Here is a 72,089-nt window from a genome sequence, read left to right as displayed (position 1 = left end):
CCTAGAGATATGATTTGTTACTTACAAGTTGGTTAGGCATTGATTGTACGAAAAACGCATTGGTAACTCGATGTTATAAAATCGTGCTCTTATGTGTAATTCAATGAGTAGTAGAACAAACATATGAGTCGAAGTTTATCTGTTCCTTCTTGGATTAGAAGCTGATATCTGGGCCCCTCGATGATTTTGTTTTGACCTATGTACCGGGCCCGGTCAGAACTAAATTGATGTGTTCAATGAAGTTCTTTGTCAAACAAATTGGAAATCGGGAAACAAATGTTGGACAATAAGTAAGACATTGTTCCATGTATTTGTCCGACTGATATCTAGAACAGAGGATTATATGATCACTTATCTTAAATGGCGTACCATCATCTTCTCAAGTTTCGAGAAACCTTGTAAAGAGCTACGATTGCCGATCGGTTCCTGAAGTCATACTTGCAGTAATAGTTACTAGACTTATCCAAGTGGGAGACTGTTGGATAAGGTGTCTAAGTCCATAACTATTTCTGGTATGTACTTGACCCGACCCGGCATGGTCCATTTGGGTTGCATGGCACCATGCAATTGGATAAACTAAATGAGAGAAATAACGCTTGGAGATTATTAATATATTATAAGTTCTAATATATTAATAATATTATTTGATTAGTTTGATCAAGAATTAATTTAGAATTAATTAAGTGATCAAAAGATAACTAATTAAATATATGGGTTGATTAAGTAAATCATCCATATCTTGTATAGTGGGCTAAAAGGCTCCATGGATCATCAAGTTGGGTTCCACCCATAGGATGCTCCATGGATGCTCCATGGGAGTTACAAACCCATGGGTCATGGAAATGAAGAGTCATGACACATTAGGGTTTAACCCTAGATGTGTCAACACTATATAAGTAATATGATCTCCTCCCAAATCGGTTACACTAAGTAATAAGGGGGCTTGGCCGATTTTGAAGAGTGTGTATTCTCTCATAAGTTCTTCCAAGAGCATTTGGTGTTGTGTGAAGCATTTGAGGCATCACCACTTGAGGTGCTAGGCTCACAAGGTTTCAAGGAACACAAGCAACAACAAGGTAAGTTATTCTTTCTATACTTTATGTTAAAATTGTTCCCCATATATGCTAGATAGGAATATAACCTTGGAATTCAACTTTGCATGACAAATTAGACAAACATAGATCCAAGGTTATTAGGGTTGCATGTACACTTAGGAAGTGTTAGTATGCTCAAAACCCATCAGTAAGACCGTTGGGTGCAAATTGATCTTCAAGAAGAAGACCGATGTGGATGGAAACGTACACACATATAAAGCGCGATTGGTCGCGAAGGGCTTTACTCAAACTCCCGGAGTTGACTATGATGAGACCTTCTCACCAGTTGCAAAGATAAAATCTATTAGAGTGATGCTAGCGATTGCCGCATTTCATGATTATGAAATTTGGCAAATGGACGTCAAGACCGCTTTCCTTAATGGGAAGTTGGCTGAGGATGTTTACATGGCTCAGCCAGAGGGGTTTGTGGATCCGAAGCATCCGAATAGGATATGTAAGCTTGAGAAGTCCATTTATGGACTTAAGCAAGCGTCTCGCAGATGGAATCTTTGCTTCGATGAGAAAGTCAAAGAGTTTGGATTTGTACGAAGCGAAGATGAATCATGTGTATATGTCAAAGCCAGTGGGAGTATAGTAAGCTTCCTCGTTTTGTATGTCGATGACATATTACTCATAGGAAACGACATCCCGACTCTGTAGGAGGTTAAGTCCTGGCTAGGGAAGTGCTTCTCTATGAAGGACCTCGGAGAGGCTTCTTATATTTAGGGAATAAGGATAGTGAGAGAAAGAAGTAAGAGACTAATAGGACTTAGTCAGAACACTTACTTAGAGAAGGTACTGAAACATTTTAGTATGGAAAACTCGAAGAAGGGAGAATTACCGATACAAAGTAATGCCAAGTTGAGTAAGACTCAATGTCCGAGTACCGAAGCTGAAATAGCATAAATGAGTCGAGTACCATACGCTCCCGCAGTTGGCTCAATCATGTACGCTATGACTTTTACTCGCCCTGATGTAGCCTTTGCTTTGAGCATGGTTAGCAGATATCAAGGGAATCCTGGCAGAGCCCATTGGATTGAGGTGAAGAATATCCTTAAGTACCTTCGGAGGATGAAGGAATGGTTCTTAGTCCTCGGAGGAAGTGATGACTTGAAGGTGCGAGGGTATAGTGACGCCAACTTTCAGACCGACAGGGACAACTACCGTTCGCAGTTAGGCTGGGTCTTTACCCTAAATGGAGGAGCAGTGACTTGGAAAAGTTCCAAGCAGGAAACTGTAGCTGATTCAGCGTGCGAATCAGAGTACATTGCAGCGAGCGAAGCGTTGAAGGAGGCAATATGGCTGAAGAACTTCATCGATGATCTTGGACTTGTACCTGCCATAAAGGAGCCCATGGAGATTTTCTGTGATAATGAAGGAGCGGTTGCCTTGACCAAGGAACTGAGGGATCATGGTAGATCTAGACATATCGACAGAAAATATCACTTTATTAGACATCGTGTAGAAGAAGGACAACTCGTAGTGTAGAGGATATCATCGGAAGATAACCCAGCATATCCGCTTACGAAGGGACTGAGTAGGGTTAAGCACTTGCAGCATGCTAGGAGTATTGGGCTAAAGGATGATATTAGCATAGATTAGATAGTATTAGAAACGTGTAATAGATAAATGTAATTAACATTTGATGATTAAATAAAGGAGTTTTATTTATGAGTAATGTTACTGTCTTATGTTAATTGTTTAACTATTGTTTCATTTTGCATGTTTTGACTTCCAGAATAATTGAGTTTATTAAGAATAACCGAATTATTCAAATTGTCCACAATCGTTCATATATTGGAAGTAGATATGAATGAAGATTGTCGTGAATTGGTGCGTAGATTGTCTAAATGGTATTAGACATAGCAAAAGATTGTCGCGACGTTCATGAGTGCTTATAAACTGGTTTTGAGCATTGGAACAAACCCGTGCTTGCTGGAATCACCTTATGGAATATGATATAAAAGGGTGATCGCAAGACGATAATATCATATAGTCTTAAAACTTAGATATATGGTTTGTTATTTGTTAATTGATTGTACATTGATAATGCGAAAACGCATTCGTAACTCGGTGTTATAATACGCATTGTTGTGTATAGTTGATTAATGAATAAGTAAATGCATATAAGTCGAAGTTTATCTGTAGCTTTTATCCTAAGAAGGTAAAAGCGATATCTCGGCCGCTCGATGATTTGATTTGACTTATGTGCCGGCCCGGTCAGAACTCAATTGATGTGTTCAATGAAGTTCTATGTCGTATAAATCAGAGATCGAGAAACCTAAATGCTTGACTAATCATTCCATAGAATTGTCAGCATGATATCTAACAGAGGACTGTACGATCCCTTATCTAAAGGACAAGATTGATTAGATCAGAGTTTGATAGCGTCTTTGAAAGCTACGATTGCGAATCGGATTGTACTTGTGCATATAGTTACTAGACTTATCTAAGTGGGAGACTGTTGGAATAGTGTCTAAGGCTACAACTATATTAGGCAAGTATTTGATCCGATTGTGCATAGTCCTTTTGGGTTGCCTTCACAATAGCAACTTGATAGGATGATTTATTATGAGAGAATAAATATTATTGATATATTATGAGAATAATATAATAATAATATTGTTATTTGATTAATATAAGTCATAAATTAATTAGTATTAATTTAGTGACTTAAAGAGATTAATTAAATAAGAGGGTATAAACTGTCAATTGTTTGATAGTTACACTTTAGACTGTAAATCCTTAAGGGATAAGGGATGGATGGATTCTAGGGCTTAGGATAGCTCAAAATCGTCCAAGGCTTATCTAAGGTAAGGATTTGGATTGTTTTAAGGAAAGATTATCCAGTTAGGGTTTAAAGGTGAAACCCTAGGAGTCTACAAGTATACATAGACCTCTTGAGCAAGGGAAATTGGCATCTTTTAAAAAGAAAAGAACCCCTGGCCGATTTCTTCCTAACCTCTCTCTCAAATCATCCTCTTTGCTAGTTGGTGTTTGTAAGCCATTAAAGGAGTGACAATTGTGACTCTAGAGCTCCAAGACAACAAGATCAAACAAGAGATTCAAAGGTAAACTTCTAGATCTGAGTTTGTATTGTTCTTATACCTAATTAGTTATTAGAAGTCTTGGATTCAAAGCATGTTTAATTAGAAAGCCTAGATCTAAGCATTAGGGTTTTGCATGCGCACATAGGAAAGTTCTTATGGCCAAAACCCATCATATAGAAGTTACAATTATTATCTAGGATGAAGAGATAGCGTATGGACTCATTATACAAGCCCTGTTTTGTTGATGATTCCGAGACGTAATCATCCTAAGGGGAGATAACAATAACGCGTATAGCTTCAGGCTAGTCAATTTAGAGACAATGAGTGTCAAAAATGATTTTTTTTAATAGAAGATTATTTAGAATAAATAATCTTAACCAAGTTATAGTATATGTCACAAAGGTTCCGTACATATAAAGAACGTCAAAATCCGAGTTATAACGAAGAAGTTATGACTTGTCGAAATTTTACGGCAAAACCGGCACGGCACCGAGAATCGTAAAAAGTGATTTTTTTATAAACTACTTTTTAGCCTTAGAGATATAAATGAAAGTTGTAGTATACGTTAAACCGAGAACATACATGAAAAGAACGCCCAAATCTGACTTCGTATGAGGAAGTTATGATTTTTCTAATATTTGGCATAGCAGTGCACAACCTGGAATTAGAATTTTTGATCGAGTGGTTTTTGGCCAACGCGAGCTAAATAAGAATTGAATATCTCATTAATAGGAGCTCAACGATAAAAAGACAGATGAAAACGGAGTCCGTATATAGAAGTTATGAATTTTACGCGGTCATTTAATAGTATAATCTTCTCTTACAGTTAAATTTAAATCAGTCGAGAATTAGCCAAGGGAGTCAAAAGGAAAGTTGTAAATCTTGTCTTTACCTAAGCGTGGATATAAAGAACGTCAAAAACGTAGCTCGTATGCAAGAGTTATGATTTTTCTAAGTCGGGATTGAGCTGTGCGAAATCGGGTGAGGTGGCGAAATCTTGGTCGTTGCTTCCTCCCCAAGGCTAGCCACCAGATGGTGACACCTGGCCATGGACTCGATGAGTAGGTCCTCCTACTTGACGAGTTAGGCTTCCATCCAGCATATAAATAGAGGTGTCGGGTGAAGCATTCTTCTCATACCTTCCAACTTCACTTTCTCTCTCTAAACTCTCTCTCTAACCCCCCCCACCCCAAACCCCCCTAATGCCTAGGAAAACCCCCTAGCACCCGAAGGAAGCCCCGAGGCTCCCGAAGGCTCCGAGAAAAGATCTTTTTGGCTCAGAAACGCTGCTTCAAAGAATCCCGGTTTTGAGAAAAACTCGTTGTTTCGTTGAAGGAAAATAGAATTGTTAGAAGCGAAGCGCTGCCCGGGTGTGGAATCATCACTTTAACAAGTGAGTGCATAGTCCCTTTCATGAACATGATTTTATAACAAGTATTGATTGAAGTATTAAATATATGCCCTCACCCGATTTCCCAACCTGACCCACTCAAGCTTATTTGTATCACATGTGTCGATATGAAGTTACATTACACTGAGAGATTAAAAAGATGTAGATCACTAGTGTAAATAAATGTAAGTTCTGTTTATGCTTATGTTTCAGTCTTGATGATGACATCCCAAATGTTTTAAAATGAATAAAATACATTTCTTATGAAATGCTTTGATAGCGTATTTATCATGTTTTTCTGGGAACAAATTCCGCAACACTTGTATTAAAAGAGGTACTCTGATTTTTATAAAGCATAAACAAAAATCAGTCTTTTATGGCTGTGAAAATAGGGATGTCACATTGGATCTGTAGTTTGGGGATTTAGATTTGATTGGAAAGGGGCTGAATATGTTTAGACAAGGGAAACTTGAGGGATTTCCCTGGCAACTTGACGAGTTGGGTCGGGTTTTCCTGCTTTTTGGATACTGAGCAAACTCGATGAGCCAATGAGATAACTTAGCGAGTTGGCTAGGGTTTTTCCCGATTTTCTGAACACTGAAGGAACTCGACGAGTTGCTAGATGCACTCGACGAGTTGGGTCAACATGGACTGTTGACCTTGACTGTTGACTTTGAATTTGGGCAAGTTAGTCCCAAGGGGTGTTTGGAGTAAACCAAATTATAATGAAGGATATTATGGGATTAGAGTAAGGCCCGTAAGGGGTTGGGGCCCAATTTGGAAAATTGGGCCATTGATGGATTTACGGACATGATAATGTTGGGCTTTTGTTTTGGGCTTGAGCCTCGGTTTTGGATCATACTGCACCAGGGGTATAATGGTTATTTTACCCCATGTATGGATTAAGGATTATAGTATGGAACATAATTGCTAATTGGGTATACTAATTGGTATTGGCAGCTCGGGAAGTCGGCAGGGCAGTAGCTAAGGATGTCATTTGGGAAGCTTATGCATTCAAGGTGAGTCTCCTCACCATACCAATGGGTCGAAGGCACCAAGGCCGACCCATTTTTGATATGTGGTACACTGGTTGATGTAGTGATAGATGGCATGTTAGTTGGTTATATGCTAGGTGGTATGCAAGTTGTATATGTGGTGTACTTGCATAAAAGACCATGGGGGGAGCCCATGGTGCTTGGATGTAAGACCATGTGGGGGAGCCCATGGCTTTTCAAGTAAAGACCATGGGGGAGCCTATGACACTTGGATGTAAGTGTTGGATTAGGTTTCTAAGTTCATAACTATTATGGGATGTACTTGACCCGATCAACATGGTCCATTTGGGTTGCATGGCATCATGCATTTGGATAGACTAAAATGAGAGAAATAACACTTATGGTTTATTAATATATTATATGTTCTAATATATTAATAGTATTATTTAATTAGTATTGATCAAGAATTAATTTGATATTAATTAAGTGATCGAAAGAAGACTAATTAAATATATGGGTTGATTGTGTAAATCACTAATACTTGTATAGTGGGATAATTCTCCATGGATTATCAAGTTGGGCTAAAACCCATAGGATGCTCCATGGTGTCTTTGAACCCATGGATCATGGAAATGAAGAGCCATGTCAAATTAGGGTTTACATGATGTAACCCTAATTATGACACACTATATAAGCAATATGTTGTAGACCAAAATCGGTACTAGTGTAAGAAATAAGAGGGCATACCCGATTCTAAGTGTGTGACATTTCTCTCAAGTTTACTCCAAGTGCATTTGGTGTTGTGTGAGACATTTGAGGCATCGCACTTGGGGTGCTAGGCTCACAAGGTTCTCAAGGAATCCAAAGTACTACAAGGTATGTTTTCTGACTATCTTTTATGATTAAAAGTTCCCTTGTATGCTAGATAGGTTAAGAACCTTGGAAAATCAATTTTGCATGTATCATAGATAAAACATAGATCCAAGGTTTCTAGGGTTGCATGTACACCATAGGAGTGTTAGAATGCTCAAAACCCAATAGTGGTATCAAATCCTAGGCTTGTTTTCTTGTTATACTTGCAAAATTGGCTGAAAATCAAAGTTTGTTGTTGTCTGCTCAGTAGACTCGCCGAGTCCATGAAGGGACTCGACGAGTCCAAGGCTAAACTCATCCAACTCCCCGAGTTGGTTCTTGCACTTGACTAGTTAGACCCCCAGACAACATATTTTTGAATGTTTTGGCTGGAATTGGACTAGGAACATTACCCTAAGCTGTTTTTCAACTTATAAACCTCTTTTTGATGTGGTAATATTCATGCTAATCCAATTTCAAAGATAATTGTCAATAGATTCATGTTTTGTATTAGTTTAATGGTTAGGCTAATTACATGAAAAAGTTTGATTGAGTTATCTTGTTCTTAAGAGTTGCTTAGATTAATAGAAAAGTTATGTGAAATTGTAGTTTTCAATCCAAATTAGTTTAAGAGTTGGTTCTAAAATGTGTTTTTGTAACTTGTCCTCAAGTTATATGAAAAGTCACATTTAAGATTCATAAAACTCATAAATATTTCCATAAGTTATGAATAAAGAAAATCCATATTCTTTTAATAGTTAAAGTCTTCCATAACTTGTCCTCAAGTTATGGAACTTGAAGAGTTTTTTGAATTAAAACTACTTTAAACACATAAGTTATGGAATTGAATAGTTTTGAATAGTTTCAAAACATGCCCTCAAGTTTTGGAATTCGAAAACGTTTTCCCTTATGAATACTTTAATTCCAAGTTAAACCCTTAGAATTTTAAAAGTTAAAATTCAACCCTTATACTTTATAATATTATATGTTAATAATATTTATATATATATATATATATATATATATATATATATATATGTATGTATAAGGGTAAAGTCATTTTACCATTAGTAGGCCTCATTCACGAAGCCGATCTATAAGGGGGGTAGAAGGTTACTGCCTATAAAATGGCAGTTTAATGGGTGTCCACTCTCACCCACCGCTTCCTAGACTGGTGGATGGTCGTTAGCCGAATGGGTAGGACAAAGACTATACTTCCCCCTTCATTAAAAGTATTAATGATAAATACTAAGTAACTAAAGTCTTATTAATACCCAATCTTAGTTACTTAGGAAAATGTGAATTTGGTGCTAACCCATGAAATTACACTTTTCACTTTGCTTAAGTCGGTTAGTAGAGCGTGTATGGTTAACCGGCACACTAGCTTGATTTAACAAGGTAGGCAAATGGTAACTTAATGTTTATCATAGTATCGGTGGAACGCGTGTGGTTAACCAGCACATCGATTGAGGGGTAAAAATTAAGGGTACCAAGTATATTTGCATGGTTATTCACACCTTGTTTTGTGATCCTTGGCATCCCAGTCACAAAACCTCAAGGGCACACTCGAGATTGAAACATGCCATTGAAAGTTTAATGAATCTCAAAAGATTTAGGAGTTTCAAATCCAATTAAAACCTAATAATTTATTTCGTTTTTCAAGGTGGAAATTGGTGAATCGTATTTCACCTACCTTCAAATATTTTATAGCCTGGATTACGGCATCCCTCTTCCAAGTTACGAAATATTGTGTTGGGTCCTAGCCTTAATATTTCATATTGGGTGTTATATTAAGGAATTAAATCAACTAACTTGAATTTTTCCCTTTGTAGATGTCTGGTTCAGACAACAATGATCTTCCCAAATCTTATGGAACCAACTTTCCTAATGAAGATGACTTCTTGAGTTTGGCTCATGGAAATCATACTTCTCTTCCTCCTCCTCCTCCAATTACTCTCCCTGACCCACAAGCTCAAAGACTTGAAAAGTTCAAGATCACTCAAGCCCTGCTCACAATGAAACATGAAGATAGAAGACCTATGTGCACTCATGTCTTAGGAATGAAGTTACACATTGACAAGTTGAGAATGTTGGGTGTCATTGTCCCAAGGAATTTTGTTATTGACTGGGTCCTTCTGTCACTTCCTGAGTCATATAGTAAGTTTATTAAAGACTATTATGTGACAGATCACGACATGACCCTATTAGATCTTTCTTATTTGCTTATTGCTGCTGAATCAGAAATGATTTGGCGCAATAGTCAAGAAAATATGGGTGGAAGGTCTACTTCTCAAACCTTCATGGACATGGACAATGGTAACATTGGAAGTCCAGAAAAGCTTTCTCTTCCCAATGGAAAGGGATCGGCCTTGGTCAACCCAGTTGACCGAAAGGTAAAGAGAAAGTCTAAGTTTGGAATAGCCTTTTGTACCATTCCCAAAGAGTCTATATGTTTTCATTATGAAGAAAAAGGGCATTGGAAGCGAAGCTAACCCTAGCTACCTAAAGGATCTGAGAGGAAGAAGAATCAAAAAGTTTGACTCTGATTCAGGTAAGTCCACTATCTAACTTTGTTAATTTCCTTATTGATGATTCTGGTGTTTGGCAGGATCAAGGAAAGGGAATGAAACTTAAAGAAAGTGTATGATGAATCTGATCACGAAGATGGATTTCAATCGCATGGATCAAAGATCAGATTCTTGAGCCACTACTTAGGAGTTAAGATAGATTCCTAGGAAATATGTAATAGCATAGTTTTCATTTAAAGCTACATTGTAAGGGAAAAAGTTTTTTCCGCATTTTTATAAATAGATAAAAATTTGATTTTATTTTAGTTTATATCTCCTTGCAATGACTTTTATTGAAAATTGATCTTTATATGTTTCTAGCAATAATGGAAATGTGAATTTGATTCTTTCTTTTGTGGTAGTGTCTAAATTTACCAAATAAGGAAAGCTTCTCATCACCCAAGTTTTCAGTTAGATAGAAACTTGGAATCATACAAGTTGTATAGTATGATGAATGAGAACTTTCAGCTTTGGAAAATTAAGACTAGTTCCTTGTTCACATGTATATGTGACTCAAGTGAAGGACTAAGGGATCGAGTACACATTCTTGTGCACTGATCAAGGTCCACCACAAAAGGTTGATAAGACTATTTATCATGATTTACAAAGGTTTAGTAAATATGGTTATAATTACAAGTTTATGTATAATTCTGAAACATTGAAAAATTTTCAGTGTATGGCAAGACGGATGAGAAGAATCAAATTAGGCAGAAGGATAAAAGTTTCTCAAATCTGAAAAGATGGGAGAGTACTTTAGTATCATGTTTTGTGTTCATTTTAATTGATTAAGAAACCATGTCACAATTGGTCCTCTAAAAACATCTTAGTGTATTCATATGCTAAGAAGAGGAATCAATAATTGCCGAAATGGTTAAATCAAGAAGATGAGTCAAACTTCGTTCCAAAAACAATTCTTAGAGTTATACTCCAAGAGTGTAACTTGAGTGACATATCTTAAAGAAAGGTTTATAACACTAGTCAAATGTAAGAGTAAAGTGTATCCCACTCTTGTACATTTGAAATTGGTAAGTTGTGATGTTTTGGATAAAACAGAGACAAACTTAAGGCCACTTGTGTGAAGTGTTTGTCTTGATAAAGAATCTGCACTATCTCTTGAATATTTGGCAAGTGGGTCTTATATGTCAAGAAAGCAATGGGAGTCTTAAAGATCTTGGAAATACTTCCAGATCTAATCAAGAAGGAAAAACCTATAGTTTATCACTAGCACATGACTTGAGGTTTATAACCTATCGTGTTGAAATATTCCTATTTCTATGCCCATTCAAGTTAAAGTTGGCTTTGCATATGAGTTCTGAGAGTTCTCAATTGGTTGCATAACAACTTGGAAGCAATGGCATGCCCTTGTGCTGCCAGGTGGCAAGAAGTTAAAACTACACAAGTTCAATCCATAAGAGTTTGGATTTGTCAACAACCTTGTCTTGTGATTATGGTTTTGACAAATTCACATGGATAGGAACACATACACCATAAAATCTAAGTGTCATAAGGTTTCTCTCTGATTCATGAAAATGATGGTGATGAAACACTTTCACTAAGTATATTTTAACTAGATAGCAATTGTGATATTTGCATTCTCAAAGTCGTTAGTGGAGCATGTGTGGTTAACCGGCACACTAACATGGACTTATGAGAAATGGCAAAGCTCTAAACAATTGAGACTATGATTACGACATCCCTTTTCATAGTTCTGAAATTGTTTAGACACACATGTGTGCTATCTAAGGAAAGGTGTATGATTTGATAAAGTTTTATCAAAACATCTCGTATCAAAAATATGAAATTTGGTAAGAAGGTCAATAAATATTGATTTCTAGAAGTCCAGCAGATTTTTGAGTACATGTTAAAATTATTAGGAGCATAAGCTTCATGCTAATAATCATCATGCAAGTGGGATCATGATAATTATAATAAGTGTTGCAAGTTCGCAATGTTAATTATAGAAAAAAAAAGGTTTCAATTGGGAAAAAGTTGGTTTTCTATAATTAAGGGAGAGGAAATTATACTTCACTTCAATTCTAAAAGCTTAGATTGAGGTTTTAATCATATTTAGTCAAGGCTATATATATATATATATATATATATATATATATATATATATATATATATATATATATATATATATATATATATGAATTTCATTTTGGAATGGCTCAACATAAGGAAATTCTATATATGGGTCCATTATTTGCATTCTAAAATTCGATTATGATTACGGCATCCCTTTTCAGAATCTGATTTATAAGAACTTAGCAAATAGAAATAGAAATATTATAGCAAAAGACTGGTCTACTGTCATGTCTTTATAAATCGTGTCACATATGCTTTAGATATAGGACCGATTACATGTGCTATAATATTCATCTGTTCTAAATTTTTCCAAATGCCTAGAGCATTAAGAGGGAAAAATTACTAGAACTAGATACGACTAATTTGATTAAGCAGCTGTTGAGGACAATCTAAGGTTTACCAAAGATTGGTTGCTCAGGGACAGTTGGAAGTATAGTGTTAATTTTGGAAGGACCATATTGACATATTCTGAAAAGAGGCAACTCTTTTTCAGGAGTAAAAGTCAAAAGGGGAATATGGAAATGTTCTCATAGGTGGAAGTTATTCATTAAATATGTGTAAGATTAGGAAACTTAATGCAAGAAGAATGTTCAAAGGCAATGAAATTTGAATATAAGACATCGTTTCCATGGAGTTGATCTCCATTGGAATACTTTGTAATGTTTGTTGACAAGTCTTTGTGACTTTGTGCATAATCATTACAAGAGGACGAAAACATATAAGTTTAGAATCAAACAGATTTAGGTAAATGGCAGGAATTTAGAATTCTTACATTTGCGGTAAATATTTGGGATTGTGAAATGAGTATCACTGGAATTATGTTCAATCGATCTATTTCACAGAGTAAAGATCATAGAAAAAGATGGTATGCATACTTGGTGTATGGCATGACTAGTGTTTAGAAAAACATAGTGTACATGCTTGGAGCATGGGACAACTATTGTTTTAACTCAAGTATAAAGTTGATAGTTTGAAATAGTATGCAATGAGTGATGGGTAATCAATATGGTGATAAATAAAAGATTTGTTATCTATATTCATAAGTTCTGAGACCATATTGAATTCAATTATTCTTGTGTTTCACTTTGCATGTTTTGACTTCCAGAATAACTAAGTCGCTCTTCCTGGCTGACTAAGTTATTCAAACCATCCACAGTCGGTCATATGTTGGAAGTAGATATGAATCAAGACTGTCATGGGTTGGCTTGTAGAGGTCTAAGATGTTGGACAAAGTGGTGCTACAACACTCATGAGTGCTCATAAGTTCTGAGTATTGGATTCAACCCACTCTCACTGGTATCACTTTATGGAATTTATCTCGAGTGATCGTGAGATGGTAATATCATACAAGTCTTCAAACCTAGAGATATGACTTATTGCCTATGAGTTGGTTATACATTGATCGTACGAAAACGCACTGGTAACTCGATGTTATAAAACGTGCCTTTGTGTATGATTCAACAAGTAATAGAACAAGCATATGAGTCGAAGTTTATCTGTTCCTTCTTGGATTAGAAGAGATATTTGGGCCCCTCGATGATTTTGTGTTGACCCATGTACCGGGCCCAGTCAGAACTAAGTTGATCTGTTTACTGAAGTTCTATGTCAAACAAATCGGAAATTAGGAAACAAACTGCTAGACAATAAGTAAGACATTGTTCCATGTATTTGTCCAGCTGATATATAGAACAGAGGATTATATGATCACAAAACTTAAATGGAATATCATCGTCATCTCAGTTCCACGAGACCTTGAAAGAGGTACGATTGTTGATCAGTTCCTAAAGTTGTTCTTGCAGATATAGTTATTAGACTTATCCAAGTGGGAGACTGTTGGATTAGGTGTCTAAGTTCATTACTATTCTGGGATGTACTTGCCCGATTAGCAAGGTCCATTTGGGTTGCATGGCATCATGCATTTGGATAGACTAAAATGAGAGAAATAACACTTATGGTTTATTAATATATTATAAGTTGTAATATATTAATAGTATTATTTAATTAGTATTGATCAAGAATTAATTTGATATTAATTAAGTGATCAAAAGAAGACTAATTAAATATATGGGTTAATTGTGTAAATCACTAATACTTGTATAGTGGGATAATGCTCCATGGATTATCAAGTTGGGCTAAAACTCATAGGAAGCTCCATGGATGCTCCATGGTGTCTTTGAACCCATGGATCATGGAAATGAAGAGCCATGTCAAATTGGGGTTTACATGGTGTAACCCTAATTATGACACACTATATAAGAAATATGTTGTAGACCAAAATCGGCACTAGTTTAAGAAATAAGAGGGCATAGCCGATTCAAAGAGTGTGACATGTCTCTCAAGTTTATTCCAAGTGCATTTGGTGTTGTGTGAGACATTTGATGTTGGGTCAAAATATGGTTTATACTTCGCTTTTTTGGGCAATTATATTTTTGTGTAATATTTTATGAGCTTACAGTCTAGTTTACGTCCAGGTGGGGTTTACGGTTGAGTTTACGGCCGTAAACCCATTTACGGCCCATGTTCACCAAGCCCATATTCTCCAACTATAAATATAGGTGTTAGGGTGTGAGGAACAGATTGATGAACATAAGAGAGTGTACGGCCAAGAGAGAAGAAGAGAGGAACTTTAGTGTGTGTTAGTGTGTGTGAATCTTGTGTAAGGAACTTAATTCATATCATCAATACATTCAAGATTCAACATATTCTTCTTTTCTTTCTCTTCTATTTGATCTGACATCATCCGTTTGATTGGGATTCCGCACCATCAAACGGATCTGACTGATACACAGGCAAATTAGGGACTTACAATTGGTATCAGAGCAAGGTTGTATCAGTCAATTTTGTCAGATTTGGAGCATTATTTGATCTTATTTTCGAAAAAATTTTGCGCTTTTGGATAGATCTCTGAAAAATAAGGGGGGTTTGTTCTTCGTGTTTTTCATAAAAAAGGGTTTTTGATCGAGTTTTGGAGCTTCAAAGTCATAAAATTGTTGTTTTTTGTCGTGATCAGCGAGGAGGTTGCGGCCGGCGGCTAGGGTTCCGAAGAGTTTGTGGTCCGAGGAGTTCGCGGTCATAGGTTACGGTCCGAGGCCTCGAACGTTTATGGCCCGAGCTTGTGGCTCGGAGTTTACTGCTCAGCATCGTTTCTGGTTCGCACTTCAGTAGCCTTGCACTCAGCAGCTCGTTCAGCAAGCCTCGCAGCACAGCAACGTCAAATAAAAAGGAAGCGAAGGTGCAGGTGCCGGGTTTCGAACCCGTGACCTCCAAATCAACAAGTGTGCCCCTTATCCAACTCAACTAGCCGAATCCTTGTTCCTTTCCTTCGAAATTTAAACTATAACCCGTCTTTCTCACAACAAGTTTTCCTATTTTGACACTTTTAACCCAAAACTCAATTTCTTTTAATTTTAAATTCCTTTTTCATCCAAAATAAAAATAATTAAAATTAAATAATAATAATAATAATAATAATAATAATAATAATAAAATAATTTAAAAAATATATATTATTTTTAACTTTTATTTTTGATTTTTTATTTAAAATTTTGATTTTGACTTTCAGGGTTGACCTTTGATTTTAAACTTTGACTTTCTCATTTGACTTTTAAATTTTCAAATTTAGCTTTTCGGTTTGGCTTTTGAGTTTAACTTTTTAAATTTGACTTTTAAGGTTGACCTTTGAGGTTTACAATCAAAGGGTTTGACTTTTAAGTTTGATTTTGGCTTTTAGTTGTGTCTTTTAATTGATTTTAAGGTCTACGAGGGAGTTGAAAACATGAAACAGAGTCGTCAGGATATGTTAAGACAAAATTTCAACATTTTCTATTATATCCCTGGAGAAACCCTCGAAACTCAGTTGCAGTGCTTTACTACACTTACTACTGAGATGAATATAGCTGGGATCTTCTTGTCTAAGTTCGAGATAAACAAAAAGCTACTGAATTCACTTCCAAAATCGTGGGATATGAACGTGGCTATTATCAAGAAGACAAAAGATCTCAATCATCTTAGTCTTGCTGATGTAATTCAAGAACTTGATGCTTTGAAGTGTAGAGAAACAATGAGTTCTGAAAACATTCCGGTCACTGAAGTTACATGTACTCCAGCTTGTGAAGCTACGATTAAATTTCTTCGGGAACAAATTGATTTATTAAAAAGAGAAGTTGAGGACCTGAGATATGAAGGATATCAACTGAAGAAAGGACAGAAACCCCTGAAGGCTGAATTAGAAGCAAAAACCAAGGACTTTAGGAAGCTTCAGGAAGAGTATAGCAATAAGTGTGAAAATTATGACTATATTAAGAGACAACTTGCTGCTGTAACTGAAGAACTTGACACATTGAATATTAAGTGTGGAAAAACAAATGTCAGTTTCAAAAATTATTCTGCGTCAAGTCAGGCCGTCGAGTCATTATTTGAAACCCAATTAAAATTCAAAGATAATCAAAACAAGGGTCTAGGGTATGATAGTGTTCCTCCACCTTTCAATCATAACTACACATCCATCCCTATGACACAGGAAGAAATTGCCAGGGAAGCACATCTTCAATATGGCAAACGAGATGGATTTGTGTCAGGAGGAGTTATTAATGTTGAAAATACTAATGTTTCTACTTCATGTGCAGGTAAAGTAGCAGAAGATGAGAACAAGGAGAGCACTAATGAACAAACCAATGACTCTTTGAACTCAGAATTTGTTGCTTCGAATTCTGTTACTCCTAACAAACCTGCCGTTGAGAAATATAGGCCTCCAATTCCAGCGCAACAGAGTGTCTATTGCAAGTGTGCATCTGGGATCAATAAGAGACAAGGCAAGGATACGCCACCAGGGGAAGGAAGAAATAACTTTACAATGAAGAAAAAGACATGTTTTCACTGTGGAACACCTGGACACATTGCCCGAAACTGTCAAAATCGCGCATACTTTTCCTACTGCGCACAAGGATGCCAAAACGCGCCAAGTGGGAGATACTTTAAAAGAAATCCTTCCAGTTCACGTTCAGACAATGGTGACTGGAAGGCGCAGAAGGCCAAGAATCAAACCCACAAGGCAAAGAATCTGAATCCCAAGGGCAAGGAGGGAACGTCGGCCAAGAAGTCCAATCCAAGAGATGCTCCAGTGAAGCCAAGACCCATTAGGTCAAAGTCATCTCAGCAGCTGACTTCAAGTTCCAAATCAAGTACTGAGCCACCCATCCGATCAAAAAAGAAATGGGTTAAACCCGACTACAGATGGGTTCTGAAGGTTCACTCTCCCAAATCTCCTAATGCTTCTAACGTTTCTACGTCTTCTGTTTGTGATAAGCAGGATATGTCATGGGAGAGAGTATTGTGCGTTGATGACAAAGGTCGACCCAGTTTTAAAATGTACTGGATTCCAAAGACCAACTAATCCCGCTCTATGTTGGAGCAACTATGGAGGCATATCATCATTCTTCGGTTTGTTGGTAGTGGCTGCTCCTGGCATATGATTGGGGACATCTCTCAACGGTACAACATTCAGACCTTTGTTGAGAGTATGTGTCCTTTTGCGGGAAAGGAAGAAAGGAAGAGATCACAAATGGGGTTAGTGCTTAATGATATGAAGAATTTTCGGATCTGTTCTGAGATTATGCTTGTTGTTCTCAAACCTTCTGAATGCAGATTCAATCGGTGAATTACGGTTTGCGTTTTCTTCTCTATACTCCTGAGTTTTTCTTAAGCTGATTCGCTTTAAAGACTAATTTTTGTTTTAGCATAGTTTAAATTTGCGCATTTACTTTCATTTCTCTCCTATGCACAAATTTAGGGGAAGAAATAAAAACAAATCAAAAATTAGAAAATTTTAAAAAATCCAAAAACATTAGAAAATCAGAAAATCAAAAATGTGGTGTTAATGGAATGTGCTTGCAGGAGATGTTTTGGGAAATGAAATTAGCAAGTGATAACATGCAATCTGAATCAGCGTAACGTACCTAAGTTGAATCTTCTACGCTCTGTTCTCGATGCACTGGTAGGCACGAAAGATTTTAAATGGACTTGACTAGGGAAAGTTGAACCTAATAAATTTAAGGACTTGACAAACTTTGACCTAGTTAGATCCGTTTAACTTGATTTCACGCCGCTCGGATAGGTTGAGTAGGGAGATATACATGGGAATCTACCGGTCACATTAAATAACCCGTATCTAGAATTGTGGATTCACTTTTCCTCCATGTGCGGATACTGTCTTTAATTCCGGTTGAATGGGGCGACTGGTAAATTCCGATAAATTAGGTCTGTAGAAAATCGTTTTCTTTCTTTCTGTCTGTTAGTCATATGTTGTCTCCTTTGCATGACTTCTAATCCGACCTGGTACACAACATATGCAACTCTATTTCTCTGCGTGTTATATATATGAAATTCCTCATATCTGTTAGCCATATGATGTCTCCTTTGCGTGACTTCCAATCCGACCTGGTACGCAGCATATGCAACCTTCTACTTCTTAATCCCTCTAAAATGTTAAGTAATAGCAATCTGAATCCGTCCTCTCTCTGAATGATTATCTGCTCATCCGATGTAAGGAGTACTCTAGAAGTTCTTGATGGCTGGGGCATATAAGGAAGAGGGAAACACGTTCTAGTACACTTAAAATTGAACACGTGCAGATTGTCTGTAGATCTCGCTACTCGATTTAGGTGGACAATAATATCCCTGGTTGTAGTCAGTTAAATGGTCTTAAGAAAAATTTATTTAAGAATTAGGGCCAATCATGATAATAAAGTTACAATTAGATATATGCATGTATCATGTCATTGGTAAATTGTCCAAATCTTGTTACAAATGTTTTGTGTTTAAGTGGACCACAATACTGGCGTTCGATCAGACGAAGATGTGAAGATAAGGGTACCGACAAGTGGAATAAGGTTGTCCAACAACATTGATCCCAAATCACTCTTAAAGTTAGCTATTATTTTTGTTTTTGTTAAGTTTGCTCATAGTGTTCTTCTAATTTAAATAAAATGGGGGAATTAAAAATAATAAAAAACAAACAAAAATCAAAAAAATTCAAAATCAAAATAGTGTTATTTATGTTTTACTTTTGTTCTAAGTTTTCTTTTAGTTTTGTTTTGTCTTGAAAAGTGACTTCAGGTGAAGATGAAACTCATGGAGTTTGTGTTGAAGATTTCTAAGCCAAAGGCTTCGTCCATGAGCATCGAAGAATTCTCATTCAAAGGAGCAAGAAATGAAGATTATTCTTTCAAATTAAATCTTTCAACCCTAGAAGCAAGGTGAAGCTGAAATTGAATATTATGTGACGGATTGCATTGAAGCCTCCTCAATCAGTCTGCTGCTATCTTAAACCTGCTGAAGCGATCCAGAAGATTATTTCTCTCTGATGTTCTCTCTGAATATTCTCAAGCTGAAAGCGCCATCTTTCAAGAATCAGTACAAGAAGCCTCCTCACCCAATGTGCATTCAATGCCACATTCTGAAGAAAAGCTCAAGGTCTCAAGATGAATTCATTCATGGAAGATTCATATGTTCATCCTGATGCTGTGAAGAAATCAAAGGTTAAACCTAAAGTAAAGCTCCCATTGAAGATTGACAAGAAGAGCCAGCTACTTTTTAGGGGGAGCTTGTTGGGTCATTAAGAAAAGAAAGCTATAAACCAAGGGGGAGATTGTTGGGTCAAAATATGGTTTATACTTTACTTTTTTGGGCAATTATATTTTTGTGTAATATTTTATGAGCTAACAGTCTCGTTTACAGCCAGGTGGGGTTTACGGTTGAGTTTACGGCCGTAAACCCATTTACGGCCCATGTTCACCAAGCCCATATTCTCCAACTATAAATATAGGTGTTAGGGTGTGAGGAACAGATTGATGAACATAAGAGAGTGTACGGCCAAGAGAGAAGAAGAGAGGAACTTTAGTGTGTGTTAGTGTGTGTGAATCTTGTGTAAGGAACTTAATTCATATCATCAATACATTCAAGATTCAACATATTCTTCTTCTCCTTCTCTTCTATTTGATCTAACATCATCCGTTTGATTGGGATTCCGCACCATTAAACGAATATGATTGATACACAGGCAAATTAGGGACTTACATTTGAGGCATCACACTTAGGGTGCTAGGCTCACAAGGTTCTCAAGGAATCCAAAGTACTACAAGGTAGGGGTGAGCGCGGTGCGGTTCGGTGCGGTTATTAGCCAAAACCTCACCACTAACCGCAAATGCGGTTAATCCATTTTCAAAACCGCTTGGTGAGGTTATTTTTGCGGTGTGGTTCGGTGGTTATTTTTGTGGTGCGGTTTTGTTTTTTTGTGTTGCGGTTATTAACCGCATGGATTTGGTGCAGTTATTTTTGTATGGTTTTTAACCATAGTTTAGAGCTCAAACGGTTTTAGGAGTTCAAACATATTACTTGTAATAATAAAAAAACTATAAGGTATAAGACAATTAACTTAAATCACAAACAACTAATATATTAAAAACGTCAAATCAATAGTAATTAACAATAAATATCTTAAAATTGTCCAATTTCATCATTTTTCAAAGTTAAACATAATAAAAAACCAACACTTTTGTCTTTTAGTATTTTATCCATCTTTCATCTATTAAACTTGTCTTATTTTTAATATTTAACATATTAATAATTAATTAAAAAAATTGTATATAGTATATGTGGTGCGGTGCGGTTTTTGAAAATTAATAACCGCACTGCAAATTTGCGGTTTTTGAAAAACAGAAAACCTCACCACCGGTTTTTAATGCGGTTGCGGTTTATGTGGTTAATTTTAGTTGAGGTGCGGTTTTTGCTCACCCCTACAACAAGGTATGTTTTCTTACTATCTTTTATGATTAAAAGTTCCCTTGTATGCTAGATTGGTTAAGAACCTTGGAAAAACAATTTTGCATGTATCATAGATAAAACATAGATCCAAGGTTTCTAGGGTTGCATGTACACCATAAGACTGTTAGAATGCTCAAAACCCAATAGTAAGACCATGTGGGGGAGCCCATGGCTTTTCAGGTAAAGACCATGGGCGGGGTGGGGGGGAGCCCATGACACTTGGATGTCAGACCATGTGGGGAGCCCGTGACTTTCTAATTAAAGACCATGGGGGAGCCCATGACACTTGGATGCAAGACCATGTGGGGAGCCCATGGCTTTCCAATTAAAGACCATGGGGGAGCCTATGACACTTAGGTATAAGACCATGTGGGGAGCCCATGGCATCCTAGAGTAAGATCCTAAGAGGAGCCCATGACATCCTTATATGTTTATATGCATGGCTTATGTGACTGATATGGTTTATATAGCTGTTATAGCTAATATGGATTATGTGGTTATGTGGATTGTGTGGGATATGCTTTGGGGAACTCACTAAGCTCTGTGCTTACAGTTTTGTTCATGGTTTCAGGTACCATCGATTGAAAGGAAGGGCCCGACTTGATCGTAGTGCACACACCTGTGTTTTCCGCAATATTTTATTTTGGGGTGAACTCTGATAAACGTTTTTAATTAACAATGTTTTTGGAAAGCTTGGATTTAAAAGATATATGTGTTTTGACAGTATTGAAAAATGAAAATTTTACCCCTGATTTTTGGGCCGTTACAGCAACACCCCTCCTCCCCCCCCCCCCCCCCCCCCCCCAAAGAAAAGCTATAAATTCAAGGAATTATGTACCTCAAGAATCTGGATGTTACAATTCTACCCCACTTGAATCAGACTTCGTCCTCAAAGTCCGTTGTTGTGAACAACTCGGGGTAATGCTCCTGCATCTCGGACTCAGGTTCCCACTTCCACTCCGAACGCTTTCGGTGCTGCTATTGCACCTGAACAAGATCCACTACCATGTTGCGCAGAGTCTTCGACTTCCGATCCAAGATCTCCACTGGTCTCTCAATGTAATTCAGCTGATCATCAACTTGAACATCATCCAAAAGGATCACTACTGAATCGTCACTCATACACTTCCGAAACTGAGACACATGGAAGGTGTTGTGGATCTGGATAAGCTCCTCAGGAAAATCTAATCTATACGTTACCTTGCCAACCCTGACTATCACCTGAAACGGCCCAATATATTAGGGCCCCAACTTGCCCTTGTTCCTAAAGTGTATTACACCCTTCTAAGGAAATACCTTCCGTAAAACCATGTCCCTGACCTGGAACTCCAACTCGGATTGATGCTTGTCGGCATAACTCTTCTGCCGACTCTGAGCTATCTGAAGTCTATGTCTAATCTGTTGGATGAGCTCTCTCGTCTGAAGGACTACCTCTCCCTAACACACTGGGGTGTGGCACTTCCTCCTATAGAGGAGCTCGAAAGGAGCTTGTAAGAAAACTCAGCCTAAGGAAGGTAGGAGTCCCAACTCCCACCGAAATCTATGACACAAGCTCTCAACATGTCCTCAAGTGTCTGAATGATCTGCTCACTCTAACCGTCCGTCTGTGGATGAAAAGTAGTGTTGAGATGTAACATTATACCCAGTTCCTGTGGATGAAAAGTAGTGTTGAGATGTAAGATTATACCCAGTTCCTCATGAAACTTCTGCGAGAAATGAAATGTGAACCTAACATCTCAATCAGATACAATAGAGACTGGAATTCCATGCCGAGCAGCAATCTCGCACATATAAATCAGCCTATTTCTCAGCCAACGAGCTCTCTTGGATGGCTAAGAAATAGGAACTCTTGGTCAACCGATCCATTATCACCTAAATTGCATCATGCCTCTTAGCCTTTCAAAGTAACCTGGTGATGAAATCCATAGTAATATGTTCTCATTTCCACATGGGAACCTCCAGTGGCTGCAACTTGCCAAGAGGTCTCTTCGGCCTTGACCATCCGACATGTCAAGCACCTCTTAATATACCATGCTATCTTCCTCTTCATGCACGGCCACCAGTACCTATGCCTCAAATCCCGATACATCTTGGTGGCTCAAGGGTGTATCAAAAACCTAGACTTGTGTGCCTCCTCAAGCACAATCTGTCTGACCCGACGAAAATCTGGCACCCAAACCCGTTCATACCGGGTTAATAATCCACGACTGTGAGTAGTAAACCTGTCAATCTCACCCCTGAGTCTCTCATGTTTCCAATTCTCTTTCTTAACTCCCTCGGCCCAAGCCTCCCTATTCAGATCAGGAAGTAGAGAGTCAATCGATATTCTCATACATAGACTCCCAATAGCAGAGCTAGACATCTTACGACTCAAAGTATCAATGTTCACATTCGCTTTCCCAGGGTACAGAATCTCACAATTATAATCATTGACCACATCAAGCTACAAACGTTGTCTCATATTCAGATTTAGCTGGTCCATGAGATACCTCAAACTCTTGTGATCCTTGTAGATAGTACATCGAACCTCATACAAGTAATGCCGCAAAATATTGAGAGCAAACACTACTGCCAGCAACTCCAAATCATGAGTCAGATAACAGACATCATGCGGTTTCAGCTACTGAGAAGCATAAGCAGTGACTCCCCCACACTACATAAGCACTGCACCCAAATCTGTCATGGATGCATCACAAAATACTATAAGTCCTCAACATCCTCAAGGAGGTTCAACACTAGGGCCTCACACAATTTTTGTCTCAGAGTCTCAAATGTCACCTGTTGCTCAGGACCCCAACGGAAATCCACACGCCTCCTCGTCAGACGGGTGAAGGGTACTACGATCTTGGATAAATCCTGAATAAATCTCCGATAATATCTTGCTAAACCCAAGAAACTCTTGATCTCCGAAGGGGACTTTAGAACATCCTACTGCATCACGACCTTAATCTTGGTCGGGTCAACCAAAATCTCGTTTTGGTTGACAAGATGTCCTAAGAACTGAACATCTCATAATCCAAACTCACACTTCAAGAACTTGACATACATATGGTAATAGTGTTGGGTTTTGAGCATTCTAACACTCCTAAGTGTACATGAAACCCTAAATACCTTGGATCTATGTTTTCTCTATTATACATGCAAATATGAACTTTCCAAGGCATTACCTATCTAGCATACAATACTTGATACTTGGGTAATCAAATGGATAGAATACATACCTTTGTTTGATGTATCTTGTCTTCATGAAGCTTGAGTTCCTAGTGCCCCAAGTGTGACACCTCAAATGGTTCACACAACATCAAGTGCACATGGAATGACTTGAGAGAAATGAAACACTCCTTGAAATCGTCTAGCCCTCATATTCACACACTAGTGCCCAATTTCTTGAGCCATGGGATTCTTTTATATGGTGGCTATTAGGGTTACACCATGTAACTCATAACTTTACCCATTCCTTATGCTCCATGGATTTTAACCTCCATGGAGTATCCATAGGTCACCCCATGGACTTAGTCCAACATAAGGAATCTTGGATCACAAGCCCACATATATAAGAATGAATGATTTACACAATCAACCCATATATTTAATTAGTCTCCTTTTGATCACTTAATTAATTTCAAATCAATTCTTGATCAATACTAATTAAATAACCTTATTAATATATTAGAACTTATAATATATTAACAAACCTTAAGTTTTATTTCTCTCATTATAGTCTATCCAAATGCATGATGCCATGCAACCCAAATGGACCATGTCGGGTCGGGTCAAGTCTTACTAATTATATTTATGGACTTAGACATTAATCCAACAGTCTCCCACTTGGATAAGTCTAAAACTATTATTGCGTACGACTTCAAGAACCGACTGGCAATCGTATCTCTCAAAAGCTTTTGTCGAACTCTGACCTTACCGATGATCTCTGACCTTTGTCAATGACTTGTCCATTAGCTAAGGGATCATATATTCCTCCATTCTAGATATCATATGGGCCGAGACATGGTTTAAAATAATTCTCTCTGTCCTTTTGTTGTTTCCCGATTTCCGATTCATGATGACTGATTGATTGAACAGATCAAATCAGTCCTGGCTTGGCCAAGCACTCACATGTATCATCATTAAATCATCGAGGGGCCCACATATATCGATTTTTATCCCGAAGGTAAAAGGAATGTATAAACTTCGACTCATATGGCTTGTTCTACTACTTGTTAAATCATACACAAAGGCACGTTTTATAACATCGAGTTACCGAATGCGTTTTCGTGCAATCAATGTACAACCAACTCATAGTAACAACTCATATCTCTAGGTTTGAAGAATATAAGATATTATCGTCTCATGATCACTCGTGATAAAAGCCATGTAGTGATTCCAAGGAGCGCGGGTTGAATCCAATACTCATAACTTATGAGCACTCATGAGTGTTGTAGCACAACTTTGTCCACCAACTTGGACCTCTACAAGCCAACCCATGAAAGTCTTGATTCATATCTACTTCCAATATATGACCGACTGTGGATGGTTTGAATAACTTAGTCATTCCGGAAGAATAACCTAGTTTATTCTGGAAGTCAAAACATGTAAAATGAAACACAAGAATAATTGAATCTAATATGGTATCAAAATCTATGAACATAAATAAAACACCTTTTGTTTATCACCATATGATTATACATTATTCATTGCATACTGTTTCAACTATCAACTTTATTCTTGAATTTAAAACGATGGTTGCCCCATGCTCCGAGCATATACACTATGTTTTTTTAAACAATAGCTTTGCCATACACTAAGTATGCACTCTATGTTTGTCTATGAATCTTACTTTGTGAAATAAACCAATTGACCAAACTTTCAATGATTCTAATTTCACACTTCCGACTTTTTATGGCAAATGCAGGAATTCCAAATTCATGCCATTTTACCGAAATATGTTAGATTCTAAACTTATATGCAATGATTCTCTTGTAATGATTATGCACAAAGTCACAAAGACTTGACAACAAACATTACAGAGCATTCCAAAGGAGATCAACTCCTTGGAAACATCCTTCTTACATTAAGTTTCCTAATCTTACATAGATTTATTGAACAACTTCCACCAATGGGATCATTTCCACATTCCCTTTTTGACTATCACTTCTGAACAAGAGTTGCCTCTTTTCAGAATATGTCAATATGGTCCTTCCAACAATTAACACTATACTTCCAACTGTCCCTGAGCAACCAATCTTTGGTAAACCTTAGATTGTCCTCGACAATTGCTTAATCGTTTTAGTCATATCCAGTTCTAGACCTTTTCCCTTCTTAATGCCCCAGGCATTTAGAAAATTTTAGAAAGGATGAATATAGCACATGTAATCGATACTATATCCGAAGCATATGGGACACGATTCATGATGTCTCACATAAAGACTAAACCAGTCTTTTGCTATAATATTTTCATTTCTATTTTCCATGTTCTCATAATTCAGATTATGAAAAGGGATGTTGTAATCATAATCGAATTTTAGAACGCAAATAATGAACCCATATATAGAATTTCCTGATGTTGAGCCATTCCAACATGAAATTCATATATATATATATATATATATATATATATATATATATATATATATATATATATATATATATATATATATATATATATATATATATATCCTTGACTAAAGTTGATTAAAATCTCAATCTAAGCTTTTAGAATTGAAATGAAGTATAATTTCCTCTCCCTTAATTATAGCAAAACAACTTTTTCAACCCCTGCAGCCTCACGAATTGAAACTTTTGTTTTTTATAATTAACATTGCTAACGTGCAATACTTATCATAATTATCATGCTCCCACTAGCATGATGATTATTAGCATAACACTTATGCTCCCACTAGCTTTGACATGTACTCAGAAATCAGCTGGACTTCTAGAAATCAATACTTTATTGACTTTCTTACCAGAGTTCAGATTTTTGATACTAGATTGCTTTGATAAGACTTTATCAAAATCATACACCTTTCATTAGATAGCTCACAGGTGTGTCTAAACAATTTAAGAACTATGAAAAGGGATGCCGTAATCACAGTCTCAATTTTTTAGACCTTTGCCACTTCTTACAAGTCCCAGTTAGTGTGGCGGTTAACCTCACACGCTCCACTAACGACTTTGAGAATCCAAATATCACAATTGCTATCTAGTTAAAATCTACTTAGTGAAAGTGTTTCCTCACCATCATTTTTCACGAATTTGAGAGAAACCTTATTACCCTTAGATTTAATGGGGTATGTGTTCTTATACATATGAATTGTCAAAACCATAATCATAAGATAAGGTTAGTGACAAATTCAAACTCTTATGGATTGAACTTGTGTAATCTTAACTTTCTTGCCACCTGGCAGCACAAGGGCCTGCCATTGCTTCCAAGTTGTTATGCAACCAATTGAGAACTCTAAGAAATCATATGCAAAGCCAACTTTAATTGGAATGGGCACAAAATATGTCAACATGATAGGTTATAAACCTCAAGACGTGTGCTAGTGAAGAACTTCAGATTTTATTCTTGATTAGTTCTTGAGACTTTCAAGACCTTTAAGACTCTCACTGTCCTCTTGACATATAAGACTTTCTTGTCAGATATTCAAGAGATAGTGTGGATTCAAATCAAGACAAACACTTCACACAATTGGCCTTAGTTGGTCTTTGTTTTATCCAAAACATCACAACTTACCAATTTCAAATGTACAAGAGTAGAAAACTTTTACTCTTACATTTGACTAGTGTTAAGAAACCTTCCTTTAAGATATGTCACTCAACTTATAGTCTTGGAATATGACTCTAAGACTTATTTTGGAACAAAGTATGACTCATCTTCTTGATTTGACCCACTTCAACAATTCATAGCTCCTCTTCTTAGCTATCAGAATGCACTTAGAGGATGAATTGTGATAAGGTCTCTTAATCATTAAGATGATCATATGACATGATACTAAAGTACTCTCCCATCTTTTCAGATTTGAGAAACTTTTATCCTTTTACCTAATTTGATTCTTCTTATTCGCTCTGCCATACATTGGAACCTTTTCCAATGTCTCAGAATTAAACTTAAGCTTGTAAGTACAACCATATTTACTGAGCTTTAGTAAATTATGACGAATAATCTTATCGATCTTTTGTGGTGGACTTGACCAGTGCACAAGAATGTGTACTCGATCCCTTAGTCCTTCACTTGACTCACATATACATGTGAACAAGTAACTAGTATTAATTTTCCAAAGATGAAAAAATTCTCATTCATCATGCTATACAACTTGCATGATTCCAAGTTTCAGTCCAATTGAAACTTGGGTGATGAGGATCTTTCCTTATTTGGTAAATTTAGACATTACCACAAATGAAAGAATCAATTTCATATTTCCACTCTTGCTATTAATCATATAAGTAACAATTTTTTTCCTCAAATGTCGTTGTAAGGATATTTTAAAATAAATAAAATCAACATTTTCCTTTTATTTTAAAAACTTTGCGGAAAAACTATCCTTACAGAGCAAAAGCACATGTAAACTTTGTTGTTATCTATTCCTAAGCAATATCTCATAACTCCTAAGAAGTAGCTCAAGAATCCGATCTTCAAACTATGCGAAAGAAATCCATCTATGCAATCAGATTCAGCATATTCTCTCTTTAAGTTTCTTCACTTTTCTTTGATTCTTAAAACATCAACATGTGACCCAGTCACAACACGTATCAAGAATTTCAGAATAGAAACTTAGCAGAGTTAGATAGTGGAGTTTACCTGAAGTAGAGTCAAACTTATTGACTTTAACATCCTTAGGTAAAATTTGACAGCTTCGCAACTAATGCCCCTTTCTTTGGCAATGTAAACACATGGACCCTTTGGTAATGGTATGCAGGACTATCAAAGACTTAGCTTTTCTCTTTACAATTTGGTCAACCGAGTTGACTATGGCCGATCCCTTTCCATTGGGAAGAGAATGCTTTTTCTGGATTTCCAGTGTCTTCATTGTCAATGTCCATAAAGTTTTAGGAAGTTGATCTTATCAAATAGATAAGATCATTAAGGGTCTTGTCATAGTCTGCTTCATAGGGGTCCCAAATGAACTCACTATGTGACTTCGAAAGTGATTGAACCACCACCTTTCTCAAGACTTTGACACCCAACTCTCCCGACTTGTTAATATGTAACTTCATCTCCAAGATATGATCACACCTAGACCTTGCCTTGCCAATAGGGCTTGAGTGACCTTGAACTTTGTGGGTTAGGGAGAATAATTGGAGGAGGTGGAGGAAGTGAAGTTCCAAGAGATTTGGGAGGATCATAGATGTCTGAACTAGACATCTTTTGGGAGATATTCAAGATAGTTGATTAAAGTTCCTTAATATAACACCCAATATGAAATATTAAGGATAGAACCCTACAAACTATTTTATAACTCGGAAGAGGGATGCCGTAATCCAAGCTATAAAATATTTGAAGGTAGGTGAATGACGATTCAACAATTTCCACCAAGATAAACGAAATGTATTATTAGGTTTTAATTGGTTTTTGAAACTCCTAGATTCTTTTGAGATTCATTGAACTGTTCAATGGCATGTTTCAATCTCGAGTGTGCCCTTCAAGTTTTGTGACTGGGATGCCGAGGATCACAAAACAAGGTGTGAAGTAACCATGCAAATATACTTGGTACCCTTAATTATTTACCCCTTAATCAATGTGTCGGTTAACCACACATGCTCCATCGATACTATGATAAATATTAAGTTACCCTTTGCCTACCTTGTTAATTCCAGGTTAGTGTACCGGTTAACCACACACGCTCCACTAACGACTTAAGCAAAGTGCAAAGTGTAATTTCATGGGTTAGCACCAAATTCACATTTTCCTAAGCAACTAAGATTGGGTATTAAGAAGAGTTTAGTTACTTAGTATTTATCATTAATACTTTTAATGAAGGGAGAATTCTAGTCCTTGTGCTACCCGTTCGGCTAACGACCCTCCACCGGTCAAGGAAGCAGTGGGTGAGAGTGGACACCCATTAAACTGCCATTTTATAGGCAGTAACCTTATACCCCCTTATAGACCGACTTCGTGAATGAGGCCTACTAACAGTAAGACTGACTTTACTCTTATACATATATATAAATATTATTAACTTATAATATTATAAAGTATAAGTGTGACAACCCGAAATTTTCATTTGTATAAACTCCGCAATCAAGCACATCAAAAATTAGCCAAATTCATCTCAAAACATTTTTGGCTGGTTTTAAGTCCGTTTGAGTATTTTATTTTATATTCGTCAAGCGGACAAATAAAAGGAGGTATACTTTAGAGTTTGTCATGTGTCACGTAAGCCGCGAAACTCCAAAAGTTTGGAGTTTACGGTCGTAAACATGGAGTTTACGGCCGTAAACCCCAAAGAGTATAAATTTGACACTTAGTCATTTTTAGCTCATTTTTCACTTCCCAACTCAAGAACACCAAGAATTCTCTCTCAAGTATCATATCACTTTTCCGTCAAATCCGTCAAAATGTAAGTGCTTTCTTCCTAGATTCGTTCATATAACACCTTATCTAGTGTTTATACTCGATTTCATCCATGGAAATCTCATCTTTTCTTAGATCTTCAAGTGTTCTTCAAAACACCAAGAACACACACTAGTGTTCTTGGGCTCCACACACTCTTTCGAGCTTCCTATAAGTAAGTACACTCCTCCTATCAAGTTATTCACTTATAATACATGTTAAACCCGTGAAGAACATCAAGATCCCCAAGAAAACATGTGTTTACGGTTTGGGGAGATCTCCCAAAACCGTAAACACCTTCCAATGGTGTTTAAGTGCCCTTAACACCTTCTATGGCTTGTATAAGTGACTAGAACCTTGCATGCATAAGATAGAAACACCAAAACACGAAAGGAATGGGTAAACATGAGTTTACGGTCGTAAACCCATGTGTTTACGACCGTAAACCCATGTGTTTATGACCGTAAACTCCCAAGGAGTGCTCCAAGGACCGTAAACTCCAAAGAAGGGTCATTTTGAGTCCTAGTCACTTCCTTAGCCCTTGATTCGAGCCTAGCTTAATTCCTTGAGTGGTTTAGGACCTTTAAACACCCAATGGCACCACTTCCATGAGTTTACTGTCGTAAACTCATGGGGGAAGTGGTCCAGAAACCATAAACACCCATAAGGGCCACCATTTGAGGAGTAAACTCCAATGTGAGGCCATACTCTCTTTATATTCAACCCTTAGTACTCCTAGCACTTGTAGCAAAGTGTTTTCATGTATTAGGATGTCTTTACTTGCATAATTAGTTATTAAATGACTAATTAGATACTTAAGTGTATCACTACATGTTAAATAGGATTCGTGTGTGTGTTCAAGTCCTCACTTTACACTTAGCATCCTATACCATCCGTTCATCCTAATCACCCATGTCATGTGAGTTCATACCCCTTAATCGACCTTTTTAAATGATTTTAAATGCTTTTATGGGGGGGGGGGGAATACAAGTTGAACTAGTAAGTTATTACATCAATCACATGTGATTAATAACTGGCTAGCAAATAGATTTATGCATGTTAAACTGATTTTATCCAGCTAAAGGTTTTCAAATCTTTTTTTTATAAACTGACATCAAGTCATAAATTCTTATTTATAGATTTTCCAAAGGTTTTACCAAAAACTTCTTTTTAAACTTTTATATTGTCAAATGCATGCCTGTATATGTATAGTTATATAAGTAATGTTTAAAGGACTTAGGAAGGCTAACTCGCTTTAATTCCTTTTCCTTGTTTGGATGTGGCTTTAGAGTCACGGTTATCTGTCCGAAGGTCGTTTAAATATTAGTTATATATTATGTATACATATATAGTCATAAAAGTTCCATCAAGCAAATCATCACCTTTGGGTAGCAAAGGCGTCCAGATAACCTCTCAAGTAAACTATAATAGGCATAGTTTAGAAACCAACCATAACTTTCATAAAGGAGAACTTAGTTATATCTATATTCTAAAAACTTGTATTTTTAATAAAAGAAAGGTTTATAGAAATCAGAACACGAGATACATCCTTATGATGCGGATTTCACAGTTGTCGAGTGGTAACCAGAGTCTCCTGGAGGGAGAGCGGGCATTGTGTGTATAGATCTGTACGGGACAGACACTCCCACATCCTGACTGCTAGCTACAGTCCCGGCTGACCAAGCCAAGGGGCGACAATGTCACATTCATTCCGACGCCAGCAGGTCGTCAAGTATTTGATTGTCAATCAGTATGGTTACGAGTATCTTTAGAGTTACCTAATAATTCATGGCTTTAAGATAATAAGTGTCTTCATGGTATTTTCTATATATAAAATAATCCTTATATATATATATATATATATATATATATATATATATATATATATATATCTTCCTAGTTATACACAAGGACACGTTTTAAATCTTTAAATAAACCTACTTAGGATTAAAGATTCTTTTAGACTTTGCTAGACATATTGCTCATTCAATACCGTCTGGATTCTGTACTTCAGCCTTTTAGACTCTGCTAGACGTATTGCTCATTTGATAATGTATGGAGTCTGTACTTCTTTCTGTTAGACTTTGCTAGACGTATTGCGCATTCGATACTGTCTGGAGTCTATACTTCACCCTTTTAGACTTTACGAGACGTATTGCTCATTCAATACCGTCTGGAGTCTATAATTCATTCTTTTAGACTTTTCGAGGCGTCCCGCCCAGAGTCTATGTTTTATTTACCTTTAACCAGCAGTGTTACTGCTGAGGAAAAATATTATTTTCCCTATTACTTTTGCCTGTGATTTCCTCACATATTCTTTAAAGTAAAAACTATATTTTGATAAAGATAGTTACCTTTAGGGGAAATTACTCTTTAAACTTAAAACAATAGGGCCTTGGTAGAAGACTACTTTTGTTAGAAAATATAGGATTTTCTGGAAGAAATTCTAATATTCTGTAAATTCTAAACCACCATCTTTTATGAGATTATTTTGAAGAAAAACATGTATTTATATCAATGCCATTAAATACTTTTGAACTCACCAACATTAAAATGTTGATACTCGCTTTCAAAATAACTTGTATTCTCAGGTCATAAATAGACAGGTACAATCTGGGAGCTTTTGCGAAGTCAGCCTAGTACCAAGCTGCAGCTTATGTTATTTCCTATATCCACTTTGATATTATTGTTAAATGTAACCTATGTAAAATTATTACTATTAATTCAATGGTTGTTGTACTTTGGTTACTATACTGTTGGATTGATGTCTAAGTCCATAACTATAATTGGTAAGACTTGACCCGACCCGGCATGGTCCATTTGGGTTGCATGGCATCATGCACTTGGATAGACTTTAAGGAAAGAAATAAGACACTTATGGTTATTAATATATTATAAGTTCTAGTATATTAATAATAAGAATAATAAGATTATTTAATTAATTTTGATCCAGAATTAATCTAGGATTAATTAAGTGATCAAAAGAAGACTAATTAAATATATGGGTTGATTGTGTAAATCATCCATACTTGTATAGTGGGCTAATGCTCCATGGATAATCAAGTTGGGCTAAAACCCATAGGATGGTCCATGGATGCTCCATGGTGTATTTGAACCCATGGATCCAAGGAAATGGAAAGTCATGACAATTAGGGTTTACCCTAATTGTAACACTATATAAAGATCTTATTCTTGACAAAATCGGCCACTAGTATCATACTAGAGAGAGTACGAAAGGGCTAGCCGATTTCATGAAGTGTAGATTTCTCTCAAGTTATTCCAAGTGTATTTGGTGTTGTGTGAACCATTTGAGGTGTCACACTTGGGGCACTAGGCACTCAAGCTTCATGAAGACTTTCTACATGAAAGATGTATGTATTATATCTTGTTATATTCATTATTTTGTATGCTAGCTTAGGATAATACCTTGGAAGTTCTTATTTGCATGTATAATAGAGAAAACATAGATCCAAGGTATTTAGGGTTGCATGTACACTTAGGAGTGTTAGAATGCTCAAAACCCTTCAGTGGTATCAGAGCCTAGTCTTGTTTTCTTGTTATACTTGCAAAAGAAGCTGGAAAATCGAGTTTTGATGTTGTCTACCCAGCAGACTCGCCGAGTCCAAGGCAAAAAGCATCCAACTCGCCAAGTTGGTTCGTGCACTCGACGAGTTGGACCCCCAGACAGCATAAATTCGACTTTTTTGGCTGGAATTGGACTAGGAACATTACCCTAAGTTGTTTTTGAACTTATAAACTTGTTTTTGATGTGGTAATGTTCATGCTAATCCAATTGCAAAGATAATTGTCAATAGATTCATGTTTTGTATTAGTTTAAGGTTTAGACTAATTACATGAAAAAGTTTGATTTGAATTATCTTGTTCTTATGAGTTGCTTAGATTAATAGGAAAGTTGAGTGAAATAGTTGTTTTCAATCCAAATTAATCTAAGAGTAGATTCTAAAATGTGTTTTTGTAACTTGTCCTCAAGTTATACGAAAAGTCACATTTAAGTTTCATAAAACTCATAATAGTTGGCAAAGGTTACAAAAATGAAGAGTCTAGTTCTAATTAAATGGTTTTATGACTCCATAACTTGTCCTCGAGTTATGGAGGACCAAGAGTCTCTTCATTAAATAATAAATAAATAAAAGTGTAACCTTAATTAATTCTATAAGTTATAAAATAAAGAAAAGTTAATTCTTTTATTAGTTTAAAGTCTTCCATAACTTGTCCTCAAGTTATGGAACTTGAAGAGTTTTTGGATTAAAACTACTTTAAACACATAAGTTATGGAATTAATTAGTTTTGAATAGTTTCAAAACTTGCCCTCAAGTTTTGGAATTTGTAAAGTTTTCTCTTATGAATACTTTAATTCCAAGTTAGCCCTTAGAATTTTAAAAGTTAAAATTCAACCCTTATACTTTATAATATTATAAGTTAATATTATATATATATATATATATATATATATATATATATATATATATATATATATATATATATATATATAAGAGTAAGGATAAGTTTTCATATGGATTGTAAGGATAAGTTTTCCGCAAAGTTTTTTAAAATAAAAGGAAAATTTTGATTTTATTTATTTTAAAATACCCTTACAACGGCATCTGTGGAAATTTTTGTTCCTTATAAGATTCCATTAATAGCAAGAGTGGAAGTATGAAATTGATTCTTTCATTTGTGGTAATGTCTAAATTTACCAAATGAGGAAAGATTCTCATCACCCAAGTTTCAATTGGACCGAAACTTGGAATCATGCAAGTTGTATAGCATGATGAATGAGAACTTTCAAGTATTGAAAAGATTAAGACTAATTACTCGGTCACATGGATGTGTGATTCAAGTAACGGACTAAGGGATCAAGTACACATTCTTGTGCACTGATTAAGTCCACCACAAAAGATCGATAAGATTTTTCGTCATAATTTACTAAAGCTTAGTAAATATGGTTATACTTACAGGCTAAAGTATAATTCTGAGACATTGGAAAGGTTCCAATGTAAGACAGAGAGAATAAGAAGAATCAAATTAGGCAGAAGGATAAAAGTTTCTCAAATCTGAAAAGATGGGAGAGAGTACTTTCGTATCAGTTTTGTGATCATCTTAATGATTTAGAGACCTTATCACAATTCATCCACTAAGAGCCTTCTTATAGCTAAGAAGAGGAACTTGAATTGTTGAAATGGTTAAATCAAGAAGATGATTCATACTTCGTTCCAAAAACAATTCTTAGAGTTATACTCTAAGATTGTAAATTGAGTGACATGTCTTAAAGAAGGTTTAAAACACTTGTTAAATGTAAGAGTAAAAGTTTTCTACTCTTGTACATTTGAAATTGGTAAGTTGTGATGTTTTGGATAAAACAAAGACAAACTAAGGCCAATTGTGTGAAGTGTTTGTCTTGATTAGAATCTGCACTATCTCTTGGATGTTTGACAAGAAAGTCTTATATGTCAAGAGGACAGTGGGAGTCTTAAAGGACTTGAAAGTCTCAAGAACTAATCAAGAATAAAACCTGAAGTTCTTCACTAGTACACGACTTGAGGTTTATAACCTATCATACTGACATATTCTATGCCCATTCCAGTTAAAGTTGGCTTTGCATATGAGTTCTTAGAGTTCTTAATTTCTTGCCACCTGGCCCTTGAGCTGCCAGGTGGCAAGAAATTAAGATTGAGTTCAATCCATATGAGTTTGGATTTGCCATTATCCTTGTCTTGTAACTATGGTTTTGAAAGATTCACATGGATAAGAACACATACACGATTAAATCTAAGTGTTATAAGGTTTCTCTCCGATTCATGAAAATGATGGTGAGGAAACACTTTCACTAAGTAGATTTTAGCTAGATAGAAATTGTGATATTTGCATTCTCAAAGTCGTTAGTGGAGCGTGTGTGGTTTACCGGCACACTAACTTGGACTTGTGAGAAGTGACAAAAAGGTCTAACTATTATGATTACAGCATCCCTCTTCATAATTGTTTAGATACACAAGTGTGCTATCTAAGGGAAGGTGTATGATTTTGATAAAGTCTTATCAAAACAATCTAGTATCAAAAATCTAAACTTTGGTAAGAAAGTCAATGAAGTATTGATTTCTAGAAGTCCAGCTTATTTCTGAGTACATGTCAAAGCTAGTGGGAGCATAAGTGTTATGCTAATAATCATCATGTTAGTGGGAGCATGATAATTATGATAAGTATTGCAAGCTAGCAATGTTAATTATAGAAAACAAAAGTTTCAATTGGGAAAGAGTTGTTTTGCTATAATTAAGGGAGAGGAAATTACACTTCATCTCAAATCTATAAGCTTAGATTGTGAGGTTTTAATCATTTAGTCAAGGAAATATATATGAATTTCATGTTGGGATGGCTCAACATAAGGAAATTCTGTATATGGGTCCATTATTTGCGTTCTAAAATTCGATTATGATTACGGCATCCCTTTTCATAATCTGAATTATGAGAACTTGGCAAATTGAAATGGAAATAGTATAGCAAAAGACTGGTTTAGTCTTTATGTGAGACATCATGAATCGATTCCCATATGCTTCGGATATAGGATCGATTACATGTGCTATATTCATCCTTTCTAAAATTTTACAAATGCCTGGGGCATTAAGAAGGGAAAAGGTTTAGAACTGGACATGACTAAAAGGATTAAACAGTTGTCGAGGACAATCTAAGGTTTACCAAAGATTGGATGCTCAAGGACAGTTGGAAGTATAGTGATAATTTTGGAAGGACCATATTGACATAATCTGTAAGGAGGCAACTCCTGTTCAGAAGTGATAGTCAAAATGGAATATGGAAATGTTTCAAAGTTAGAAATTATTCAATCTGTGTAAGATTAAGGAAACTTAATGCAAGAAGGATGTTTCCAAGGAGCTGATCTCCTTTGGAATACTCTGTAATGATTGTTGTCAAGTCTTTCTGACTTTGTGCATAATCATTACAAGAGGATCAATGCATATAAGTTTAAAATCTAACAGATTTCAGTAAATGGCATGAATTTGGAATTCTTGCATTTGCAGTAAGGATTTGGGAGTGTGAAAAGAGAATCATTGAAGTTATGTTCAATTGATCTAGTTCACAAAGTAAAGATCATAGACAAACATAGTATGCATACTTGGTGTGTGGCATGACTAGTGTTCAGAAAACATAGTGTACATGTTTGGAGCATGGGACAACTATTGTTTTAAATTCAAGAATAAATTTGATAGCTGAAACAGTATACAATGAATAATGTGTAATCATATGGTGATAAATAAAAGGTGTTTTATTTATGTTCATAGGTTTTGATACCATATTGGATTCAATTATTATTGTGTTTCACTTTGCATGTTTTGACTTCCCGAATAAACTAGGTTATTCTTCCGGAAGGACTAAGTTATTCAAACCATCCACAGTCGGTCATATGTTGGAAGTAGATATGAATTAAGACTGTCATGGGTTGGCTTGTAGAGGTCTAAGGTGTTGGACAAAGGGCTACAACACTCATGAGTGCTCATAAGTTCTGAGTATTGGATTCAACCCGCGCTCATTGGAATCACTTCATGGATTTTATCACGAGTGATCATGAGACGATAATATCTTATATTCTTCAAACCTAGAGATATGAGTTGTTACTATGAGTTGGTTGTACATTGATTGCACAAAAACGCATTCGGTAACTCGGTGCCATAAAACGTGCCTTTGTGTATGATTCAACAAGTAGTAGAACAAGCCATATGAGTCGAAGTTTATCCATTCCTTTTACCTTCGGGATAAAAGCGATATCTGTGGGCCCCTCGATGATTTGATGATGACAAATGGAAGTGCTCGGTCGGGCCAGGACTGATTTGATTTGTTCAATTAGTCAGTCGTCATAAATCGGAAATTGGGAAACAACAAATGGACAGAGAGAATGATTATAATCCATGTCTCAGTCCATATGATATCTAGAATGGAGGAATATATGATCCCTTATCTAATGGACAAGTCATTGACAAAGGTCAGAGTTTATCGACAAGGTCAGAGTTCGACAGAAGCTTTTGAGAGCTACGATTGTCAGTCGGTTCCTGAAGTCATACGCAATATTAGTTTTAGACTTATCCAAGTGGGAGACTGTTGGATTAATGTCTAAGTCGATAACTATAATTGGTAAGACTTTACCCGACCCGGCATGGTCCATTTGGGTTGCATGGCATCATGCACTTGGATAGACTTTAATGAGAGAAATAAGACACTTATGGTTATTAATATATTATAAGTTCTAGTATATTAATAATAAGAATAATAAGATTTTTTAAATAGTATTGATCAAGAATTAATCTAGGATTAATTAAGTGATCAAAAGAAGACTAATTAAATATATGGGTTGATTGTGTAAATCATCCATACTTGTATAGTGGGCTAATGCTCCATGGATAATCAAGTTGGGCTAAAACCCATAGGATGGTCCATGGATGCTCCATGGTGTATTTGAACCCATGGATCCAAGGAAATGGAAAGTCATGACAATTAGGGTTTACCCTAATTGTAACACTATATAAAGATCTTATTCTTGACAAAATCGGCCACTAGTATCATACTAGAGAGAGTACGAAAGGGCTAGCCGATTTCATGAAGTGTAGATTTCTCTCAAGTTATTCCAAGTGTATTTGGTGTTGTGTGAACCATTTGAGGTGTCACACTTGGGGCACTAGGCACTCAAGCTTCATGAAGACTTTCTACATGAAAGATGTATGTATTATATCTTGTTATATTCATTATTTTGTATGCTAGCTTAGGATAATACCTTGGAAGTTCTTATTTGCATGTATAATAGAGAAAACATAGATCCAAGGTATTTAGGGTTGCATGTACACTTAGGAGTGTTAGAATGCTCAAAACCCTTCAGTGGTATCAGAGCCTAGTCTTGTTTTCTTGTTATACTTGCAAAAGAAGCTGGAAAATCGAGTTTTGATGTTGTCTACCCAGCAGACTCGCCGAGTCCAAGGCAAAAAGCATCCAACTCGCCAAGTTGGTTCGTGCACTCGACGAGTTGGACCCCCAGACAGCATAAATTCGACTTTTTTGGCTGGAATTGGACTAGGAACATTACCCTAAGTTGTTTTTGAACTTATAAACTTGTTTTTGATGTGGTAATGTTCATGCTAATCCAATTGCAAAGATAATTGTCAATAGATTCATGTTTTGTATTAGTTTAAGGTTTAGACTAATTACATGAAAAAGTTTGATTTGAATTATCTTGTTCTTATGAGTTGCTTAGATTAATAGGAAAGTTGAGTGAAATAGTTGTTTTCAATCCAAATTAATCTAAGAGTAGATTCTAAAATGTGTTTTTGTAACTTGTCCTCAAGTTATACGAAAAGTCACATTTAAGTTTCATAAAACTCATAATAGTTGGCAAAGGTTACAAAAATGAAGAGTCTAGTTCTAATTAAATGGTTTTATGACTCCATAACTTGTCCTCGAGTTATGGAGGACCAAGAGTCTCTTCATTAAATAATAAATAAATAAAAGTGTAACCTTAATTAATTCTATAAGTTATAAAATAAAGAAAAGTTAATTCTTTTATTAGTTTAAAGTCTTCCATAACTTGTCCTCAAGTTATGGAACTTGAAGAGTTTTTGGATTAAAACTACTTTAAACACATAAGTTATGGAATTAATTAGTTTTGAATAGTTTCAAAACTTGCCCTCAAGTTTTGGAATTTGTAAAGTTTTCTCTTATGAATACTTTAATTCCAAGTTAGCCCTTAGAATTTTAAAAGTTAAAATTCAACCCTTATACTTTATAATATTATAAGTTAATATTATATATATATATATATATATATATATATATATATATATATATATATATATAAGAGTAAAGTCAGCCTTACCGCTAGTACGCCTCATTCACGAAGCCGGTCTATAAGGTGGGTATAAGGTTGTTGCCTATAAAATGGCAACTTAATGGGTGTCCACTCTCACCCACCGCTTGCTTGACTGGTGGAGGGTCGTTAGCCGAACGGGTTTGACAGGACTAGGGGTGGCAATTGATGACACGACACGACAAAAAGTATTAATGATAAATACTAAGTAACTAAACTCTTAATAATACCCAATCTTAGTTACTTAGGAAAATGTGAATAAGGTGCTAATCCATGAAATTACACTTTGCACTTTGTTTAAGTCGGTTAGTGGAGCGTGTGTGGTTAACCGGCACACTAACTCGTATTTAACAAGGTAGGTAAAGGGTAACTTAATGTTTATTAGAGTATCGATGGAGCGTGTGTGGTTAACCGGCACATCGATTGAGGGGTAAACACTTAAGGGTACCAAGTAATTTGCATGGTTACTTCACACCTTGTTTTGTGATCCTCGGCATCCCAGTCACAAAACCTGAAGGGCACACTCGAGATTGAAACATGTCATTGAACAGTTCAATGAATCTCAAAGATCTAGGAGTTTCAAAAACCAATTAAAACCTAATAATACATTTCGTTTATCTTGGTGGAAATTGGTGAATCGTCATTCACCTACCTTCAAATATTTTATAGCTTGGATTACGGCATACCTCTTCTAAGTTATAAAATAGTTTGTTGGGTCCTAGCCTTAATATTTCATATTGGGTGTCATATTAAGGACTTAAGATCAACTATCTTAAATATCTCCCAAAAGATGTCTGGTTTAGACATTTATGATCTTCCCAAATCTCTTTAAAGAAGCTTTCCTAATGAAGATGATGTCCCATGGATATCATACTTCTTCACCTCTTCAATTATTCTCCCTAACCCACAAGTTCAAGGTCACTTAAACCCTATTGGCAAGGCAAGGTCTAGGTGTGATCACATCTTGGAGATGTAGTCACATATTGACAAGCCGGTAGAGTTGGGTGTCAAAGTCTTGAGAAAGTTGGTGGTTCAATCACTTTCTAAGTCACATAGTGAGTTCCTTTGGGACACCTATGAAACAGACTATGACAAGACCCTTAATGATCTTATCTATTTGTTAAGATCAACTTCCTAAAACTTTATGGACATTGACAATGATGACATTGGATATCCAGTAAAGCTCTCTCTTCCCAGTGGAAAGGGATCGGCCATAGTCAACTGGGTTGACCAAATGGTAAAGAGAAAAACTAAGTCTGTGATAGTCCCATGTACCATTATCAAAGGGTCCATATGTTTATATTGCCAAATGAAGGGACATTGGTTACGAATCTGCCAAATTTACCTAAGGATGCTGAAGTCAATAAGTTTGACTCTACTTCAGGTAAAGTCCACTATCTAACTTTGCTAAGTTTCTAATATGAGATTCTTGATACATGATGTGACTGGGTCACATGTTGATGTTTTAAGAATCAAAGAAAAGTAAAGGAACTTAAAGAAAGAATATGTTGAATCTGATCACGTAGATGGATTTCTTTCGTGTAGTTTGAAGATCGGATCCTTGAGCTACTTCTTAGGAGTTATGAGATATTGCTTAGGAATAGATAACAACAAGTTTTCATATGGATTGTAAGGATAAGTTTTCCGCAAAGTTTTTTAAAATAAAAGGAAAATTTTGATTTTATTTATTTTAAAATACCCTTACAATGGCATCTGTGGAAATTTTTGTTCCTTATAAGATTCCATTAATAGCAAGAGTGGAAGTATGAAATTGATTCTTTCATTTGTGGTAATGTCTAAATTTACCAAATGAGGAAAGATTCTCATCACCCAAGTTTCAATTGGACCGAAACTTGGAATCATGCAAGTTGTATAGCATGATGAATGAGAACTTTCAAGTATTGAAAAGATTAAGACTAATTACTCGGTCACATGGATGTGTGATTCAAGTAACGGACTAAGGGATCAAGTACACATTCTTGTGCACTGATTAAGTCCACCACAAAAGATCGATAAGATTTTTCGTCATAATTTACTAAAGCTTAGTAAATATGGTTATACTTACAGGCTAAAGTATAATTCTGAGACATTGGAAAGGTTCCAATGTAAGACAGAGAGAATAAGAAGAATCAAATTAGGCAGAAGGATAAAAGTTTCTCAAATCTGAAAAGATGGGAGAGAGTACTTTCGTATCAGTTTTGTGATCATCTTAATGATTTAGAGACCTTATCACAATTCATCCACTAAGAGCCTTCTTATAGCTAAGAAGAGGAACTTGAATTGTTGAAATGGTTAAATCAAGAAGATGATTCATACTTCGTTCCAAAAACAATTCTTAGAGTTATACTCTAAGATTGTAAATTGAGTGACATGTCTTAAAGAAGGTTTAAAACACTTGTTAAATGTAAGAGTAAAAGTTTTCTACTCTTGTACATTTGAAATTGGTAAGTTGTGATGTTTTGGATAAAACAAAGACAAACTAAGGCCAATTGTGTGAAGTGTTTGTCTTGATTAGAATCTGCACTATCTCTTGGATGTTTGACAAGAAAGTCTTATATGTCAAGAGGACAGTGGGAGTCTTAAAGGACTTGAAAGTCTCAAGAACTAATCAAGAATAAAACCTGAAGTTCTTCACTAGTACACGACTTGAGGTTTATAACCTATCATACTGACATATTCTATGCCCATTCCAGTTAAAGTTGGCTTTGCATATGAGTTCTTAGAGTTCTTAATTTCTTGCCACCTGGCCCTTGAGCTGCCAGGTGGCAAGAAATTAAGATTGAGTTCAATCCATATGAGTTTGGATTTGCCATTATCCTTGTCTTGTAACTATGGTTTTGAAAGATTCACATGGATAAGAACACATACACGATTAAATCTAAGTGTTATAAGGTTTCTCTCCGATTCATGAAAATGATGGTGAGGAAACACTTTCACTAAGTAGATTTTAGCTAGATAGAAATTGTGATATTTGCATTCTCAAAGTCGTTAGTGGAGCGTGTGTGGTTTACCGGCACACTAACTTGGACTTGTGAGAAGTGACAAAAAGGTCTAACTATTATGATTACAGCATCCCTCTTCATAATTGTTTAGATACACAAGTGTGCTATCTAAGGGAAGGTGTATGATTTTGATAAAGTCTTATCAAAACAATCTAGTATCAAAAATCTAAACTTTGGTAAGAAAGTCAATGAAGTATTGATTTCTAGAAGTCCAGCTTATTTCTGAGTACATGTCAAAGCTAGTGGGAGCATAAGTGTTATGCTAATAATCATCATGTTAGTGGGAGCATGATAATTATGATAAGTATTGCAAGCTAGCAATGTTAATTATAGAAAACAAAAGTTTCAATTGGGAAAGAGTTGTTTTGCTATAATTAAGGGAGAGGAAATTACACTTCATCTCAAATCTATAAGCTTAGATTGTGAGGTTTTAATCATTTAGTCAAGGAAATATATATGAATTTCATGTTGGGATGGCTCAACATAAGGAAATTCTGTATATGGGTCCATTATTTGCGTTCTAAAATTCGATTATGATTACGGCATCCCTTTTCATAATCTGAATTATGAGAACTTGGCAAATTGAAATGGAAATAGTATAGCAAAAGACTGGTTTAGTCTTTATGTGAGACATCATGAATCGATTCCCATATGCTTCGGATATAGGATCGATTACATGTGCTATATTCATCCTTTCTAAAATTTTACAAATGCCTGGGGCATTAAGAAGGGAAAAGGTTTAGAACTGGACATGACTAAAAGGATTAAACAGTTGTCGAGGACAATCTAAGGTTTACCAAAGATTGGATGCTCAAGGACAGTTGGAAGTATAGTGATAATTTTGGAAGGACCATATTGACATAATCTGTAAGGAGGCAACTCCTGTTCAGAAGTGATAGTCAAAATGGAATATGGAAATGTTTCAAAGTTAGAAATTATTCAATCTGTGTAAGATTAAGGAAACTTAATGCAAGAAGGATGTTTCCAAGGAGCTGATCTCCTTTGGAATACTCTGTAATGATTGTTGTCAAGTCTTTCTGACTTTGTGCATAATCATTACAAGAGGATCAATGCATATAAGTTTAAAATCTAACAGATTTCAGTAAATGGCATGAATTTGGAATTCTTGCATTTGCAGTAAGGATTTGGGAGTGTGAAAAGAGAATCATTGAAGTTATGTTCAATTGATCTAGTTCACAAAGTAAAGATCATAGACAAACATAGTATGCATACTTGGTGTGTGGCATGACTAGTGTTCAGAAAACATAGTGTACATGTTTGGAGCATGGGACAACTATTGTTTTAAATTCAAGAATAAATTTGATAGCTGAAACAGTATACAATGAATAATGTGTAATCATATGGTGATAAATAAAAGGTGTTTTATTTATGTTCATAGGTTTTGATACCATATTGGATTCAATTATTATTGTGTTTCACTTTGCATGTTTTGACTTCCCGAATAAACTAGGTTATTCTTCCGGAAGGACTAAGTTATTCAAACCATCCACAGTCGGTCATATGTTGGAAGTAGATATGAATTAAGACTGTCATGGGTTGGCTTGTAGAGGTCTAAGGTGTTGGACAAAGGGCTACAACACTCATGAGTGCTCATAAGTTCTGAGTATTGGATTCAACCCGCGCTCATTGGAATCACTTCATGGATTTTATCACGAGTGATCATGAGACGATAATATCTTATATTCTTCAAACCTAGAGATATGAGTTGTTACTATGAGTTGGTTGTACATTGATTGCACAAAAACGCATTCGGTAACTCGGTGCCATAAAACGTGCCTTTGTGTATGATTCAACAAGTAGTAGAACAAGCCATATGAGTCGAAGTTTATCCATTCCTTTTACCTTCGGGATAAAAGCGATATCTGTGGGCCCCTCGATGATTTGATGATGACAAATGGAAGTGCTCGGTCGGGCCAGGACTGATTTGATTTGTTCAATTAGTCAGTCGTCATAAATCGGAAATTGGGAAACAACAAATGGACAGAGAGAATGATTATAATCCATGTCTCAGTCCATATGATATCTAGAATGGAGGAATATATGATCCCTTATCTAATGGACAAGTCATTGACAAAGGTCAGAGTTTATCGACAAGGTCAGAGTTCGACAGAAGCTTTTGAGAGCTACGATTGTCAGTCGGTTCCTGAAGTCATACGCAATATTAGTTTTAGACTTATCCAAGTGGGAGACTGTTGGATTAATGTCTAAGTCGATAACTATAATTGGTAAGACTTTACCCGACCCGGAATGGTCCATTTGGGTTGCATGGCATCATGCACTTGGATAGACTTTAATGAGAGAAATAAGACACTTATGGTTATTAATATATTATAAGTTCTAGTATATTAATAATAAGAATAATAAGATTTTTTAAATAGTATTGATCAAGAATTAATCTAGGATTAATTAAGTGATCAAAAGAAGACTAATTAAATATATGGGTTGATTGTGTAAATCATCCATACTTGTATAGTGGGCTAATGCTCCATGGATAATCAAGTTGGGCTAAAACCCCTAGGATGGTCCATGGATGCTCCATGGTGTATTTGAACCCATGGATCCAAGGAAATGGAAAGTCATGACAATTAGGGTTTACCCTAATTGTAACACTATATAAAGATCTTATTCTTGACAAAATCGGCCACTAGTATCATACTAGAGAGAGTACGAAAGGGCTAGCCGATTTCATGAAGTGTCGATTTCTCTCAAGTTAGTCCAAGTGTATTTGGTGTTGTGTGAACCATTTGAGGTGTCACACTTGGGGCACTAGGCACTCAAGCTTCATGAAGACTTTCTACATGAAAGAGGTATGTATTCTATCTTGTTATATTCATTATTTTGTATGCTAGCTTAGGATAATACCTTGGAAGTTCTTATTTGCATGTATAATAGAGAAAACATAGATCCAAGGTATTTAGGGTTGCATGTACACTTAGGAGTGTTAGAATGCTCAAAACCCTTCATATACTGCATATGTTGTGATACTTGACATGACGTCCTCCACCCCAGAACGTTTCCGTCGTTCCGGTTTTGGGTGTGACAATAAGGGTTGAATTTTAACTTTTAAAATTCTAAGGGCTAACTTGGAATTAAAGTATTCATAAGTGAAAACTTTTTCAATTTCCAAAACTTGAGGGCAAGTTTTGAAACCATTCGAAACTAATTAATTCCATAACTTATGTGTTTAAAGTAGTTTTAATTAAAAGACTCTTCAAGTTCCATAACTTGAGGACAAGTTATGGAAGACTTTAAACTAATAAAAGAATGTAACTTTTATTTATTTTGTAACTTATGGGATTAATTAAGGTTACACATTTTATTACTTAATGAAGTGACTCTTGAACCTCCATAACTTGAGGACAAGACTCTTCATTTTTGTAACCATTGCCAACTTTTATGAGTTTTATGAAACTTAAATGTGACTTTTCATATAACTTGAGGACAAGTTACAAAAACACATTTTAGAATCAACTCTTAGATTAATTTGGATTGAAAACAACAATTTCAAATAACTTTCTATTAATCTAAGCAACTCATAAGAACAAGATAATTCAAATCAAAATTTTTCAGGTAATTAGTCTAAACCTCTTAAACTAATACAAAACATGAATCTATTGACAATTATATTTGAAATTGGATTAGCATGAACATTACCACATCAAAAACTAGTTTATAAGTCCAAAAACATCTTAGGGTAATGTTCCTAGTCCAATTCCAGCCAAAAAAACTCGAAAATATGCTGTCTGGGGCTCCTACTCATCGAGTGCATGAACCTACTCGACGAGTAGGATGATTTTCTTCATGAAATCGGCGAGTTCATCAGTGGAATCGGCGAGTCCAGTGCCCAGAAAGCCAGAAAATCGATTTTTTTAGCATTTTTCAGCAATTTGCATCAAGTATAATTGAAAACAAGCCTAGGCTCTGATACCACTGTTGGGTTTTGAGCATTCTAACACTCTTAAGAGTACATGCAACCCTAAATACCTTGGATCTATTTTTTCTCTACTATACATGCAAATATGAACTTTCCAAGGTATTGCCCTATCTATCATACAATAATTGATACTTGGGTAATCAAATGGATAGAATACATACCTTTGTTTGATGTAGCTTGTCTTCATGAAGCTTGAGTGCCTAGTGCCCCAAGTGTGACACCTGAAATGGTTCACACAACATCAAGTGCACATGGAATGACTTGAGAGAAATAGAACACTCCTTAAAATCGTCTAGCCCTCATATTCACACACTAGTGCCCGATTTTTTGAGCCATGGGATTCTTTTATATGGTGACTATTAGGGTTACACCATGTAACTCATAACTTTACCCATTCCTTATGCTCCATGGATTTTAACCTCCATGGAGTATCCATGGGTCACCCCATGGACTTAGTCCAACATAAGGAATCTTGGATCACAAGCCAACGTATATAAGAATGAATGATTTACACAATCAACCCATATATTTAATTAGTCTCCTTTTGATCACTTAATTAATTCTTGATCAATACTAATTAAATAACCTTATTAATATATTACAACTTATAATATATTAACAAACCTTAAGTGTTATTTCTCTCATTATAGTCTATCCAAATGCATGATGTCATGCAACCCAAATGGACCATGTCGGGTCGGGTCAAGTCTTACCAATTATAGTTATGGACTTAGACATTAATCAAACAAATAGATCATGTCATATGGTACAATTTAACTCTTGAATGGTCAGATGTTAAGTTTACATTACCATTGTACTTGTTGCTTGTTACATTGTACTAAAACTCCTCATATATTTAATACATGTTAGCTTAAGCATTTACACCATCTTTCTAGCACATATTCACCTCTATGATATAGTTTTTCATACGAAACTCTCTCTTTCTCTTATTTTATAATGAAGAAAAATATGTTTCCATTGATGTTGCTTCTTGGTTTGGTTAGTGGTATCGTTGCTTGGCCTATTGATGAATTCAACGTCTTTAATTATGGAGCTAGTGGTTTTGGAGAAGTTGATGATTCTAAGGCATTTGTGAATGCATGGAGAGATGCGTGCAATGTAGGAACACATGACGCAAGAGTGATAGTTCCTAAAGGGACTTTCTTGTTGAATCCTCTCATGTTTGTTGGACCGTGCAACCCCCAAATCATTCGTTTCGTGGTAACATTTTTTTTATGCTTTATATTCCTTTATTTATGAAAACTTAAATATCTTCTTATATTTTGTTTCCACTCATTTTCTTTTTCATATAGAATAATGACATTTTGACATCACTAATTCTTTCTCTTATTCATTTTTCTAAAATTTGATATTTTTTCGATCAAATGAGTAAGAAGATGCATATGAACAAAAAATAGAAGGATCATTGATTTTTTAACATATATTTTTTTTATTCCAAAATGAAGATGTGATCGATAAAGACTTTTTATCTTAAAGAAAATTAGTTGGAAACTTATAACTACACAACAAATTGTTTTTCTATGCATATGAAACCTCAATATGAAATCAAATATTTAAAGCATTTATGTTGGGTCAATGAGCTAAAAAACAAAAAGAAAACTATATGATTGGTTAATGAGGTAAAAACAAACTATATGAGATGTCCATATTTAATTCGTTTTTACGAGCTCTCGGATATAAATTTAAGTTTATTTGTATACATTACGGAAATATGTAAAAAATCTCTATATTTTGGCTCTACTAACAAAAAAGTCACATCTAATTTTTTTTGTCGCAATTTCAACTGCTAAAACCAGTAAACTTTGTAAAACAATCTTTATACCTGCTTAGTGCATGTTTTAAAGGTTAAATTACAAAAAATCATATAAAACTTTTTAGTTAATAATGTTAAAATTTAAATACGTTTCTGAATTTTTTTGTATATCTAGTAAATTTTATTTAAAGAAAACTTATACAATTTATTTATTAAAAAGCATAAAATAAAGATATCATCAACATCCCTTTCACTGAAAATTTATTTATTTTTATTAAAAAACACAATAATGATAATTTATCATTTTGGGATTTTTTTTATTTTCTTTAATAAATATCATTACTATAACCATAAATATATCATCTAAATACAATTCTTATATAGAGTTCCATGATATATGTGTGGCCTATAACGCACTCAATACGACAAATCAACAAAAGTCTTATTAATTGTATTTAACATATTTTTTTATAACTGTTATAGCTCTTATATTACGGTTATTGCCATAAAAGTCCTCCTATTTACATGAAATGTATGGTTATGTCCTAAATCCAAATTTGTGTTTATTAATGTCTCACATTTAGGAAATGTTTCCCGGTTTTAATGATTAAAATATAAAAAAAAAAGAGGAAAAAAGTAAAGAATGATTTTTTTAATATATATATATATATATATATATATATATATATATATATATATATATATATATATATATATAGGACTAGGTATTAATTGGTTGCAAAGATTGTTTTGGAAATGTTTACCGGTTTTAATGATTAAAATAAAAAAAATAAAAAAAAAAGGAAAAAAAGTAAAGAATGATATATATATATATATATATATATATATATATATATATATATATATATATATATATATATATATATATATATATATATATATATATATAGGAGTAGGTCCAAATATGGATGGATATCTATTGTGCAAAATATGTAGACAGTGCTATTTTAGTGTCATTCTGTGAGAATGGCTAAGAAAACATGTTGTTTAGTAATATGAATACATTCAACCTTATATAACTATTGTCATTATCACACATTCTTACTAACTAAATCGTCTATACGGGCAGTGTTCTAAAAGGCGCGCCATGGTGTAAGGCGTGGCTCCGCCGTTACGAAAAGTCTCATAACGTTGCTGTTAGGCGTGGCGCGTGACAATGCGTGATATGGCGTGCCATGGCGCGTTATGGCATGTTATGGCGCGTGTTTTTTCGTTTAAGACACGCTTTTTTGCTCTTTGTTATGTCTTTTCTAATCGGAGATACAAGTATTGCGGTTTTTGTTAAATTTTTGTTACTACTTATTGATCTAACACTTCTAAAAAGTAGTTATATTTAATATAAATTTATATTTATGTGGTAGTATAATTTTAAATTAATACAAAATCGTCGCCTTACATCACGCCTTGAAAAACGTCATGTCTCGTTAAGCTTGAGGCTTGACCTTGCCGCCACGTTACGCCTCACGCCATTTAGAACCTTGTATACGGGTATTATAAACTTTTTTTTTATAATTCCTATTTTGTCAGAATGTATTATTGATAATCCGATTTTGTAAAAATGAAAATTAGTGAATAACAACGCGTGAAAACAAAAATGAATAAGAATTAGTGAGAATACATGATAATGACGATAGTCGTGTCAGGTTAAAAGTATTCATATTACCAAACAACCTATTATGTTAGTCATTCTTATAGAATAGCACTGTCCACACACATCCGTAGAATAGATGTTCATCCATATTATTACCTATATATATATATATATATATATATATATATATATAGAGAGAGAGAGAGAGAGAGAGAGAGAGAGAGAGAGAAAAAGAGAGAGAGAGAGTTTTTTTTGCTGATGTTCATATAAATTAAGATCCACGTTTGGCTAAACATCTAAAGTTCAAATATTAAAGTATTTGTTGGGTTAATGAGGTAACAAACAAACACACTATGAGATCGTCATATTTAATTCTTCATTAAAGTCTCTTAAATATAAATTTTATTTATATAAAACCAAACAGTTGTTATTGTTTAAAACCAATCCTTTCTAGAACACCAAAAAGGTTCTCGCTTAGGAGTATTAAATGTACGTGGGAAATGTGTATTTATTCAAAAGGTTTAAAAAATGGAGCTGAGCCGTACATAATAATATTTTTCCATACATAACAATTGATGCTTTAAAATATTATACAATACAATCTTGTAAAACATAATTTATTGTGTACGGAGAAAAAGTGTTTTGTACAAATCACTTGCCTTCAAAAAATTAATGTTTCAAAGTCATCCCTACATGGACAAAAAAGGTAGATGTAATAGTTGAATTAAATGGTGGTATGCTATGCAGTAAATAACGGCGTTATAGCGGTTTGCGGGGGTAAGGAAACATTATTTTAAAATAACGGTGACGCTATTAACACTGCGATTTACCACGATTATGGTCACCGCTATAGCGGCGCTATAACCGCTATTTGAATAAATTCCATTTTGGGATATTTTACATAAAAAAAACATTTTTTTGTGCCATTCCATTCAATAAAATTGTTTTTTCTTAACCCAAACCAAAACTTTTGTGTCATTCCATTAAATAAAATTGTAATTTTGTGACTATTGTGAGTTCCATTGAAACCATGTATGTGTTGTGTTGCTAATTGTATTGAATACTTGAAGTACTACATTATGATTAACTATCAAATTACTTAATCATTTTATTTGATAACTATAATTGTATTAAAGTATGATAAAATAGTAAGTATTGAATATGTTTTCTTGTTAATTGTGTTAAAGTATGATTTATCGGGGCATTGGTAACCGGTATATGAAGTATGATTAACTAATTATGATATGTGAAGTATGATTAACTAAATATGATATGCAAATCATGATTTAATTTAAAGTATGATTTACTGATTAATACTCTAGTATATATAAATTGTAAATAATATAAAAAACGCTATATCACTGCTATATATATTACGTTCGTGTGCTTAATTTTACGTATGTTTACTAAGCATGACTCATGTCACATATAATAACTTTTGGTAGTTAACTTAAAAAAAACTAAATTTTTATATGATTATTTTTATGTATGTAACGGTTCAAGGTGGTCAACATTTTAGAATATATGACTTAAATTTAGAATTTTCATTTGTTAATTTAAAAAAAAATCACTTGTTTTTTTTATGTATGTATCGTAAAATACATAAACTCATAAACATAAAATATAGACAAAGTTATAAAAATGATCTATATTGTTTATTTGCTTCCTAAAAAGACCAAATGGAATGCCTAAAAGTTAAGAGAAGGTAATATTCCTTAATTGTTGAGACTCTTTTGACAAGAACAACCATTATTAAATTCACGAAATTAGAGGTATTTTTTGTGATAAAATTTAAAAGGCGGTCAATGATTTTTCTAGAACAATAATTTCATTAGAAAGACCGGGAAGAGGCTAGGCGCAAAGACAATAAATCGAAAAAAGAATGAGATAAGATCATGAATGCGAAAACAAAGACAATCTAACTTTCTTCTGCTATGAATCCCATATTTGATAATAAGACAAAATAATCATGGATTCGTAACATTTTTAGGTTATGTTTGACACGCCACAGCTAACTTATTTTTTAAAATATATTTTTATCATGTTCGACAAACTAAAAAATATCTTATAAATCAACTTTTTGAAAAGCTATTAAGACTAGAGTTTTAACCAGCTTATTAAGTTTTAAAATTTTCTATCAAATATATATTTTATTAATTATAAAAAATCTCAAACTTTTATATGATTTTCCAGTTAGTTTATATATTTCAATTAGCTTATCAACTAGTTTTACCAAACATTATTTTTATGAGCTCTTTTCAGCTATCAATTGATTTGCCCAACATAGCTTAAATACGGTGAATCGAATCCAAATTCATAATCCCACGAGGGTGACCCACTTAAAACTTTCTTTAAAATCTAGGAAGCGAATTGACAATAACCCTTTAAATGACTAAGATAAAGAGACTCATATGGCAAAGAGTAAGGGGATATGAGCACCTCTCTTATTCAAATTATCTCTAGTTAGGATAAGAAGGATCATCCATACAAAAAGTTAGATTTTATAAGATCCCATTTGTTACAACGCCTCACAAACAAATTTAAAAAAGATTGCCAAATAGTGAGGAAACCAGTCAACCACCTTATGTTTGGGTTATTTTTGTGACTAGTCTAAATAATAGTATTGTCATGTAATCATTTGGTAATCTCATAACAAATTCCAGTAACAATCATTGTAATATCTACATACATCACTTCTTCTTTCAGATTTTTGGAAAAATTATCGCTCCAGGTGAACCAGAAGCATGGAATGGTCGTGATTCAAGTCAATGGATAGCTTTTAAAAACGTAACAGGCCTTAATTTGTATGGATCTGGCCTTATAGATGGACACGGAATGCGTTGGTGGGACCAGTCATGTCGATATCATCCAGAATTGGTATCTTAAATTGCTAACTAATTAATTGCAAATCAAAGTTTCATTAGTCTACAGTTTTCATAACCTACATGACATAAATTTTTCATGTTTTTAGGAGGGGTGCACCAAACTAGCACCAACGGTAAGTTTGACCCCAACCATGTTTCATCCAATGTTTGTACATTACAATTAATCAAATTTGTTAGCTAAAATTGGTGTAGATCTTCAAGTTTATATCATGCAAGGAGAGCACATTAAGAGACATTCATTTAGTTAATAGCCCACAAACTCACGTACTCATACAGTATTCCAACGGGTTTAATGTTGATAATGTGACGATCCAATCTCCTGAACATAGCCCCAATACTGATGGCATTCACATCCACTCTTCTCATTTTGTCAAAATCACCAACTCAATAATTGGGACAGGTTTGTTTTAAATGTCATAAAATTTATAGAAAACTATGTGTAGATACAAGTGAATTGACAACTTTATCCATGTCACTATCAGGTGATGACTGCATTTCAATAGGGGACTACATATCAAACATAGATATAGCCGATATACATTGTGGACCAGGACATGGTATAAGGTAAGCAACCCCTTACCCCTTACACCCTCTTATAAAAAAAGATACGAAAAATATTCATGAAATAGTTATCATACCCTAGTAACATATAGAATGTCTTAGTTACATGAGATAGAATAAAAGATGGATTCGACGGCGACTAGACAAACTTAATTTCTAGAGCTAATATAATGATAAAAAGAGCATGTACATCTTCTCCACACATGAGAAAGCGAGTTATATTATATACTTCTTGTACGGAACCAAAATTTTTAATTTTTTTTTTTATCTTAGTGCTAATCCAATGCACCTCTGACGTAGTACAACACTATTATATATGCTCTGCCTTGTCCTGTGTAACAAACTCTGCAAGTTGGCTTGTGACTCCACAACTCCTTTTTTCTATCATTTATTTACAGTATTGGGAGCTTAGGAAAGAATAGAGAAGTTGTTCATGTTGAGCACATACACATACGAGATTCCACATTGAAAGGAACCTCAAATGGAGCTCGAATCAAGACTTGGCAAGGAGGTCAAGGCAACGTTCGAAATATTACATTCGAGAATCTTGAATTTGATGCCGTAAAAAACCCAATCATCATAGACCAAAACTATTGTGACGTTCGTGGTAGATGCAAAGAAGAGGTAACAACCATTAATTAGGGTGGTTTTAGCATAAACATATATTCATGATCATAAAATTCTAATTTTTGTGTTTGATCAAGGAAACCGGCGTCAAAATAAGCGATGTGATTTACAAGCATCTTTATGGCACATCGTCTACCAAGATTGCTATCAATTTAAACTGTAGTAAATCCGTACCTTGCTCAAGGATTACAATGGACAATATAAACTTGGTGTCGGTTCAACAAGGTTACCCGGTGACTGCTAATTGCACAAATGCTAAAGGAACGGAAGTTGAAGTGAATCCGGGACCATGTTTAAGGAACTAGATCTCATCCACTAAGGGTTCATGAGTTCATCACAAATATTATGGCATGTATCTTTATAAATCCAGGATGCTATTACTAATATATATTATAATGAAAGTTTTTCTTGAATGGCATACATTTTAGGAATGAAATATCCCCACTTGGTGATTACATATTTCACAACTACAAAAGCTACAAAATACCTATGAAAAAAACACCACATCTCGGCTTTCTATAGCTTCCTTTTTTGTGGGTCAAACAATTATGGGTGTCATTTAGTACCTTCTCCAACACCAAGATAACCCATTTTCTCATTTGGATTTTGGATCATCCAATTTCTTTATATGTTGAAATATAGTAAGATATTCTAATGCTATTTTATCAAAGGGTTGAATGTTGATAATGCTATATCTAATCTCATAAAAGTATCCCATAGAATTAATGGCATTCACATCCACTACTCTCATTTTGTCAAAATTACCAACTCAATAACTGTGACATGTCTGTAACTCTCTTACCAATCATAAAACTTTCTATTTCAATTTCAACAATAATGTGTAGTAGACAGGACACAAGTGAATTGACAAGTTTGCCCCTGTCACCAACAGCTGATGACTACATTTCATCAAGAGACTTTACATCCAACATCCATATAAATGATCAAGGAAAACATCATCAAAACAAGAAACATACTTTACAAGAATCTTTACTTAACATCATGTATCAAGCAACATTAGCAACTTGTCATCACCTTAAACTGCAGTAAATCCGTACCTTCCTCAGGGGTAAAAATGGAAAAAAAAAATAATAAACTCAACCATGGAAGCCAATGACAGCCAGTTCTGAGTTAATTAACAGAAGTTTGGAGTGAACCTTGGATCCTGTTTCAAGAACTAGATCTCATCCAAGATTATTATTGCAAGTTTTGAGCTAATAATATCTAATATATCTATATATATATTTAAATCTGATATCTTTTCAGTAATATATTCCAAGAAGAATTCATCTTGGAGAGCATACTGCATACATACAATCTTAAGCATTCTTTTTATCAGACACAATGTTTTGCATCAAAATCTTTGTCTGAAAGCATACCACCTATAAGTGTCTTAATCCTTTCAGCTCCAGGACCTGGTTTTAATTCAGTTACATTCTTGGCTATGCTTTCAGCTATGCTTCTATTTGTATCACTTCTTTCCAACCAACTTCCTGCATATATTATTTAAAATATATATATATTGATAAAACTGAGTTTCTTGATTAGAATTTAAGAAAATAGTTTAAAGAGAATGAGATTACTTGTGACAAAGCCATTGGGTTCTCTTTCAAGAAGTTGAGAGTCAATTTTGTCAAGCAATTCTTTATCTTCACCAAATTTTCTTGCAAAAGGGGCATTGCTTTCCAGCATTCTTTGATAATCATCAATGGAGAGAAAATGGGGGTGTTGTTTTGGTGGATTATCCCATGAAATGAAATGAAGATCATGATTTACAGTTGTGTTCTTGAATTCATCAGCATTGCAGATTACAGTGTGGAAATAGCCTTCTGGAGATGAAAGAAAGTTTGCATAATACATAAGAACAATTCTTGGAAGGTTATCCCATCCCCATAAACAGTATTCTATAAAGGGTCTTGAAAGCATCATCCATGCTGAACCTATAAAAATTAAAATCAATTTTATTATTAAAATCAATTTTCAAGAAAATGTGTTAATAAGTTACCTGTGAAGAGCTTGTAAGCAGTAGGAACACTTCTTTTTTGGGAGACCCAAAATACGTCTGATTTTTTAAGACTATATAGCCCTGGATCAATTATAACAGGTTTTGCTCTTTGGTATCTACAACACTCGGAAAAAGAAAAGATGAAGAACCCTAAAAAATTGTATTTTTATATTGAAAGATATAAAGAATTGTAGTAGTAAAAAGGTAAGAAGATGGACATACTCTTTCCAACCAATGTCACTTGTATGCTCGATAAAGTTTAGGTCTCTAGGCACAGTTGAAAATGTGTGAAGCAAATCTGTCAAAAATTACAATATGAGCCTTGAGTGAAGAAACAAGCACCAAAAGGGGGATATTTTAACTAATCGCTACACATTTTTAACGATGGATGTTTCCTTATATGATCATTGAAGCAATAAAGTTGGGCTTTCTTATTCGGTTCATGTCAACACGAATCAGAAAAGACATAGGAAATAATCCTTACCCATTTTAAGTATCGATTTTATTGACATTTTTCAAGACGAAGTTAGGAAATAGTACAGATTTTGCCAAAAAAAAAATACCATGCGGGACAATTGTTCGACGAAAGTCCTGAATGGACAAAGATAGTTAAATTGAGGATCACGTACCATCTTGGGTGACTAAAGGGTAATCAGAGGCACTCAAATTGATGAACCAATCCCAATCACCACCTTCCTTCAACAAAATCGCAGCAGCATGAAGCGTATTCGTAACCATAGTAGGTCCTCTATAAGTTACCAAATTAGACCTAGACACCACCCTGACATTACCCACTTCTTGAAACACAGCCTCGTTGTTCACAAAATCAACCAGCTCCAATCGTTCTTCAGCGGGAGATTCAAGGTCCAAATGCACAACGTACTGATTCAATGGATGATACAATGCCTTGAGCGTCCTTTTCAACGACTCAACATCACCACTCGAACCCGAGATCAAATACGCAAGTTTCGGTATGGATGAAACCGGTTTCGTGGGTGAGATGTACAGTTTTGATTCAACAAAAACTGGGTTTTGTTGGGTTTTGGACTTTAAAGGGGTTTGATGAAAAGGATTCGAAGTTGAAGTGAAGAACAGGGAGAAAATTACGAGGATTGATGAAGTGAGGAGAGACAAGATCAAAGGGAGAAACCATGTTTTCTTTCTCAAGGGTTTAACGGCGTTCTCCATTGATGAAAACATCAGGAGTTACAGTTAGGATAAAATTTGGGCATTCGGAGACAATGGTTTTGGGGGTTTTTTTTCTCGAAGTTTGATCCTGATATCGTCTTTAATCGATTAGGAGATTTGGGAAAGTGGAGAATGCGAAAAAGGTGATGTAATTAAATGCGAGGGTGATGATTATTCTTCGATCCAGCAAGAGAAAGGAATCTAGGGAGATAGTGCTCGTGAAGTTTGATTATTGCAAGAAAACGGACACATTGTGGTCTTCGCACAGGCACAGCAGTGAATAGTGATTAGTGAAGTATGTGGGGAGAGAAAGTGGTCTGTGTGGGCGTCAACTTCTGCTTCAATTTCGCATCAATAATTATATTAAAAAGGTTATCTTTTGACTTTTTAATATGATTTAATAATATTATATTAAGATATGCACGAATATACTTATATGTTTGTAATAACAAATTTTCATTCTTGATGTAGAGTAGTGATAGTTACAAGTTAATATAATGTATCCGTTTTTAAATTGAAGTTCAAGATTTGGAAGTCACTTTGTTTGGTACGTAAGTAAGAGATATGAAGAGAGTCGACATATTAATCTAAATACATCTTAGAGGTAGTGACGTACGATCTAATTAACATAAAAATTAAACAAGGTAATATATTATGATCATATCTTTATACCAAAGGGTGCCCTCAAGTCTAAATCCAAATACAAATCAAAGGGAAAATAAGGTTTGATTTTACCCATAATGAGATTCATGTAGTATAACTAAAATAAATATGAAAAAACTTCATTCGTTGAAATCGTAAATCAAAGGTAACAGTATATCCCAAAACCAAAATTGGAAAAATACTAAGGGAATTGAATCAAAAGCCGCAGTATAAACCGGGAAAGATCAGTGATTGATTTCTCTTTTAATCGATATATTTGATGGAATACTGGAAAATATGATATTTTATCAAATTATCAGTGTGAATTATTAGTGAGATTGCCTCTTTATACACTATATTGCATGTGTTTGCAACTTATTGATAAAAGTATATATTTTTGATATCTCTTAGTCCTCCGAGGGGAAGGCGTCCTAGTTAGGGCCTAATCGGGTATTTTTTTAGTATAGATCATAATTACGGAGCAAGCCGTGGTAAAGGGGGATATAAGAGGAAGCATCGAATGGAGATTCCCTCTCCAAGACGAGAAACATTTTGCCAGACTCCTTTCAAAAAGGGATCACACTTTGAGTTCTTATAAGGCTGGAGGGAGTGGTGTCGCACTCCCTCCCATTACCGCAGTTTTCTAAAACACCAAAGGGGTGGAAAGAAGAGAGAGAAAGAAGAGAGAGATAGAGAGAGATAGAGGAAGAGAGAAAGGAAGGGAGTGCTCCCTCCCATTACCGCACTCCCTAACCGCACTTCCAAAACCGCATGGAGGGGGCGGTGTTTCAGTGTCACATCAACTGAAACCGCAACTAAACCGCACCCTCACACCCTCCAGCCTAAGGGAAAGAATGATTTTGACAAATTAAAATTTAACCTTTTAAGTTTAAATTCTTGTTTGAACGTATTACTGAAATCGTCCCTATGGTTTGGTAAAAATTACTAGTTTAGTCCCTATTTTTTTTTTGCATTCGGACCGTCCCTAGGTTTTGGTTTTATTACGTCTTTCATCCCTATTACACATAAATAGACTATAACACCCTTTTCTATTTATATTATTAATTAATTAATTAAATGGGTCCAACCTAATTATATCCTTACACTTAACATCCCTATCATCAACACTTCTAACCCTAACACTACCATGGAAATCAATTCCAAATTCTCACCTCTCTGGTGAACCACCATACGCCACCATCTCCGTCGAAAAATCTCTTCCCTCCGGCAAGACCAAAACTCCAAGGAGACTAGAACACCAGCAAACAATAGATCACGCTCCTGTTTTTTCTTCTTTTCCATTATCAAGTCTGATGATAGAACACCACACACCACCACTGTAACGCCCGCGTTTCCAGGCTAGACATTATCGTTGATGTAATAGTCTAGGTTAACCCTTGTAACTCTTTTTGAAGTATTAATGATGAAATATGTGAGTATTATGTGAATTATGTGTTTATTTTCTTAATTATTATAATTTAATGAATTAAGAATAAAATGAGCGTCAAAATTAAAGTGTGAGATAAGCCTGATATCTTTGCATAAATATGTAGTGGTTGAAACAAGGATTCCGGAGATATAAATAATGCCAAAATCCGAGTTATAACGAAGAAGTTATGACTCGTCGAAGTTACGCAACAGAACCGGCATCGCTGAACGACGTAAAAAGTGAAATTTACGTTAGAGCGATATTTAGCCTTAGTGATATAAACGAAAGGCGTAGAGTTCGTTAAACCGAGAGTGTGCATAAAAAGAACGCCCAAATCTGACTTCGTATGAGGAAATTATGATTTTCCGAAGTTTCGACTTAGCAGTATGCAGTCCGAATACTCGATTTGAGACCGATAGGTTTTTAGCTGAAATAATCTAAACGAGAATCGAAGATCTCATTAATAGTAGTGAAACGAGAAAAATACAGGCGAAAACGGACGTCAGATGAAGAAGTTATGAATTTATAATGGAGTTTTCCTGTCCCAATCTACTAAAATTAAATAATAAAAATAAAGTCAAAATTAGCCGACGGAGTCTAAATGAAAGTTGTAGAGCGTAGTCTCACCTATGCGTGGATATAAAGAACGTCGGAAATGGAGTTCGTATGAGGAATATATGAATTTCTGAAATTTTAATAAATAATTAAAATATATATTTAATTAAGAATTTCGGATAATATCCAAAGGAGTCACTGATCCTATCCGAACTACGCCCAGCATACAGCGAAGCATGACCCGCCTCGTACTCGAGTGCTCCGAAGTACGTAAGCAGTGACGATCCGAAGCGTACGCCCCACGTACTGAGCATTATGTCCAACGTAATGCAAGGCTTCTGCCCCTATATAAAGGATGTGAGGGCAGCCGGCCTTTTTGCTCCTTTTCTCTTCTCTCTCTCCCGTTTTACCTCGTTTTTCATGTAAGAATTATCCCGAAGCCCCTGTATCATTCCCGAGACCCAAAGCAAGTCCCGAAGCCCCGAAGATCCCGAGAAGTAAAATTTCTGAGCCGAAGCTTTGCCCGCGAGGAACCCGGTTTTTGTGAAGATCTTCCAGATCTACCGAAGAATACTACTTCTACAAGCCGTAGTGCTGTCAGATCATCTTCTGATCAAGTGAGTGTGTAGTCACTTTCTTCTAACACATAATTATGAAGTATTTTATACGAAATACGTGTTATGTGTATATTTTGTGGTTATATGTTTGAATGTATATTCACTTTCTTCTATCTCATAGGTATGATTTATTCTCTATGAAATACGTGTTATATGTATGTGTTTCATCTATTGTTTGGAATATGTATTGAATGAGAATGGTATACAGGTTTTAAACTATGTATAAAAATATATATATTTTTATCTACTATTATGTTGGGTAGAACATGGGTAGATAGTTCATGCGTGATAAACAGATGTGAGGCCTCGATGTTGTTTTTGATTCAGTCATCTAGCGGAGTTTAGATGATGACCACAGACTTTTCTAGACAGTCCTGTGGAACGCTAGCAGGCTCGCCACCTGTAGGTGTTAATGAACTTTGGTGTTCATTCGTTGTACTTCATCCCCCTCATGGTTGCCTTATTTGACATATATTGTTAGGAAACCCCCGAAGCATGTGTTGTCGTCCTGATGAAATATTCTAATACTAGGTCCCTTGTGTTCATTGTTTTAGGGACGTAAAGTGAGAATAACGGGAATGGGTAATTGGGTTATTGTTGGTTGGTGGAATTAAATATAATTTTTTATTGCTCACCAGGCTCCCAAGCCTGACCCACTCAGTTTCTTTGTATTACAGGTAGTGGCACCAAAGCATAAGTTGGATGACTTGTCAAGTTATTTTTGGATTATAGACCTGTTGTTGTATATAACTGTTGTAAGGTCTGTATTGAAATGTTTATGTTTTTGGTCTGTTTATCGGAACATGACATCCCGAGTATTGTAATATAATGAAAAATACATTTATTTAAGAAATGCTTTGGTAAATCTTATTTTATCATATTTTGTTTTGGGAACAAATTCTGCAACTCTTTTAATCAAAGGATTACTCTGAAATCATTTTAAAAGCATAAATTAAATCAGTCTTTTATGGCCGTGATTTTGAGGATGTCACAGTTGGTATCAGAGCATTAGTTTAAGCGAACTAGGAATTTGTAGGATTTCTAGACTTAAACTTAGAATGCTAAGTGTAATTGTGAGATGTGTGTCTGTTATATTTTAGATACGTGCACTATTTTATTTTAGGAAAATTGCCTAAAATGTTTTTATGTGCTAAATGTTATATGTTTGTCATATATGATATTATTTGTTCGGATCTATGGTCTGTTGCCGACCGAATCTGGAAACCTTATGTGTTTAGGATTCTAAGCGTACGTCTACGATATTAGAAGTAGCATGTAAATGTTTCCGAGTGATAAGGATGATTTGAATATCTATCGTGAATGAGGATCTAATTTCACCTTATTCGGTGTATAGATCAAAAATGGTGAGAACGAGGAGTGGAGTTGGAAATGCTGATGAAAACAGGAATCAACCACCAGTGATTGAGCAAATACCTGTCGTAGCAGCACCACCTGAGCCGATAACGATGGCTGGTGTACAAATGATGATTCAAACAATGCTGGATCATCAGATGGAGGAGACTAGGCAGTTGCTTCAACAAAATTATGAAGAACTGTCAATTCAAGTAGAAGAGCCTGAATTAAATGAAGGGCACTCAGAAGGAGGAAACTTCAGTGGATCTGTTGGTCAAGCCAACCCACCGATAGCTAGGCAAAAGAATCAGGATGGAAGGAATGATGGAATGGGATGCAAGTATAAGGATTTTATGACTTGCAAACAATCGACCTTCACTGGAAAGGAGGATCCGATCGGAGTCATGGATTGGATATCGGAAATGGAGCTAGCCTTCATGATGTGTGGTTGCAAAGGCAAGTTGCAGACCACTTTCGCAGTACGTCAGTTCAGGGGTGGAACTGTTCGTTGGTGGAACACTCTTGGAAGACCCTAAGCCTTAATGAGCCACTACAACTGACATGGGCAGAGTTCTTGGTGCAGTTCAAGCGCAAGTTCTGTTCGGCTCAAAATCTGTTGGAGTTGGAAAACAAGTTTCTGACATTGACGAAAGGCAGCATGTCAGTCGACGAATATACTAACAACTTCACAGACAAGATGGAGTTTGCTTTGCGCATCGTCCCAGACGAGCCCACTAAAGTTGACCGGTACGCAAAGGGACTCCCAAGGGAGTACACGGTGCCAGTGCGTTAGGCACCTACTCTAGAGGCAGCTATTTGGGCTGCCAAGTCTGTTGAAAATATGATCAAGGGGAGGACCGCCGACAAGGTTGAAGTTGGTGAGAAGAAAAATTTTGACGGAACTTCAGGTTCCAGTAAGAAAAGTAAATTTTCGAAGTCTACTTCGAAGAAGTTTGGAGGAAAAGGAGGCGAAGCAAAATGGTGCGAGAAGTGCAAGAAAAAGCACATTGGGAAATGTAGTGAGGATGTAACCTGCTACAAGTGTGGAAAAATTGGTCATTTTGCCAATGAGTGTTCGTCCAATAAAAGGATGTGTTTTGATTGTAATGAAGAGGGGCACATTTTGAAAGACTGTCCGAAGAAGAAGGAGGCAGCGAAGCCCAACATTCCCCCAAAGCCGAAAGCAAGAGCCTTCCAGATGACACTTGAGGCAGCGAAAGATGAAGTTGGTGTCGCTTCAGGTACCTTTCTCGTAAACGAATTACATGCTCAAATTTTGTTTGATTCTGGAGCCAACTACTCCTTTATTTCGCATGAGTTTGGTAGAAAACTAGCTTTTCCTGTTGATAGACTAGATAATGATTTATTAGTCGAAGTTGCTAGTGGCAAGTTTGTACTTGTTACCCATCGTATGAAACACATCTTAATCGACCTTAATGGGAATAAGTTTCATGAGGAATTATTGCCTATCGAACTTAACGGTTTCGACATCGTGTTGGGAATGGATTGGCTTAGCGCCAACGATGTCGAGATTTTATGCAAGAAGAAGATAGTAAAAGTAAACCCACCAGGGAAAGAGTCATTTATGGTGTATGGGGACAAACGCAGAGTAAATTCTGGAATCATTTATCTAATGAAAGCCAGAAAGTGTGTGACCAAGGGATGTACATCATATTTAGCATTCGTGATCGATGCTAAGAAGGAAAAGAAGGTGATGCAGAATATTCCAGTGGTGTGTAATTATCCGGAAGTATTTCCCGAAGATCTTCCTGGATTACCACCTGATAGACAAGTGGAGTTCAAAATAGACTTGTTACCAGGAACCACGCCAATGGCAAAAGCACCGTACCGATTTGCACCGACGGAGATGATAGAGTTGATGATGCAACTTCAGGAGTTATTGGGTAAAGGTTTCATTAGACCTAGTTCATCACCCTGGGGAGCTTCGATGTTATTCGTAAAGAAGAAAGACGGGAGCATGAGAATGTGCATTGAGTACAGAGAGCTGAATAAGGCAACAATAAAGAATAGATACCTGTTGCCAAGGACTGATGACTTGTTTGATCAATTGCAAGGTTCGATCTATTTCTCAAAGATCGATCTAAGGTCAGGATATCATCAGCTAAAAGTAAGAGAGGAGGATATCGAGAAGACTGCATTGAGAATGCAATATGGACACCACGAGTTCTTGGTTATGTCGTTTGGACTAACCAATGCTCCGGCAACATTCATGGATTTAATGAATCAAGTTTGTAATCCATTCCTTGATAAATCTGTTATATAGATGACATTCCTTGATAAATCTGTATATTTTGTAGTTATATGTGTGAATGTATATTCACTTTCTTCTATCTCATAGGTATGATTTATTCTCTATGAAATACGTGTTATGTGTATGTGTTTCATCTGTTGTTCGGAATATGTATTGAATGAGAATGGTATACAAGTTTTAAACTATGTATAAAAATATATATTTTTATCTACTATTATGTTGGGTAGAATATGGGTAGATAGTTGATGCGTGATAAACAGATGAGAGACATCGATGTTGTTTTTGATTCAGTCATCTAGCGGAGTTTAGATGACAACCACATACTTTTCTAGATAGTCCTGTAGAACGCTAGCAGGTTCGCCACTTGTAGGTGTTAATGAACTTGGTGTTCATTCGCTGTAATCCATCCCCCTCATGTTTGCCTTATTTGACATATAATTCTGGGAAACCCCCGAAGCATGTGTTGCCGCCCCGATGAAATATTCTAAGAGTAGATCCCTTGTGTTAGTTGTTTTAGGGACGTAAAGTGAGAATAACGGGAATGGGTAATTGGGTTATCGTTGGTTGATGAAAAATTAATTTAATTATTTACTGTGGGTTGAAAACCCTATATGCTCACCAGGCTCCCAAGCATGACCTACTCAGTTTCTTTGTATTACAGGTAGTGGCGCCAGAACATAAGTTGGATGACTTATCAAGTTATTTTTGGATTATAGACCTGTTGTTGTAAATAATTGTTGTAAGGTCTGTATTGAAATGTTTATGATTTTGGTCTGTTTATCGGAACATGACATCCCGAGTATTGTAATATAATGAAAAATACATTTCTTTAAGAAATGCTTTGGTAAATCTTATTTTATCATATTTTGTTTTGAGAACAAATTCCGCAACTCGTTTAATCAAAGGATTACTCTGAAATCATTTTAAAAGCATAAATTAAACCGGTCTTTTCTGGCCGTGATTTTGGGGATGTTACAACCACCATCTCCGGCGAGACCAAAACCTTGAAGTCACCACCATAAGATTCAGATACGCTGTCATCGTCGCCCTTAAGACAAAACTGCCATAGCGCCCTGAATCTACCACTGTCGAATCTACATATGTTGTCACTGCCACCACTCAAAAGCGACCACCGTTGTTTCCATCGGCCATTGCCAAGCAGATATGGTTAAGGTAGGAGATAAACAAGCTGATATGGCCAACAGGGGAAGAAGACGAGGTATATGGTGACGACAATAATTTCTAGTGATAGAACGGAGAGGAGATAAGAGGCGGAGTGGCTTTCGTCGGAGATCCATGGTCTTTCAGTGGATTTCGGCGGCGATTTGGTGGTTCTGGTAACGGGGGGCTAAGTTCCAAAGGTTCAGGGGTTACGATGGAAGAGGATTTTGGTGACGGAGGAGAAAAATCTAGATCTGTCGCCTGTCGGTTGTGGTTACCGGTGGTTCCATTGTCGCCAGAGTCGGAGGTGTTGTCGGACTTATCTGCCGGAGTTGAGAGATGGAGATGAAGAGAGTGAGTTAGGTTTAAGGGTAAGGGTATGATGATGGGTAGGTGGGTAGGGATTGAGCATAATATTTTTTTTTTATTTAAATTATTTTTATAATTAATAGTTAATAAAATAAAAATAAAAAAATAAATTACAAAGGACAATATAGTCTTTTAAGGTCTACGAGGGATGAAATACGTAATAAAATCAAAACCTAGGGACGGTCCGAGTGAAAAAAAACCCTTAGGGACCAAACTAGTAATTTTAACCAAACCATAGGGACGATCTCAGTAATTTGTACTTCTTGTTTTAAGGTGAGCACGGTGCGGTTCGGTGCGGTTATTAGCCAAAACCTCACCACTAACCGCAAATTCATTAATCCATTTTCAAAAGCGCTTGGTGCGGTTATTTTTGCGGTGCGGTTGACGGTTATTTTCGCGGTGCGGTTTTTGTTTTTTCTGTGTTGCGGTTATTAACTGCATGAATTTGGTGTAGTTATTTTGTGTGGTTTTTAACATCAATTTAGAGCTCAAATGGTTTTAAGATTTCAAACATATTACTTGTAATAATAATAAAAAAAACCATAATGTATAAGACAATTAACTTAAATCATAAACAATTAATATTTTAAAAACGTCAAATCAATAGTAATTAACAATAAATTTCTTAAAATTATCTAATTTCACCATTTTTCAAAGTTAAAAATAACGAAAAACCATACTTTTGTCTTTTAGCATTTTATTCATCTTTCATTCATGAAACTTGTCTTATTTTTTATATTTAATATATTAATAATTAATATAAAAAAGTTTTATATAATATATGCGGTGCGGTGCGGTTTTTGAAAACTAATAACCGCGCCGCACCGCAAATTTGCGGTTTTTAGAAAACAGAAAACCTCACCATCGCTTTGCGGTTTATACGATTTTTATTGTTAATTTTAATTGTAGTGCGGTTTTTGCTCACCCTTAGTTTTAATCCTCAAATTGTGATGCTGCGTTTAAGGAGGTGTTATTTTAAGGGGTAGTCTTCATTGTGTCACCTTTTTTCTTCGACGAAATATTATTATTTAGGTTATGGTTAGGGGTTGTTTGTGCGTTTTGTACAAATAACGTGTACTTTATGTCAATCTCGTTGGTTTTTATAATAACAATGTGCATAAATAAGGAACCACATACCGATTATAAACCTTCCTTTCGGCTTAAAGTTTTGATTGATTCAAACATAATATCAATTATTTTAAACTAGAGTAAACTATTATCGATCGTGAGCAATGTTTTAAAACCCGGTTTGAACCGGTCGGTCGAACTGGTTGGATCGGGAACCGGAAGAGAGAGCGGTTCAACTATCAACGGTTTTACATTGATTTCTGAACCGGCCGGTTTTTATAAAAAACCGGTTGAACCGGTCAAAATAAACTGGTTCACACCGAATAAAAACATATGAAAAAGAACCATTTACATAATAAATTTTGATGATTTTTTTCAAATCTCTTTAGTTTTCTATAAATAAAAACATATGGTAAATCTTATAATTTTTTTTTTGATGTGTTTGCATTCATCAAAAACTATATTTCGTTTTGGTATTATACTTTATTTTCTTTTTGACGTATATGGATTGATGTAAAAACAATAAAACTTATGGTTATGTGTTATTTTAATGTATTTGGATTCATCTACAACTTATTTTTATGTATATTTTTAATGTTTGAACTTGTAAACATCAAATTCATAATTTCTATATATATGTATGTGTAGGAAAATAGAAAAAAAAAACATAAAAAATATAGAAACCGGTTCACCCGGCGGTTAAACCGGGAACCGGTCACCATACCGGTTCAACTAAAAAACCGGTTTTTAAAACATTGATCGTGAGCAATATAAATGCATATTCTTTTTATTTAACAAATCGATCTTGATTGTTGACCAAATTAAGGATTAGGCATAGATCTGTCTTTTCGGCCAGATTTCTTGATGAACGATGAATTAAAAACATAGAATCGAGAAAGAAGATTTTGTGCGTGAATATTATATATGTATTATGTGCTTATTTTTTAAATAAGTGCTAATGTCATAAAAACCCTCAAGTTTTAAGGCTTTTGTCGGTTTTGTCAAAAGTTGAACTTTATGTCCGTTTTTACCCTGACATTTTCCAAAAAAATGTTCGGTTTTACCCTTTTACCAGTGATAATAGGTTACCATTATATTAACTTCGCAAAAAACCCCTAAAGTTTACAGTTTTTTACGCTTTTACCCTTAAGTTTATAATTATTTAACACTTTTACCCTATGTATTTTTTTTCATATTATACGTATTCAAGTAGAAAAATCATTTTTACAAACGAAAAAAATTTAATTAAATATTGTATTTACATTTTTTAATGTTAATTCTTTATATATATATATATATATATATATATATATATATATATATATATATATATATATATATATATATATATATATATATATATAACTATGTGTGTGTGTATGTATGAGTTTTTTTCTTTGATAAACCATTTAAGATGTAAAAAAAACAAATTAATATGTTTTTAGAACTATAAATACGCATTTTTATGTATTTAAAAATATACATATCAATAAAAAAACTTGTTCATTCATAAACATGTTTATATAAGTATATACATATATTTTTAGAAGTGTAAATATGTATTTTGATATATGTTTTTTTTTTAAGTATAAATATATTTTTAGAAGTATAGATACATATTAATATATAAAAATGAAAAAATATGTATTTATACTTCTAAAAACTATATTTATACAACACATATTCATAATTCTAAAAATATTATTTATCTTTTTAAATGGTATAACCATGCAAAAACACAAATACACACAAACAAACAATATATATATATATATATATATATATATATATATATATATATATATATATATATATATATATATATATATATATATGTAACATTAAAAAAATATAAATACAATATTTAATTAAATATTTTTTCGTATATAAATACGATTTTTCTGCATGAATATGTATATTATGAAAAAATATATACTTAGGGTAAAAGTGTAAAAAAAATATAAACTTAAGGGTATAAACACAAAAAAAAATGGTAAACTTAAGGGTTTTTTTTGCGAATTTAATGTAATGGTAGCCTGGAAAACCTGTTATCACCGGTAAAAGAGTAAAACCGAACATTTTTTTCGAAAATGTTTGGGTAAAAATGGATATAAATTTCAACTTTGGGCAAAACCGACAAAACCCTGAAAACTTGAGGGTTTTTATGACATTAACCCTTTAAATAACATATGCATTTGTCAACCTTTCTTAACTTTAGTAGTAGTAACAACTTTGACGGTCTTCAATTTGACAACTGATGAATATGTTTCAGTATAGTTATCCAAATTTTTTTTAGTGAAGCCTTAAACCACTAATCTCCTCCTTACACTTCTTAACATCACCGTTTTCTTTGTATTTGATCTTATACACATTTCTTGCCTTTTGGAAGATCCACCACAACCCACGTGTTATTAACCTTTAATACTACAAATTCTTTTTCCATAGCTTCTTGCCACTTAGGAATTAACACTGCTTTTTTAAAAACTTAAAGGTTCATAAAGACAATCCATATTATGCAACATTTGTTTGCTCTGATTGAGAAGGTACTAAAAACATGTTTGGGAGATAAGGTATGGGTAACGTTGTGCATACATAGAGAAAAGGAATGGTATAGGTAATAATGATAATTACAAGAAGTGTTGTTACAAACAAAAATATTGAACACGAGTTAGTGCCCTATGTGATTTTATTGATAGTCTAACAATAAAAGGCACATTGTAACACCCGGAATCCGGAAGACCAAGAAATGAAAGGAAAACCCTAAATCAAGGAGTCAACTCGTCGAGTCCAAGGAGGAACTCGACGAGTCGGAGCGCGTTCCGTGTCGCAGATTAAGTGACTGACTCGGCGAGTCGGGAAGACTGACTCGGCAAGTCAAGTCTGGGTTGGGAAACCCTAATTTCGGGACTTGCTGCCCTATTTAAACATCATTTCAGGCCTCCACCCCAGCCTCCATCACTCCCCTCACCTACTCTCGAAACCCTAATCAGCTATTGAGTGTTCTTAAGCTTCTCTTGCCATTTTTGAGTGAATTGAAGCTAGAAGGAGGAAAGGAACCCTTGGAGATTCAAGAAGAGATAGTAGATCCAGAGCTTGGGTGGGATTTCAGATCATTTGGAAGTATAAAGCTTATACCTTAGCTACTGTTCATCTAGATCCCTTTCTTAGTTTAAATTTGTCACATTTTGGGCCATTTCCAAGGCCAATCCGAGTATTGGGCCTTTGAGGACGAAAAGGGCTTCAGATCTGAGCACTTCTAAGTCCTAGGAGCTCTGAATGAGAAACTTTACTCAGCTATGACTTCACTTGATGATTTAGACCCCAATTTAGCTTAGATTTGGTGTTCAAGATTCATAGCACATTGTATGCATGTAAAGTTGGCAACTTTACGTGTAATGTTAGCCTTAGAAGTCCAGATTTATGGGTTGAAGGTGTTGGAATGGACTGTAATCGACAGAATAGAGATGTTACAAGGTGGACTCGGCGAGTCGAGTCGCAAACCCAAACCCTTCTGTTTATGATTCGGATTAGTGAGTGGAGTTAGTAAAGGATTCAACCAGGCTGGGTCCGTAATGGACATGAAGATCATAGTACTCGGTGAGTTCGAAGAGGAACTCGGCGAGTCCAAGGCAATCTTCTTAGTTATGAAGATGAACTCGACGAGTTGTTCATACAACTCGGCGAGTCATTGCCTATATATTCATGTGATGATGATGAACTCGACGAGTTCAAGGACGAACTCGGCGAGTCGGTTGAAGATAGTCCCGAAGTGTTAGATGAAGGAGAACTCGTCGAGTTCTCGCTAAACTCGACGAGTGGAGTCGGGGTTGTTTTGGGATTTGAGGAGCATGGACTCAGCGAGTTGGTAGAACAAATCGGCGAGTCAAGTCAACTGGAAGTTGACTTTGACCAAGTTTGACCAGGGTTGACTTTTCAGATTATTGTGGTCTAAATGTTGTTTTAGGTATTGATAGTTAGGGAAGCCGAAGGGTCAGCGGTTTAGAAGTTTCCGGTTAGTAGTCAGAAGTGTTTAGCGAGTTTTCAGCAGTGCGAGGTGAGTCTCCTCACTGTGTGCATGGGTCTACGGCCATAATGCCGGCCTATTATGTTCATGTTCATGTTTATGCTTATGTATAGAAGGAAGACCCGCGGGTTAGCCCTAGGCACTTGTTGATATATGTTTCGGGTTACGACCTGATGACGGTTGAGGCCCGAGGAATGTTAGGATGCTAGAGGTCTTCGTGATTATTGCATGTGTCAGTATGGTAGGATCCGGACCGAGGGTCCGATGTCGGGGTAAGCCCGAAGTACGTTAGATAATAGTATGTTTCCGGGTCGGGGGTCCAATGTCGGGGTATTCCCGAGGAAGATTCTTATGTAGTGCGTTAGACTATACTTGTTGTCTTCGTGATACTTGTATGTGCCTGGTAGGGAGGTGAGTGTGGGCGGGGTCCCGTATCTCATCACTAGCTGAGTATGGATGGGGTTCCATATCTTGATATTAGCAGGGGCAAGGCCCATGATAGGAAGAATGCGAAGGTGGGCGAGGGCCCGTATCTCACTACTAGTAGGAGTGTGGACGGGGTTCCACTACTTCAGTAGCAGACCAGGGGCGAGGCCTTAGAGCAGGGTATGGTTAGGGAATGTTTATGTATGTTTCAATATGTTATTTAATCGTATGTATGTGTATGACGGGCGAGGCCCAGAGACAGGTGGGGCCTAAAGGAAACA

The 72,089-nt window shown here is 35.4% G+C and overlaps 2 protein-coding genes across 2 annotated transcripts; one reads left to right on the top strand and one right to left on the bottom strand.

Annotated features, from left to right (window-relative positions):
• Positions 1–48,197: 48,197 nt before the first annotated feature.
• LOC111887389 (polygalacturonase ADPG2) lies at positions 48,198–55,041 on the top strand. The gene is made up of 7 exons (XM_023883557.3): positions 48,198–48,461; positions 53,333–53,503; positions 53,598–53,624; positions 53,704–53,911; positions 53,994–54,075; positions 54,471–54,696; positions 54,777–55,041. Exons 1-7 carry the CDS (start codon positions 48,198–48,200, stop codon positions 55,002–55,004), a joined length of 1,206 nt encoding a protein of 401 aa, XP_023739325.1. The 3' UTR covers positions 55,005–55,041.
• An 865-nt stretch (positions 55,042–55,906) lies between these two features.
• Positions 55,907–58,229, bottom strand: LOC111887394 (beta-glucuronosyltransferase GlcAT14B). The gene is made up of 5 exons (XM_023883563.3): positions 57,334–58,229; positions 56,927–57,002; positions 56,705–56,820; positions 56,283–56,639; positions 55,907–56,192 (listed from the first exon to the last, which is right to left on the bottom strand). The coding sequence occupies exons 1-5, from the start codon at positions 57,902–57,904 to the stop codon at positions 56,035–56,037; spliced, it is 1,278 nt and encodes a 425-aa protein (XP_023739331.1). The 5' UTR covers positions 57,905–58,229; the 3' UTR covers positions 55,907–56,034.
• Positions 58,230–72,089: the final 13,860 nt, after the last annotated feature.

The sequence above is a fragment of the Lactuca sativa genome, chromosome 8, assembly GCF_002870075.4.
Source record: "Lactuca sativa cultivar Salinas chromosome 8, Lsat_Salinas_v11, whole genome shotgun sequence".
NCBI lineage: Eukaryota > Viridiplantae > Streptophyta > Magnoliopsida > Asterales > Asteraceae > Lactuca > Lactuca sativa.
Note: the sequence above shows the minus strand (reverse complement) of the source record. Positions and strands in the feature narration are given on the sequence as shown.

Excerpts from the sequence above, each read along its gene's own strand:
- LOC111887394 (XM_023883563.3), bottom strand. The coding sequence starts at position 57,904 with ATGTTTTCATCAATGGAGAACGCCGTTAAACCCTTGAGAAAGAAAACA. Across the intron at positions 56,640-56,704 it reads TGCTTACAAGCTCTTCACAG|GTTCAGCATGGATGATGCTT; the intron begins GTAACTTATTAA and ends TAATTTTTATAG. Across the intron at positions 56,193-56,282 it reads ACCCAATGGCTTTGTCACAA|GAAGTTGGTTGGAAAGAAGT; the intron begins GTAATCTCATTC and ends TAATATATGCAG.
- LOC111887389 (XM_023883557.3), top strand. The coding sequence starts at position 48,198 with ATGAAGAAAAATATGTTTCCATTGATGTTGCTTCTTGGTTTGGTTAGT. Across the intron at positions 53,912-53,993 it reads CAACTCAATAATTGGGACAG|GTGATGACTGCATTTCAATA; the intron begins GTTTGTTTTAAA and ends TGTCACTATCAG. Across the intron at positions 54,697-54,776 it reads GTGGTAGATGCAAAGAAGAG|GAAACCGGCGTCAAAATAAG; the intron begins GTAACAACCATT and ends TGTTTGATCAAG.